The 72089-nt window shown below is 37.5% G+C and overlaps 1 protein-coding gene across 4 annotated transcripts; it reads right to left on the reverse strand.

The window, feature by feature from the left end:
* Positions 1 to 6498: 6498 nt before the first annotated feature.
* Positions 6499 to 59295, reverse strand: TRAPPC8 (trafficking protein particle complex subunit 8). 4 transcript variants are annotated; one of them, XM_059859841.1, is made up of 31 exons: positions 58944 to 59295; positions 53395 to 53589; positions 50747 to 50830; positions 47938 to 48027; positions 46415 to 46589; positions 45870 to 46023; positions 44651 to 44732; positions 42971 to 43218; positions 41304 to 41419; positions 39890 to 40040; positions 38468 to 38568; positions 36883 to 36988; positions 35224 to 35355; positions 32973 to 33197; positions 31862 to 31970; positions 30930 to 31124; positions 30611 to 30741; positions 29449 to 29523; positions 28627 to 28753; positions 27422 to 27579; positions 26175 to 26617; positions 23674 to 23821; positions 22344 to 22440; positions 21820 to 21888; positions 21663 to 21703; positions 19919 to 20104; positions 19333 to 19434; positions 12635 to 12682; positions 11152 to 11297; positions 9509 to 9598; positions 6499 to 7543 (listed from the first exon to the last, which is right to left on the reverse strand). In XM_059859841.1, the coding sequence occupies exons 1-31, from the start codon at positions 59098 to 59100 to the stop codon at positions 7309 to 7311; spliced, it is 4416 nt and encodes a 1471-aa protein (XP_059715824.1). In that variant the 5' UTR covers positions 59101 to 59295; the 3' UTR covers positions 6499 to 7308. The 4 variants fall into 4 exon arrangements, with proteins under 4 accessions (XP_059715824.1, XP_059715840.1, XP_059715832.1 ...); XM_059859857.1 differs by lacking the exon at positions 50747 to 50830; XM_059859849.1 differs by lacking the exon at positions 12635 to 12682.
* Between the last annotated feature and the right edge of the window lie 12794 nt (positions 59296 to 72089).

Here is a 72089-nt window from a genome sequence, read left to right on the forward strand (position 1 = left end):
TCTGTTTGGGTCTGGGAAGCCACAAAGCTGTTCCTTCATACTGCTTCTCATTTCCACCAATACTTAATGAAGCCCAAGTGAGGAAGAGGATGGTAGCACAGTGAAGAAGGTTTTCCACTACATATCTGCCCTTCCAGTGTCATCCCAACACACATATTCCAGTTAGTCTTGTGTAACAGAGACATACCACTGTGCAAAGACCTCCACTGAAAGGGATTTAAACATCCTGGTTTTAATTGGCATTTCTCCATGCTAAGGAAATGAATGAGTTTTCATGGCAACCTTCATCAATGTCAAGTTTCACACCCTCAGAAATTTTATTGTAAAGTGCTGAAAACACCTACCAAGACTTCTAAGAAATTCTAGCCCATAGCCAGTTACATAAAAGACTAAACAAAAGTAAACTTTTCTCAGGAATATGTTCAACATCCACACATATTTGCTGAACTCTGGTTTTCAGAGTAAAAAAAAAAGTCTTATCTGGTAGGAAAAAATGTGGTGACAAGCAACAATAAATTATTCCCTATCTCCTTGCAATCTTTTACAGATCCATTATTGAAAAAATTATAGATATTACTCTAAAAATATATGTATTTTGAAGTGGCATTTCAGTAAGTTAACAAGATACTCTAATTTGAATTGATAACAGAACAAATAAATTTAATAGAGTTTTTAGTATCTGAGGATACAATTTGTCTAGAATGCTTAGCACCCATGTGACCTTCAGATGAAGAGAGTGGATTTGAAAAGCAGCCAGAAAGAGAACATGAACCTCTAAGGCAGTGACATCTCCCCTCTGTGATCTGAAAAATAAAAGCTGTGATCCTTGAGGACAGATGTTAAAATGAAAAACAGTATTACTGTGATTCCTGAGTCTTGTTCTCTTAACCTGACTGACACATTCAATCAGTTCTGTCAGAGCAGGAAAACTTTCTGGGATAGTCTTCTCTCACTGCTCCTCCCAAGCAGAGCCAGAAGTGCTTTGAACTGCCACTGCCCTTTCTTCTCTCTGGCAGCTCCCTCCAGCTGCCCATGGCATTACAATTGGGATAGATTTTTATAGAGGATTTTTGGTTGTTTTTTGGGGGGTTTGTTTGTTGGTCCATTTTTTAAACTTGTCTCAAGGCTGCAGAACAGCCATGCTTCTTGGTACAAGCAAATCATATTTTCAAGTATTTCCCCGACATTGTGAGATTACAAAAACCTGCTGTTTTCAAAGCATCTCCTGGGTTCAAGAGCTTCAGGTTAACTGCTACTAAAACTAAATGCACCTAATACAACCCTGGTGCCAGCAACTATAAGAAGTAGAGCTATGTCCTGAGTACACTTTTGTCCCTTCCTCTGGCATGCCCCAAACAGCAGCTACACTGACAAATGAGGAAAGCTGGGTCTATCACTGATGCTTTCATCATGAGGATAGCAAGAAATATGTTGCCTGTGAATTTCAGGAAGTATTTCTGGTTTTGGTCAGAAGGGGGTTCTTACTTCCTCTACAGACTCCTCAATATACAGAAATACCTCTCTCATCCTAGGGTTTCAAAGAACCTGGCCATCACGGGGCAGCTGTTTAATGATAATCACTAAGTTATTTCCCTCAGTAAGTAAAAATCTATAGGAACAGTCTTTATGGTTTTTGTTTTTTTTTTAAGCAGAATTTTCATCAGCCTGGAGGAAACAGGGTAAGGAACAATTCCACAATAATCAGGAGGAGAACAATTTATTCATTCTAACTTACAAAGAGGAAAACCCACAGGAACAACATTTGCAAGCATCAGCTGAATTGATTTATACACTGCTAGTCTATAAGCAACAATTTTTAAACTGTGTTCATTTTTCCACTTCTTCAGCTACCACTAAGCAATTAGCAAATCTCATTAACCAAGTGACATTTTACAAATTAATTATTTACTCCTGTAAACTAGAAATGTGTAGTAAATAAATCTTGAGTAAAATAGAATCAGGAAACACTCAGTGTTTAATCTGTATTCACGGTTTTAAAAACAGAAATGTTGAAAAAATAATCTCCTGTTCCAACCTAGCTTTTACTCTTTAAGAGTCATTTTTTTCCATGAAATTGTTTAAGGGATGGAAGAAAAGGCAATGTGCTTTTGAAGGAAGACTGAAGTTCCCTCAGTGGACTTGAATTACTGCAGACATTTTTATATTTAGTATACTCAGAAATAATCCCTCATGTCGCTGGAGCAAGAGTGTAATAAGTGAAAAACATCCAGGAGTCTCTACTGCATTCATTGCAATTCAGCAACCTGACTTCTGATACACCTGGGCTGGGTGACACCTTTGGTGTAGACAGCTCTGTGTCACAGTAGATTTTGAATTAAAGGCAATCTTTAATATTAAAAGTTCTGCCCCCATTAATGTGACTGCGGCTGTCATTGCACCACATGGCTGCATTCTCTAGGCAGTCTCACAGGCAAGGTGATGGCTTTTCAGTGAGGCAGCTTACTTACATTTACAGCTTAAGAATAACAAAAATGTTGATTCTGTAGTTTAGTCAGAGGAGGGAAATTTTAACTTTAGATCAGTAAGAAAGCTTTGGTATAGTACCCAGATTCTTTATATTGTGTGGTTACTGTGACCCTGGGTTTAAATAATGAAAACCAACTTTTTTTATTTTTCATTTTCATTATTCTAATTATAAACTATCCTCTTTCCCAGGCCATAGGCATGTTTCCAGTCAATCTAGTGCTTTGACAGAATTTTTCTCACAACTTAATTATATTATCTTTTTATTTTAACAAACATGCTATACAAGTAAGTCTCTGAGTTACACGGGGAAAGAAATTTGGTAACAGCTCAAAATACAGCCCATGTAGTGGGACCCACACCAGCCCTGAGTATCAAGTATTGTTTCTGCTGAACTTCACTATGTCAGTGAATCCAAACTTGAAATTCTTCTATTTTCATCTTGGAATCTTCTGGAGCAGCAGACAATTTGACTGTCAAAGAACAGTTACTTTGAACCTTTCTATTCTGCTACTGGACTTGGCAAAATCCTATCACAAAAATGAAATTAAAGTGCAGCTAAGTTTATGCTTCCAGAAAGAATAGAATTTCCTAATACTTAGAACTTTTTCAAAAACATCATGAAATTATTCAGTAAACAAAACTAACATTTTTTTGGGAGGAAAGGTGATGTTTCAAGGCACAGGTCACTAGAGCATTTGTACCTGAGCAAACACTAGTTACTATCAAAGCTGGAAATGAATTGGTGCTCATTTCCTTTGTTAGCTTCAAGTCTTGGATCCTGAGAGACAAAAGTAATTACCAATGACCTATGACAGGAGGGATAATAAGGAGTACTATTTGGTTTTCTGTGTGAGAGAGAAACAGATCTTCAAATCTTCTATTGAGAAGTTTCTAAACACAGAACTGAGCTCTCCTTACTTTTTTTTTCCCTCCTGCTATTTTTACCTGAATCTTTGAATGATACCAAAAGGTTGCTATGAGTTGCTGAATCTGTCCTCACTCAAGTATAAAGTTCTTGATAGAGAGAATAAGAAGTTTATTTTCCCTGCCTATAATGGTCATACCTTTAAAGCCATTGTAGTGGGTACATCTTAGTTATTGCAATTCATCCATAACCTTCCCAGTGCATGTCTATGGTGCTTTTCCCGAAAACTACCAACATTTTTGGGCATTACAGTCAGTGTTTCTGATTTTGCTTTTGATTTTTTACATACTCTCTATCTCATTTATTACTGTAAAAAACCAGGATGAAAAAGTTATTTTGAGTGGAATTTTTAGAAGTCTCTGGGAAATCTATTAAGAGAAATTTCCTTTTATTTAGGAAAAAGATGTTACAAAAATGTGATGGATAAACTGGTTCAGTGCCCTTTTTCTACTTAGAAAGTTAACGCTTTATTAGTTTGAAATAAAAAAAAAGATAATTGTACTTATTTTTTCCCTCTCATCATTCATCCTAAATTTTTCATTGACCCTATGTGTCTAGTCCTACTTGTTTCACTGTACAGACAGTCTTTCCAGGACAAGCGAAGGATTTCAGAAATCTGGCAGATTTTAAATTTCACAAAAATGTATTTAAATTAAGGGGACTTCAGTGGATTTTGTATTAATTGGTATCAAGTCAGGCTGTGTGGCAAAGACCCGTTATTTTCAAACATCCAGACCTGGAACTGTAACCAGCTCCTAGGGAGCATGGGTTTTCACACATGCTGAGTATCAAGAGAATATTACCTGTCTTAAACCATGGTACAAAGTGACTTATGTAATTTGCCAGACACTTTTCTAGTAACACAGCAATAAATTAAAACTACACCAACCACAAGAGTAAGTAAATGGCCATTTTGTTTACAAGGTAAGCCATCATTACTGCTTTTGCTCCAAACTTTTAGATATTTATTGCTAGTTAAGTAATTATTCCATTACTCAATATTTAGACAGGATTTTAAAAATGTCATTTCAGATAGAGATAAAGTGAGTTTCTGTCCAAAAGTAATTTAAGTATTAAAGTTATTATAGTTTTTCCTGTTTTGAAGTAGAGAAAAGTTTAGGTTACAGGACAAGGCAACAAATTCAGAAAACTCCACAGTTTTATCAGCATAACTATCCCTTAAAAATTTTTTTAGAATAGAATACTGTCCTAGTTTCAGCCAAGACAAGTACACAATATTAATAATATAAGAGGAATACTCCATTTAGAATGATTTCTACTATTTTTGAGGAAGCAGATGGGGACTGCTGTTTGAGACAAGTAAAAGCACAAGACCTTGCTATGTTATCATAGTCATCTCCTACAGGATTCACAGACTCTGACTGACTCTGTAAAACCCTGTCGCTCCAGATTTGCATTCCACAAAATAGTAACTTGTCAGTGCAGCATTTCAGCAATTTTTGGCAAAGCAGCTTACAACCACCTGAATTCCCCTAGCAAAGGATGGAGCAACACATTACATGAAGTATGGAAGGGATGGCAGAATTCACTTCATCTCAGGAACAGGTTTGTTGGTTACTCAGCTCAAAAGAAAAGCCTAATTTTATGTATATTAGTATATGGAATTATTTTTTGTATTTTAAGTAATACAAGATAGAATTGCTCCCATAGTCCCCAGATGGAAACAGGGCATTTTATTTTTCACCAAAACCTCCATCTTGGCAAGTTTCAGGGTTTTATGTTACAAAGGTAGCAAGAAAGAAAAATTCAGTAGATTCCTAGTACAAATAAGAACCCTTGGATCTCACAGTCTTTGAGAGCTTTTTCTAGCTATCTCAAAAGTAAGATGTGATATTATGATCTATTGTGAGCCACAACATTGCTGTGACAGAAGCACAAGCATGCCTTTGCAGATTACTTATTTACTCAATAGCAAGACAAGATTAATTTTCATTTCAATAGAAGTGTTTTGTATCATCACTGGGAGTCCACAATGTGGACAGTTTCCCATGTGAGAATCCACTAAGGAGGCATGCTTAGCTCTACTTCCATGCTGCTTCCTCTCCTAAGCAATCATACTGATTTTTACAGCTCCCAAAGACACACTTAGAATTTCTAATGACACACCAGGAGAGACAAAGACCATGTCTCCATCTAACCACTTCTACTGTAATTCCAAGAAAGGAAAAGCTCCACCGTTGTATTTGAAATCCAGAAAAGCAGGTTACCAAGGACCCTCCTCCCCCAGACACCCACAGCTCCTGCTGTCTCTCAGTCTGATGAATCACAGACAGCTCAGATATGCAGGTGAACGTCAGAGCTTACGCATTTGGGTCTGCAGTGCTGAGAAGCTCCACGAGCTGCTTTGCCCTGCATCATCTCATCTCACTGCTCTGTCATTCAGAGACTCTCAAATTCTCACCTGTTTACCTGCCAGCCAGTGCTCAATGGCTGGATCTCACTGTGAGTTGCCATTTGTACCATCTCCAGCCTCCATCAGAGAAGCCCAATTCCCTCTACAGGATCTCTCTTCATCCAGTTTCTAAACATGATGCTCTTGATAACCCACTTTGGACAGGCTGTCTTAAAATATACACCAACTGTGACTTAGAACACTGTGGCATACAGAGCACAACAATGTCATCAATAATGATTTTTCTTTCCCTAAATGGTGTAAGACAGAAAAAGCAATGATGACACAGCTTAAGGCTACAATGTTGAGAACCTTTCTGATTATTCTTTCAAGCTGAACATCAGCAGAAAAGGACCTGAGGCCTGAAGCAACAAATTCATTGACAGAGAATATTTCAGTATTCTATTGATTTAGCAACATGATCCACAGTCCTATTGACTTTGAAAGGTTATGTGCTGTGAATGGTTCCAAGACTTTCAGGAAGTCTAGAGCCCTGGAGACAGTCATGCAGTAGTACCAAACATGAGTAAAATTGGAAACCTTACCTAATAAGAATAAAATGCATCAGAAGGTCGATGCACTGTCTCGTACACCAGCACTGTCCTGTAATAGCAGCAGCACCTGTGGATTGCTACAACTGCATGCAAAGGGAAGCAAAAAGGCCACCAGTCCATACAGTGAATATGGTGTATGCTTTATTCTATTTACAGTACATTTGTTATAAATATAATACATTTCTTGAAAATCTTGAGTAGATTTTTTTTAAACAGATCAGTTGTTATAGTTACATAATAAAGTAAGTGACAATTTAAATGACAATCTCATGGTTGTGAAATAGTGCATTCTGTTTTGAGATGAATGAGAAAATACTCAAACTGGTTCAAATTTTTTTTTAAATACCCTAGGTGGACTTTTATGTAAACCTTGAGTAGTCACCAGTTTCCATAAATATGAAACCAAAATCTTAAACTAAAGAACCGAGAATCAGAAATGGATTTGAGAGATCTTATTGAACTTCACAGCAAAGTTGGGATTTATCATGACTAATGGCTTCAGACAGGAAAAAGCCAATGAGGTTTTCTTCCTGAATCATATCCTAATGCAGCCACAAATATTAAACACACCATGCTGGAAGTTGAACAGCAGTCAAGCTGCATTTTTGACAGGGCATCGGACATACAAGTATGTTCAGACCTGCAGTTAGAGTATTTTATGTTATGAGCATCTTAATTACCAGAGAAGAAATACATTATAAAAGGATAAATGTATGTTCAGTCCAACGTGCATTGCATCAAGAAACAAACTGACAAGTCATCTGAATATTTTGCTATTTTCTTTTCTACACGATCTTTAGTAACAAGTTAGATGTTTGAGGTGCTATTTCAAAAAAACTGCAGCAAAATGTCAACCAGCAATGTAAGAAAAGAATCCCATTTATTTTTTCTTTTAGTGCTTTTGTTGTTTTGTTTTTTTTAGGAAGTGGTCAGATATTATTGATAATAATCAGTGCAGGCATGGAGTTCTGCTGACTTGTTTCAAACAAAGTAACTTGGTCCACGAGCTTGGCAAATACTCTGGGGGTTCCAAGGTTATAGACACCTGTATGTACGAAGCAAGCTTTGAGCTGCAAGCTATAGACCTCCTGGCCTTTAAGTTGAAGCTTGTACTGTGTTTGCCCAAGCCATGTAAAAGATCCATGTATTTCTAGTGCTTCAGAGCTGAAAAAAAAAAAAGTATAAAAAATGTTAACTCTCTGCACTTGAAGCATGTATTACCAATTTACAGGACTCCCTCCAAATTTTCCCAAGATTTCAGAATGCACTGTGTCCTCCTCACCAGGCCCTTACAAAGACTGACACTTCCTAAAAACTTTTCAGAAGTCAGTAGGGAACTTATGTTACTACGCTGGCTCTCCTTGGATGAGGGCCAACTGCCATTTGTCTTTGATGCTGCTGAGTCTCTTTGACTGCTTGCCTATAATCACTACCCTTAAATCACTGCCTTCCCCGAATGCATACTGCTGTCTTTGTTCTGCAAACCCTCCTTATCTTTAAGAGTACGTTTTATAGTAAGACAAAGCTGGACTTTGCAAGGATTAACAGCTGCCATCATAGCTTCAGACAGAACTCCACTTAACATTTTATTGAGATACTGTAATACAACTTCAAAAAACAGATCACCTGTGTCTGTCTTCTTTCCTACTACATCCCTATCCACTCACACCCGTTCCCAAAAATACATAAATACACACACAGACTCAGAGTATCTAGGGTACCCTTGGGTAAATTTAGAGATGTTTATGTCCATCCATGAGCTCAATTTAACTCTGGGTCTTACCAAATATTTTTTAATGTTCTCTGTCTCATTTAAAAACCCTTATAGTGGCTCTCCCCTTAGCTCAGATGAATCATTACAAACCTTTAATGGGTTTTTTTTGGTTCCTAATGTACTGTATGCTATACACAGGACATTAATTCCACTAAATTGTAAAATGAAGAACTCAGTGTATTCTCAGCTCTCTACATAACTGGCACATAACACTAAATGTAGTAACAATTTTCAAATTGTCACAGTTTAAGGAATTCCTATTTCAGTCATTCTTAGGTCTGTCCCATGAGCTAGAGTTAAATCAGACTGCATGTCACACAAGAATAGTCAACATGGGCATACACGGCTTTAGAGACACTGCACTGATACATTAGGAGAGAGCGTGTGAGGGGCTTTTTTTTTAAGCAGTTCCAAGGTACATGAGGAGTACACTATCTTTCCAAAGACATGTCTTCCAATATAACACAACACGACCATCTTGTCAAAAAACAGATCAGTGAATGGCTCCCTAACTGTACCTGAAAAGTGATCCACACAAATTTTCTGTCTTCCATTTAATGAACCTGTGTATTGGGCTCCGGGCTATTAAAATCTTACTTGGCTCCATGGACTGTTGGCAAGAAGCCACTGTTCCCCCATAACTAAGCCCCTGCATGTCTTCACAATCTTTCTCCCTTCCCTGATGGCAAACAGACTAGGTAGTATTATATCTAAGAGGGCAGAAGGGGAGTTGTCACCTGCATTACTCATGAGTTGAAGTTGCCTTGTTTAAACAGAAGTGGCAGAATTACAGTGGTATAGATATCATGGTACTGAATTCTCTATCCCACAAAAAATCTTCAGTAAAACTTTTAGAAGCAGCTCATGAACATTTCCTCAATGATAATATTTTCCCACATACTACTACAGTACTATGCAAAAAGGCAGTCATAAGAATCAGCTGCTAAACCTAGAGGAAGTCTTAAAAATATCCACGGTTCTCCAAAATTTTACACGAAGCCAAATTGTGAGAGGAAGTTGCTGTCTACATATTACTCAGAATTTTAAAAACGAGAACCTAACAACTTACGTTTAATAAAGGCTGGTGAAGTCCCTATTTCACTAGTGGAAAAGCATTTCCCTTTCTCTAGGAAAGATCTGCCAAGTTTTAACTACTCAAGAAGTAGGCCCTGTATTAGCAGAGACTGAAGACTCACAGTTAATTGCATGAGCCCTTTATCAACTTCAATTCTTTCAAAGAAGCCACTGTAGAAAAAATCTATTCTAGATATTCAATATAGTTAAAATATCACAAGACTCCCCAAGCTAGGAAGGGTTCTTAAAAAAATATTGGTTTATTAACATCTGCACACTACCTTGTTGGTTTATGCCGCAAATCAATCATCACATCTACAACCGCCTGGGAACAATTGGAAAGTAGGAGAGTGACAGGTACCAGACAGAGGCTGCAAAGAGAAACAGTTCCACATTAAAGAAAAAAAAAATGCTATTTTGGATAATCTTAATTATACTCTGAAACAATTAAAATGAATTCCAGTAACAGGGAATTTATGTATAGTTGTTAATTATGCCAATGTAGGTAGAAATGTAATCACTTACACTGACTAGAGCTACTTATAATAAAAGTTGTCAATTAAGGCAAACTGCATTGGCTCATTTGGGCCAAATGAAGTTACCACCTCCCTTCATCCAGCTGAGAAAGGAGACAAAAAGCATAAATACCATCTCAGTTTACAGGAAATCTGCTTGTGTGACATGAGACAGTCCAGAATGGGATAACATGGTCCAGTACACTATTTTCTGCATTTCTGGTTGGCACACTTTGACTGGATACTTTTCTTCTGCACTGCCTCCCACAGATGAATTGCTTAGACACTAGGCCTTAAGTTAGAACCTAAACAGTGCCCAACCAGAACAGATAGCATATGTATACCTGGATTTAATGCAGGCCTTTATACTAAATAAAATTAATACAGTTAATTGATATTCTGCTTGTTCAAAATTACTATTATCATTTCTATAAATAATGCTGCAGCAGGAAAGACCCCAAGATATCAACAGGCAGGAACACAAACTACTGCAGCTAAAACAGCTCTATGTATTCAGCAAGTGATTTGTGTCACTGGAATTCCTTGCCATTGCCTAAACAGTTTAAGTATCCTAAACCTGAATAGTAAGAAAAGAACAATTTGAGACTGTAACCAATAAGAGGCGAATGTCTTACAGGGCTAATGCATTCTTTATCACTGTCATTAAAATATAGCACCTTATAGAACATTTAAATGTTAGATTTTAGAAACAAATCCCTTTCTTTTGACAACTTACATTGTTATAAAAAACTGTAACACAGTAGGGTTTGCAGATAAACGACTCAAGCCTAAACAGGTACATGTTTCAAGTACAACCCATTTAATGTTCAGAACTTAAGCCAGGGGGTTTGTTCATATCATTGCAATTTTGAAAGACTCATGGATTTTACAGGCTCCAACCAATTCACTGTAGCAACAGGCTTTTTGACAAAGGTTAATACTGATATTCTTCCAGGAGACAAGCCCCAGTGATCTGAACTGTTAACACCTTTTCTTCTGACGTAAGTTAGAACCATGTGCAGCTAATCCTGGCAAGTGAGATGTTGCAGACATAACAGCTCCTCTGAGCTAAAAAGTACATCTTTCCTTCTGTCTGGCTTCTCAAAGAAATCACACTGTTTACTCTGACAACAAAAATAAACACAAAGGAGCAGACTATTTTTTTTCAGTACGTTTGATAACATTACTTGTTAACATTAAAACTGTGAGCTATGGTGTTACAGTCCATTCTTTTTTACCTCAAACTTTCATTTTACCTATAAACTTCTGAAGCAGTGAGTTTAAAAACTGAACAAGATTTCGCACTTGCATACCAGACTTTAATATCATAATGCACACAGCATCTCTCAAAAGGATTTATATCAAATTAACAATATTTTTTAAGTTTCTAAAGGTAATGCTTCACTAACCTTTTTTGATGAAAAGAATGATTAAAAGACTCTGGATAATGAAGACTTGTCTTAATAAGATTAGAAAGCTGCTCCGGTGTTGGTCTTGCAGGTACCGGTGTGTTTTCTGGCCGAAAAAACTTTAAGAGAACTGTTTCTGGAAGTTCCTGAAACAAATTTAGAGTAACATTGAAAATAGTAACATAAGTTACAATTTTCCATTGTGAACTATAACTCATAAGGGAAACAAATTTGCAGCATCATGAAGCTCACATTTTTTTTCCAAGGTGGTTTGTATTTAAGCATGCTGGATGAGGAACTGGTATGATTTATCTATTACCCTCTTTTGAGACAGATTTCACAGTTGTTTATGAAAACACTATCTGTGCAAGTTTTATAAAAGCATGGTATTGTTGCAGTGGTTTGCTAGTGCTCGGGTTTGGTTTCTAAGGAAAAGGGACAGCATTTACACTGTTCCCTGTTCAGCAGCTGTACCTAACAACAAAAAAAATCATCACCTGCCCTAGGAAGTTCAAAACAGGAAAGCCAATGCACAAGTTTCCCAGAACAGATCCAAAGTAAAGCAAACAAATTTACAGGAAAGTTTGAACACTGACAGAAGGATTGAATAACAGAGTTTCTTAGTTTCTTTGAAATTGCTTAACAAGCAGTGGCAGATATGAAAGTTACCTTTTGTCCCCAGCTAAAAGCCCAATACAAGCTCTAACACACTACTTGGGATTCCCCCTAATCCTTTGGATGGACTGAGTCTCTGAAGCAGAAGAAATTAAGTGATACAGAAAGCTGCAACCAGCCTGCATTTGGTGCAGCATTTCTGTCCAACATCATCTAATCTGGTTTGTGAGCAGGATTTATTTAGGAAGGGGTCTGCCCTTTAGTACTTCTTTATGAATCTATTCTGCAGAAAATCCAACTTGAAAGGAAAAAAAGAATTTGCAGCAGTAAATGTCGCTGCCTACTAAAAACACATGAAACAAGATTTTTAAAAAGCCACCAGTAAGCTGGTACAGTATAATAAAGTTAATACTTTTCATTAAAAGGTGATAGATTGTATCACCTTTTAAGTTGAAAAGAAACAGTACAGGCAATGAAACCTGATTTAAAAACCAAACACATTGGGCATTTGGAAATGTGTGTGAACACCTTAGTCACCATGATGACAATACCAGGAAGACACCAAATGTTTTCATAGGGTTGTAAGGCTTCCCTTTGAAAGGAAAAGGAGTTTTTTCAAATATAATTTGAGAAGAAAAAAAGATATTCCATAATAACAATACAATATATTTTAAGTGTTGAATGAATTGGGTGTTTCCATCCTACCCTATTCTAATAATACAAACTGACAGCAAGAAACACAGCAGAGATTATAGGTTCGCATTTAAATTATTCTCTCTCCTCAAATAATAGTCCAACCAATTTTCAAGGCTGTTTTCAACCACACAGCAATATCCTACACACTGTAGTTTGCCCTAGAGTCAATTACCTGTTCCAAGTCCTCCCAATCAGAATTCCCGAGTATTTTTTTAAAACCCTACAAAAGACAAATACGAATATTTACCTCTACAAGTAGACAAGAACATCATGAAATGCAGCAGAAACATTTACTGGTGAAAGTGCAGAGTGCTGTTTATACTTCAAACCTTTAGTTCTAATATTACACCTCTGTCAAAGGACTGGAAAGCAGCAAAATTAATCATTTTCCAGCAGAGCTAAACCTTAATTCCAGCCACCTTCTGGGTGTCAGAGACAGAAAAGATATCTGTCTCTCCAAGTTTAGCTGCTCAGACTCTAGGCTTTTTGTGATGGTGTACCTAGAACAAAGGCTAAGATATGACATTTAGCCCATTTTTCTCTTACCTAGTGAATGGTTCAGGAAAGAATTAAGGACTTACAAACAACAACCAAGAAGATGTGCATACAGATCAGAAAGCTACCTAGAGACTGCTAATAAATGCTAAGTTCAAGGATGCATTAAACTCCTGCCCTACTCTGGAGCTCGTGAAATTGGATCAAGGCTTAAAAAAACCAAACCAAAAGCCCACACCTACTTGGCACCCGTACCTTCCCTTCAAGAAGATACACCAAGCAGTAACAGTCTTATACTCACAAACAAAGCAAAAGAAAAATCAAGAATGGAACAGGTGATATTTTGTTGCTGAACTCCTTGATTATCAGCCCAAATGAAGTACTGCCTTTTAAAAGGGGGGAAAAAAAAAATCTGACCCCTAAAATCTGCTTGCTGACCCAGTGTGGTTCTTTGCAAAGCCTCCAGAAGTGTCACAAGCTCCAGTAACCAGCATAAGCTGTATACAAGAAAGCCACATCAACGGTTAGGATTGTCCCTTTCAAAAAACAGTTACAGTGTAATTTGAGTGTCTCATCTATACAAACTGGTAGGGGTAGAAAGGCTTGACAGGAAGAGGTTAGAGGAGGAGTGTGTGTTTTTGTTATTGTTTTACATTTTATAGCTGCATTTTAAAGCTTTTTCGGTTTTGCCTAAAAACATACAACAAGCATTATCACCAGAACAACAGTGCTCTCTCAGTTATGTCCCAAGAGCTACAAATTGCACAACTAGTGCTTGGAAAGTTGTTTTCTATTTTCAGAACGCTTCTTGTTGCTCAAAGCCATTTACAAAGGCCAGCTTCAAACAAATACACTCAAATCTAAACAGAAGATTTCTAATTCAAGTAGAATAATCTCAACATCTTCACTTATTTGTGTTACAAGAAAGTCCCAACCATTAGAGTCTGGTATTTTGCTAGTTTGAAATAGCTATAAATCATCTCTATATACACTTCTGAAATGGTGCTTTAGTCATTCACACCAGTTTCAGATCTCTCCTGCAATTATGCTTAGCTAAAAGTTGAAAAAACAACATTTTAACAATTCAAAGCATCTCTTAAAAGATGTAACAGACAGATCTACCCATAATAAATTCCTTAACGTCTTAGAATGCATTTCCAAATTGAGAAGTTCCTCCTTTCCATCAGAGAGACAGAAGTGATGGTATCTTCACATACAGTCACTTTAAAATATTTTTATACCCAATATTACACAAATTAAAGTTTTCAGTTTCATAAACAGTATTCTTAGAGTCTGGGTCAATGTGCCCTTAAGCACACCAGAAAAAGGTAAGCACTGTAATTTGATTTCCAAGTTGTACAGAAAATCAGCATATTTGGCCCATAAACCACAAGTCACACATGGCCAAAAGGACTGACATGCTCTGTTAAAGGGCACGTCAATTATGGGGGACCAGTATGCACAGAAGAAAACCCTAACAGGAAAATCTTGAATGGAGATAAGCCTAAGTAAAAGCAGAATATATGAAAGCAGTAGAATAAGAGTGAGACTAAATGATGTGCTTTTTTCCCTTTCCCATTTTAGATCTGAGAATTTCCATTTTAAAACCTCAGTTTTAAGTTGCTTTTTTCAACATGTGACTCATCTATATTCACTCTAGCTCTCAACTTACAGAAATGACAACTCCAGGAACAGTATTTTACTGGTATCAAGAATAATGCATTTGAAAACAGATACCTTCAGCTCTGCAGTCCAAAATGGGTAAAACAGCAGATCAAATGCTGCAACTATTTATAATATTTCATTCATGACAATAATATAAGCCAGATCTCCCAAACTGGTACTGTATCTGCTCCATTAATTGATAAAACAGAGTGAAAAATGTGTATTTCAGCTCTTGACGTTGATTTACCCTTAAGAACTTTGCTTTCCCTCTATTGAGGTGGTTTAAGGAAAATCTTAAATCCTTCCAACAATCTTGTTTTATTCAAGCATATCCTCCCACATATTCTGTAAAAAAAGTCCTGAACTAGCAAAAGATGTCACTTCCAGTAATAGGAAAAATAGTTACTTAAACCCTACCCTCTCCTGCATTTCAAGAATTCCTGCTTCCAACCAAACTGTTGCTGACTCACTAAGCTGCATACATTTTAAGAAAGCTGTCTTGCCTAAAATTATCCTCTCTGCCTGCATCCATTCTATACACATTTTATGGATTTTACTTTGGGCTAGCACTGGTCAAATTCACAGGACTAAATGTGCAGCCCAGAAGAACATCATGTGCAATCCTGAAGCACACCTGGAAAGGACGGATGCTATTCCCAACATGCCAACGTTCGAATGACAAATCTCTAGGCTGCTTCTCACCTTCCATTGGTGTGAAGTCTTTGCAAACCAGAAGTGTGTCAAATGTCCTATTACTTCCACTATTACTTCTATCCCACCATATTACACTGCACTTTTCTTTCAGAATCTATTGGATTGAATTCACCAGATTAGAAAAACACGGAAGAGAGCAGTAAGTAATAATATTAATTAACAGCCCTAACTGTGATTGGATGTTTAATGCATTTGAAGTCTTTGTGCTTTCACTAATTTAAGGCAGAGAGGTCAAGAAGAAGAGACAGAGTAGCTGTGTTTCAGGTGTAATCTTAAGTTGACCTTCAGTTAAAACTACTTGATTCCAAAAAGCATGTTTCAGAAGATAAATAGAACCTACAGCATTACCATAGTCAAAAAAACCAGCCATGATTTACAAATACTCATCTGAATTTGTAAGTGAGGCTTTTATTTCTTGGCCTGAAATGAATCTATTCAAAGCAATTCACTTTACCTTACGTGATTTTTTTCTTCATATAAACTATTAACATATATCACTTTGTGGCACCTTCTGAATCAAGGTAACAAACTATATTTAGCATTTTTTCCCCTACCTTTAGCCAAAGGACATGCTTTCAAAAATACAAATGACAGGAAGGGTAAGAAGATAAATGTTTTCCATATAATCCAGAGAGATTTCTATATGAAACACATGAACGCTTTAACAAAGTCACTATTCTCTAAGTGTTCCTTCAGCACACTACATGTTATGGTTCCAAACTTCTAGAACATAAAAGTGAAAGTAGCTCATCACATCTCCAGGTAGGCCTACTGTGTCCAGTAGCCCATGCTCAAAAGTAGTGCTATTTCATTATATTAAAAAATCTCTAGTGTAAACAGCAACAAAAACCATCTGTATTCAGTGACAGAAAACCAGCTTTAAAGTCATAGTTATTGTAGTGGTTGGAATGAAAAAGGATTAGTATCTGTAATTCTATTCTGAATAAACATGGGAAGAAAAGAGAGCGCATGAATTTGAGCATCAAAAAACTTGTATAGAATTTTACTGCTGCTTACCTTTTTTATATGTTTATAAATTTCTACATATAGAAATTTTACCCAGAAAAACATTTTAGCCTTTCCCCCAAGTCCCACTGTAACCAGAAGTTCTATCTTGATTTTATCAAATCCTATCACAAGTTGTGCTACTACGGTACAGGAATAATTGCACCCTGCTGTCTGTTACACATCCCTGTTGTGCATTAAACGTCCCACAAAGAACCAAGCAGAAGTAACCACCCATCACATGGCTCCGTCAGCAGTCTAATATCTTACAGACACAGGAGGATGAATTTATGCCAGTTCACCCTACCACCAATCTACCAGCAACTGCTGGAACAACTTAAACACAACTGTGCTGAAAAATATCAATCTCCTGTTGTTCACTACAGTGCCTTACTGAAGCTTTGTTTCCCTGAACAGTAGTAGAAGCTTCTGTGAATCCAAACTATATATTTTGAAGCTGGCAAAGAGTTAATCTGAGATACAGCACAATTGACAAATTGACAATGTAGCATAAGCCAACCAGTACAGAGAATTTGACCAAAATATAAAGGAAGTGATCTCATTTTGTTCAACAAAGTTGTTTGATTAATTCGGCTAAGATCTGAGCCATTTCTCAGAGGACTAAAAGAAATAAAGGGGGGGGGCAGAGAGGAATTTTGTTTCATGTTTCCTCTATGTCCATTGTAAGACTCTTCTTGGGCTGAGGATAATTGTCTATTTCTGCCAGACAGACAACAATTCCTTTGCTGGATACAACAGCATGAAGCTAAAGAAGTCAAGAACAAAGTCACTGTAGAGAAGCAACAAACAAAACTCAGCAATAAATGCAGACAGTGGACTCCTGCATCCTAGGTGACACCCTGTTCAGAGTCTGGAATTATTTTTTTTTTTTTCCCCCAGATCAGAGCAGTCCTCTATCATTTATGAACCAGTAACCCATGTGTGTTGGTAAAAAGCATGCACCTCCATCTCCCTCTGCTGACCAGTCCTCAGAAAACAACCAACTTCAATACTGTCAGCACAAGGCAAATCAGAAACAGTGTAGAGTAGTTTCCAACCCTGTTCATGACTTAAGAGAATAAATACAGACTTATAAGACAAAATTTACACTGAAAATACTAAATTAGAGGTAAAGTTTTCTACCACTTAGAGGTAAATTTTCTACCACTGCTCCCCCCAGCTTTTCAATGCTTGTGTTACTTTAAAAGAGCAAAATAATCCAAAGACAATATACAACTCTTAAGAGATTAAGTACATTATTTTCTATATCTAGCCTAATTGAATTCTATTTTGGGGAGTCTTTTAATTCTGAAATGTGGACTGAATGAAGTAAACTGCTGCAAAGTCTCAAATCAATTAATTAGTTACACCTCAGCTCCTACCTCAGAGCAGTCTATCTGCTCTCCCCACACTATTATGAGCCAATTAAAAAAAGTAGTATGTAAGGATATGCAATTTCTCAATTCTTAGCAGTCCCGAGATCACAGGTTCTTGAAATTTATGCTAACTGTGGGCTTTGGTTATCATGAGGACACAGAATTTACATGTTTATTAAAAAAACCTCAACAACCAAATTACTCTTATAGCAGATTTCAACTGCATCACAATGCAGATACTTTCTTGCTCCCAACCAAATTACAGAATGCTTCAAAGGAAGTGTGCTCTTCATGCTCAAGGAAGTGAATACAATAATCAATGTACAATCTATATGAAGATAGTTGCAATAAAACCTGATGAGAAATAGATTTTAGACAGAGAATGCTAATATAGTAGCATATAGTCCTCAAAAAATATTGAGAGTACATACAGATCCTCCTTGTTGCTAGTGGCAGGATCAATTTCTTTAATTTGATATTGATTGTGATACAGAGGTCCAGTCAACAAGAAATGTGAATTTCTACCCATGCCCTATTCAGTCACTTGTTTATTTTAGGATGCAGATGTGATTAATTTCTATTTTCTCTTCCTATTCATTTGAGAATCAGAACTTGATGAGATCAGAAGCTCACAGTATAGTGTCTCCTAAACTTAGATGTCTACAGTGTGATCTAATGTTCTACATATACATTAAGACAGGGAAAGTAATACCTGAGGGGGCAGCTGTCATTAGATTAATACAGCCTCTTGTTCTCCTCAGCATAGCTAGAGCACATGTGTGCCAATTCCCATTTATTTCATTGCACAAATAACTAAGTGGAAAAAATTATCTTAGCCATGTACAAATACTTAAAGGCTGATGAACCAAAGCCAAATGCACAGCTTCAGAGTAATTCACTACTTGCATTATAGCACGGTATTTATGGAAGACATTTGTCCTGTATTGTTTTCTTGACAAAATTAGTTGATAGTACTCTTTGCTGCAACTTTAAGAGCTCACTAAAAACTATATATTACGTTTGCAATATTGATAAAAACATTAAGCATGGCACCAAAACAAGAGGGAACAGCAATACGCTGCTCAGGAGAAGTCTAAACAAGCACAAGATTTATTTCCTCTTATTCTAAACGTTAGTCTTCTTCATCCACAAACTGAATTTAGTACAGACATTTTTACAGAACCTTATCTGTAACTTCCATAGTTGTTATCCATTCATGTACCAGAAGACAGCCACCAGTTTCTTAGAGATGCTGTTTTCTTTCAACAAGGAAAATAACTATAAACTTTACCATTTTACTATTAACTTTGTTATGAAATAATCACCACCTTTCATGCCATTAACAAGTTTCCAGTTCTACCTGAAACACCAAAGAAGAGTTTACCTCAACAAGAACTCATCAACATGCTTACCTGCATATTGCTTTTCTCATGTTTCAACTGGGCCTGGCTAGTTCAATACAGAAGACTAAGCAAACCTGGAGTCAGCCTGAATTATTTAGTAATAACACATATCTGATGTTAATATTCTACAAAAGCTTCCACTTACATACTGGGGAATCATTAAGTCTTTACAGAAAGAAGCAATTGTAAAGGAAAACTTCACAGTAGATTACCTGCTTCTGAGGAAATGAAAAGGCCTCCTTCCCAACTGTGTTAAGGGCAACATGATGCTGGCCCTCCAAAATAAGCTGCTTGCTGTCTTCCACAACATATGCCTACAGAACATAATACAAAGACATCTGCAGACCAGAAACCATAAGATTCATAACAGAGAATTACTGACTGCTCCCTAACTTAGGTGGAAAATGCTGTACTGATCAAAACTTAGAGACTAGCATGACATATTTCTGCCAATTTCCACTGCTCCAAATCTTCAAAACAGACTGGGTCACTCTTACAGTTCTGTAAGATCAAGCATTAACAAGTCTCTTAGTTTAAGATGTCATAATTTTCTCTTTTAAAAGAGAGATTAGAAGAACTGGGTGCATCCAGAGTAATACAGGGACACTTATTACAGTAATAGATACTAAGACTGTCTTTGCTGCTGGCATCATTATAGTTTGACTGTTTTCAGGAAAAAAAAAATTCACCCATAAATTCCATATGTATATGCCTGAAAGTTCAGGATACCACATAAAATTATTTTCTAGCTATAATGTTTCATGTCCAAATTACCACAAAGGCCACAACCATACATACCTTCCACAGTACCACAATGTTCAAGTCAACTTCACTGCATCTTTGTATCAATCTGACCGTTTCATCAAATGATTGTTTCACTGCCCTTTGAGATGCATGAGTATGAGATTGCACATGTGTTCTTTTAAATTCAGAGGATAAGCTTTGGAAAAAAAAGTCTGCACAAGGACTGGCTGAACTTATTATCTACAAGAGAAAAAAAGGAAGAAAGTGTTCAGAACATGATGTGAGCTGACTCAAGTGACTCTAACAGAGCTAGCTCATCATTATAGCATTTCAGTTCCATTATCCCAGTGGGCTTCCCTCTGCAAAGCTACAGGATGCCAGACAGCTTGGTTTCTGTGTCTGACCTGTTAGAGATCAGAATAGCTAAAGGGCTGCTAAATGTAATATAGGGTACACAGCGCTATAACTTGCTAGTTTAGAACAACTGCCAAACTTGGAAATAGGAGCTTTGATTATTATCACAAAACAGCCTATGTGATATATCAAATCTATTAAAGAGAGCTGAAACATCCAACTAAGTCACACAAAAGTCATTTTTGCTTACTAATATTTTCCTCAGCTTAGCTAGAATTATTTACCTAAGTTAGAAACATACACTTTGCTAGCAATATCAGAGATAACAGATGTGCACAGCACATCCCCACAGATACATGGCACAAACAGAAATACTGTGCTGTCATGTGTACCAAGCTCTTCCAACACCAAAAGCCTGGCAAAGAAACTGGTTTCTAAGAGCAATGATACTGTGTCCTGTTGGAGGCAACAACATAAGCAAGGAACTTAAGCTTTGCAACCCCTCCCTTTCAAACATGCTAGCTTTTCCAGAATATGCTGTTGCAAAACTGCTAATTATTGCACTAGCAGAATGCTGATACCCAGGGAGAAAATCCACCTTTGGAGCCACTGCTCAGAGAGGAGGACTCCCTCACCGTCTTTCCGCTGTACTAAAATGTTCTCAAGGAAAGCTAAAGTTCCTGTAGCTCAGATTCCAACTCTAAAAATGCACAGAGGTATCATCTACCTCAGATTTTTAGTCCTGATTTCAATTTATATGCCTATGGAATGAAATGGCAGTGAATAGGTTTTCTTTGGCTTTAAAAGCTGAATAAATACAGGAAAAATGTATGCTCAGCATAAAATAAGCAATCTGTCATTCAACTGACTAAATCCACTATGCGGATTTCTGACCTAATGAAGGAGGCCTACCTTCCTCTGGTTTTGGGAAAGCGTTTGTAGTACCAAGATAATTTACTGAGAGGATTACTCAGTATCTGTGTGTTTAAAAAAGATTAGAAGAACATGCTAATCTAGAATCCTAAACTTCTAAAAAAATCAGACTCCTTGAATTCACTGCAACCTCCTGTAGTAGTTTTGAAATTCAGGCACCAACATCCATTAATTTTCCAGTTTTTCAAATAAGCTGTAATTAGAATTTTTAGCCTGTGTTAGTAAAAGGATAATTAAGAACAAGAATCTAATATCTGCAGGCCTCTACTAGAAAACGAGAGGTCTGGGACATACTTAAAATAACTACTCTGAAGAGCTGAAAAGGAAGGAAAAGCATTAACAAAAAAGCCAGCATTGTAATGTGATTCCAAAGTAGCTCAGCTGTGGAGCTGGGATCCTAATATTCCTGACTACAAGCTAGCCTAAGTTACCTTACCACCTCTCTTTGTCCTTGCACATGACAGGGACACGTTACTCAAGACAAAATATGCAGTTGTACCCATCCACTTACCTGTTCATTTCCAAAGACAATATCTGCAAATGTGTAATTTTCTAAGGGATAAAAAGAGAAAGCACTGTTTTAGCATCATGAGAAGTCACAACTTCAGCATACAGTATGCAAAAGAGTATTTTTTTTAAAAAGTTACCACATTCAAGAAAAAACCTACCTTCTGAGTTTTTGCATCTCACTGCTTTAAAACACAACTTTGCTCGCTCTCTGCTAGCCAGTTTAGTATCTGAAAGAAAAAGGTGGCAAGATTTTTTTATTCGCTCTCAGCATAATCAGAGTCCATTAGACAAAAGTCAGAAGTCTTGAACATTCACAACCAGGAAACACACCAATGACACCCAACAAGCACAGCTAATCAGGCACAGCAATGCCACACAACACAACCATATTTCTTGTGAGGAAAGTTATCAGCTACCCCACACATGGATTTCTCTACATCACAGAAATAATTTACCTGTAAATTAAGCTTGTTTTTAAAATTCATTAAGTCTGAATAAGTTATCTGTAAATACATATTTCATGAAATATAACAAAAGAGGGGCTTTAGTACTTTTTGAATGGACAAAGTTATTAGAAACTAATTATTCTAAAAGCCAAATTCAGTTCCTTGTAAAATTCTTTTAACTGTTTTTATCAGCCAGAAGCTAGACTTGCCATCATTTTGGTGATAAAGATACACACCTTTGTCTCCAGAGATGTTAACAGATTTTTGAAGCTTCCAGTGCTTGCTATTGCTTGAAACTTGCACTATATGAAATTCCTTAACACCCGTCTCACTCTATGGAACAGACAAAAGTTATGTCAAAGAAAACCAATCACAACTGTGATGTGCTGCATTGCACAGTAAGTGTTCACTGCAAAGTGGCACTGTCAGAATCTTAATTTAACTCATTATTCACACCACTCATAACACACAGTACTTAGAGACAAGGAGAGATTAAAGACCCGCTGTAAAGTAAACAACAGTCCCAGATCACAGCAACTTCCAATTCCAGTAAGCAAAGCCACACAAAGAGAAATAAGGATCCTCCAGAAAAAGACCCACAAACTAGTATTTTAGATTAAGAACAACTTTAACAAAAACTAGGCTTTTTGACTCCAATGCAGAACACTGTCCACAAGGCTGCTTAGTTTCTAGGATTACTTTAGGAGCATTGCTATATCATAAATCCTAGAAACTCAAGATCTATTTTGGTCTATTTTGAGTTTAGCCAACTCTATTTAGGAGTTAGCTTCCTATCTTGTAAAGAGTGAGGTGGTAGTAGAAAAATAAGCCTCACATTGTTAACTTGGTAAGTCCGTTATAAAAACATTCCGCCCTCCTTAAAGGAGTGGACAATATTCAGTAAATGAAGAAAAAACCAGAGTGTACACACCTTTAAAAGAAAACGACAAATCAGCTCAGTGGTTCCATTACCAACTAAGTGTCTATGAATTCTATGAACAAATAATTCAGTTACCTTGCTTTGTGATTGAAAAAATGGGAGCAGCTTTGCCAAAAAAATGAGTAAATTTAAATTAGCATGGTTTCAAAAACTGAGTATTTTCATCTGCTTTAGTAAGTCAACAGACATATCTGTATTTGGATTATAATAGTAAAAATGTCTTTATAGTTTGGTGATAAATGTAAACAGAAAAACTTCCTTCAAATTGGAGCTTAAATTCTGACTTCAACATTACCACTAATTCTACCAGTGTTTCCACTGAAAGGAGAAAAAGTTCTGAATAAGACAACCTTGGAAGCTGAGATCAAGAACATTCATCAATTTGGAATAAAACTTCCTAAAAACACTATGAACTTTAGTCTTGCAATATGATTAGTATAGGAGACTTCCAGAGAGTTAGGATATAACTTCACATTAATACTCTTTCCAGCAGTAACTGAATGATCAAATATGCAAGGGTTTTTTTGTTGTTGTTTGCAAAGTTACTGTAGAAAAACTTGAGTCTTGGTTCATATCTGCTGAGCTTCAGGACAGTACTATTATTATTAATACAAATAAGAACTTACAGTATTGATATTTTCTACATCCACAAAGAGCAACATGTTGTCCCCTCTGCCTTCTTCATCCCCAAGTGCATTACTTCTGCAGACAGTAGCCCGAATGTGCAGAGACCGACTGGTACAAATAACTGCAGTGTGCCTTAACACTCTATGACTAGGAAAGGGAGGAGAGAAAAGAAAAAAAAAATGACAACATTTTGAACAACCAGGACTTCCCAGAACACGACATCAAGAAATTTAGCTTTTATGTTTGTCAATATTAAGGCCATTAGACAATCTGTTCATTCCAACCACCAAAGATACTTCTTTTCACTGAAGATATCCTATCAAACCTACTTTTTTTTTAACCATCTTGCTGCATGGATAGGTGCTCTTTAAACACGGTCTAAACCAGTGTGAAACATTGGAGAAAAAGGTTCAGGTGTTACCATGAAGAAAAACACTTCAGAAATGTTTCAGATGTTAAGACAACTGGCAGAGTGAAAGCAAACAGACATGTACTGGCACACAGATATCATTAAGCTATTTAATGCCACCAAATGCTCTGGAAAACAGTTTCTGAGTAAATAAGTGAGAGAAAGACCACTACTTAGTCACATCTCTTGCCATGAATATTTACTAAAAAGCACTTAGAATACCATTGCATTCAATAAATTCTCCTGAAAAGAGGATTTAAAAAAAAGAGAATCAAACCACAGCTACCCTGCTATTTCGAGGAATGCTCAACCTCCAGGACAGCAGTCCCTTTGTGAAAATTATCTTCCTGCTTTTCTAAGGAAGAAATAATCTTTACAATTCCATTCATAGACACCATCAAAACACTTGAGCTTTTCCAATGTAGAAGCTTTTAGTTACCATAACTTCCACTTGGAAATATTTTAGAGGCATGTAAAAGTTTGATATGCATTACCTACTGAATATGTTGAAACAGTGTGACACTTGGTTTTGGGAGGGAAAAATCAGTGGCTTCCTAAACTCTACCACACAATGTCACAATTACAGAAGAAACTTTTAAGCTTTGCAGTTAAGGTTCAGATATACAGATACCTGTATAGCTTTCAAGTGGTACAAATTACATAATTTTTTCAACACTTAAAAGCTTTGCTCCATCTACAAGGAGCACTCTTAAACCTGAGCAGTTGCCTTAAGTTCCCCTCAAAACTTCAGTAAGTAAGGAACAAGTACATTACTCAAACAACCCTCTTCCATCTCTCAAGCACCTCTGTTTCTGAATACTATGAGTTGTAAGGGGACAAATTCCCTATTCCTACAGACTAGCTTAGAGCCAAATGAAATACTAACTATGATATTTCAGAAGCTACAGAAGAGTCAAAACCAAGGGTGCATTTGCACAACTTCAGTTTTGAGAATATGCTACTGATCCACTCTCTCAACCATCTTCAACTTACTCTGCTTTGGTTTACACCCCAAACCAGCCACAGAGTACACGAACTTTGTTTCTCTCTCAGAACTAGCCTAGAAAACAAGCTTCAGCCACAAGAAGACATTAACTAGAGTTTATCTGAAGTAACCCTGGTACAGACACCAAGTGCGCAGGTTTAGGCTGGGATAGTTAATTTTCTTCATAGTAGTTAGTAAGTGGCCATGTTCTGGATTTGTGCTAGAAAATGTTGACACAGGAATGTTTTTGTTATTGCTGAGAAGGGCTTACACAGGATCAAGGCCTTTTCTGCTCGTCACCCCACACCACCAGCAAGCAGGCTGGGGCTGCACAACAGGGTGGGAGGGGACACACTGGGATGGGTGACCCCCAACTGACCAACAGGATATTCCATACCATATGGTGTTATGCTCAGCAACAAAAACAGGGAAAAGGAGAAAGCAGGGCCTGGATGACATGTCTTCTCAAGTAATCGTTAAACATGATGGAACACCCTTTTCTGAAAACCTGTCTGCCCACAGGAAGTGGTGAATTAATTTCTTGGGGCTGTTTTAGCTTGTTGTGTCAAACTTGACTGTGGACTCTCTCAAAATGGTCCAAGAAGAAACTATACAACAGTGTGCAAGTCAAACTTGGTATTTAACCCCTGGAAAGAGAATATCCTTCATCACAATACAATTACAAACCAAATTTTAACTAACAATAAAATCTTTCCTTCAAGGCAAACAAGATTTTGTTTTATAAAATGTAGAAACAAATTAGGTTATGATTTTTAACCCTACACCTCAGAACAATGTGGTTCCAGAGGAACTAAATATAAACAAAGGTTGTTTTAACAGAATTCCATTAACCCTCCTTCTATTAATTTAATAATTTAGTATTTACTACTGGAATAAAAGCAGTGTAGGCTACACAATTTCCTATGGAAATTAGACCATATAGTAGAAAAAATATTGCTTTAATAGCAGATAACAGGCCATTTTCACATCATCACAGCAACTGAGAGAAATTCTGTAATATTTACTTTAAACCATTACAATCACAGAATCACAGAATCTAATGTGGCTAATAACTATGACAGAGAAGGTAGATTAGAAGAACTTACCACATTTTTGAGTGCTTTTTAATACTTTCATAGTAAAACAAGAAGTTAATTTCATGAACACCTTCTTCATCTGGTCCCCGTAACCACATTGGCAGCTGCACTGAAGCCCCAGGAAGAAGAACAGCATCAGGAAGTGGAACCTGTATTACTTCAGGTGAACCTCCCGTGCCAACCCCAAAGTCTGCAGAAGAAGCTGAAGAGAGCAGTGCTGTTCGCACAGAGGTAGGATCTGTCACAACAGTCTTGTAAGCACTACAGTTCTCAGAGGCTGAAGGACTTAGTGGTGTTAAAACAGCAGTATTTCCACCAAAAGTGAAAAATTCTGGATGCTTGGACACAACCTTCAGTGCAGTAAGAGGACACTTGCTTACATTTACAAATTCTACATATGCTTTTCTGATTTCTCCACAGAGAAGCCCTGTAGGAAAATTTATAAAGAACACCTGTATGGGAAGAAAAGGAAAAAATAAAAACCTGAAACTGAGCCAAGTTAAGAATGCCCCAGCTGAAAACAACCATTAACACAAACTCTACTGCTGTCTAGAGCTTCCTGAGGGGAAGTGAAGAGGGAGGTACAGACCTCTTCATCCTAAAATCCAGTGATCAGACATGTGGGAATGGCTCAAAGCTGCACCAGGGGATGGATGTTTAGACTGCACATTAAGATGCATTTCCGTATGGAGAAGGCAGTCAAACAGTGGAATAGCTTTCCGGGGGGTGGTCGATGACCCAAGCAGAGACCACACTGTTCAAGAGGCATTTAGACAAAGCCATTAACATACTGTAACTTGGTCAGGCAGCTGGACTGGATGATCACTGTAGTCCCTTCTAGCTGATCCATCCTACTCTATAAGCCCCTGCCATTAACCAGTTACCCAGACCATTTAAATAACCCTAGAAAGGAAAAGCACTGTATTTTAATTAAGCAGCTGAAATAACTTTTCTAGACGAATGGCAAGCAAACAGAAAAAAACTTCTTTGCCTGTTCCTCATTTATCTTAAAATCTGGGTACCAAAGCTGTTGAAAACTAAAATTCTAAAGGGAATACAGCAATTTCAGAAGGATACTAATTTTGAGGCTTCAAGTTTCAATTAAAAAAAACCCACACAAGTTTGTCACTAACAGATCAGAAATTACCTGGGAAGATTTAGGCATTAACAAAAGCCAAGCTGGCATTGTTAGAATTGTATTTATAAATTGCATTTAGCTATTTTCTCAAAACTGCCAAAAGGAAGTAGCTACATACCTCTAACAAAGGCATTTCTTCTGTAATAATGGGATCTAAACGTCGATCAGGTCCATATTTAATTGATGTTTTTTCCTCTTTTGTGTTATTAAGTCGAGGTCCTTGGATTTCTAAATCTTGTCTTCCTCGTACAGACAACCCATTGGAAACAAACTTTCCTGAAAAAAAGTTTTTTAAACTTTTGTTTAGTTGGGTTTTTTTAAGTAATTCCTGACTTTGTCTGTAAGAAATGATCCAAAGCTCCCAATCCAATTTCAAAAGTTAATTTTTGTTATTGGGCCCGTGAGGTGTTTATTGATTAAGCAGTATCACCAACAAAGAACTATTCAGAGCTTACAGTCACGTAATACATGGCTGGCTTAAGTTCCAAGAGCCAGTTATCCATTACTGTGGACTTTCTCTGCCCTTCAGTAGTTTGACTACAACTGGAAGGGAAGCAGCTGACATAATGCATGAAAAGCTGATGGCACTTATTTCCTTTCCCAATTTCTGCCAGGCTGGAAAAGTCACTTAGAGGATTATTTCCTTTAAAGACAGCTACCACTCTCCAAATGGAATTTATTCAAAAGGTTTCCAGCCTCTAAACAAGCTTCTATTTCTTTCAGACACTTGCACATGTTTTAACCTCCATTTCATCTAACAACTAAATTCACCACGTGAGAGACAATTTCAAATGCATGATTCAACAAAACAGATCAGGTAGCATGCAATTAATTGTCAATTTATACAGCAATGTAAAGGAAAGAGAATTCAAGACGCTAAAAAAAAAAAAGCTGTCAGCCAAATTTAAATTTAGGAATCTATAAAAAGGACTTCAGTGAAATATTTAGACAAAAAGTTGAAAGTTAACAATGCAAAAAGATGCAGAAGAAAAATTAACAGCAAGAGAGTCAATGGAAGCTGCTATAGATTCAACACGGCTTAGATGGAATATTTACATTTTGATTTTTTTACTGTTTCAAAAATTCAGCAGATTTAAAAGAAGCAATGAAGTACGGATCTGGCACCCTTCCTTGTGGGATTCCTACAAGAGCCAATTTGTTCTTTTCCCACTTCAGTTGTTTCTCTTATTTCTACATCCCTACCTGATGAAAGGCCTTGTATCACGGTACTCAAACACTAGACACTAGAATTTAGTTCTACTCTGCAGAAGCCAAGTCTCCTCCTTCCAGAAAACACACAATTTAAGGTAATAATACACTCACCTGTCTGTAATCCAACAGAAGGATCTATCCCATCCAATGACACAGCACCTTGAACACTGCCAAGATTATAAACGACTCCCAGAATATGTAGCTCCCCTGTTTGATGGGGAAAGAGCTTTAGTCTTGCCTGTGGAGATACGTTAAATTTTTGTTGTTGTTGCTACTAGAAAGAAGTATTATTACAGTTAAATGTCCAATTGCTAAACACACTCATGGCTACATTTACTTTATAGCTGTGTCAGCTATAACTGCAACAGCAAATATAGATCCATTACTAGATTGTAAATTTCATACATACAGAATTAACCAAACCAGTTCACAGCTGAGAAACGCTCACTACATTAGAAAAAATTCCTAAAAGTTAACCTTCACTGTGATTAACAGGGGCAGAATCACAGAATGGCTGAAGCTGGAATGGACTTCTGGAGGTCATGGTGCCCAACTTCCCTGCTCAAGCAGGGCCATCTAGAGCCAGCTGCCAAAGACCACATCCAATGGGCCCTGAACATCTCCAAAGATGGATACTCCATAATCTCTCTGGGCTGCCTGGGCCAAGTGCTCAAGCACCATCACATTTACAAAATAAGTAAGTGTTATAAATGAAGTTATAAACATTTCCTGATGATCAGGAGGAGCCTCTTGTGCCCACTGTCTCTGATCCTGTCACCTTTATACAAGGTGATAAGATACATGAGGTACTGGAATTTCTGATTCAGTCATGTGTTCTGTCAGTTTAATGTTAAGTTCAGATCATAACAAGTCTGAAATGCACACTAAAGTTCAATGCTGAAAAGACTTTTTAAAACAAAGTACAGTACTTACCACTTTTGTCTCCTCACTATTAATTAAAAATTCTGCTATTGCTTCAGTTCCAACCATATCTTCATCACACGTACCCTGAAAAGAAGAAACAGTTCTTTAGATACTATTACTCCTAGGCAGAAAAAGTGCCATAAATAATATTTCCAACACCCTTCCTAAAGTGCTCAAGGGAAAAAAAAAAAAATCACACAAATTTCCAAACACTTTGGAAAAGCAAGTGCTGCATGCTCAGCTTCTCAGCCTTTACAAATTAAAAAAGCGGCTTGAGAGCTCAGTAAACATTTATTTAGGAGAAATTTAAGATTTAGCACTATGAATTGGAACCATTCCCAGTCTGTTTCACAGATATTCACAGAAGTATTTATCACACCATTAAAGTAGCAGTTCAGATCAGAACAGAAGGGAAAGTGTATGGTAAGCCTTGAGACTTAAACTGTGTAGAACCATGTTTATAACTCCGGTAAATACTTACAGAACCTTTAGAGAACACTGTGCTCCCAAAGTTTCGGCCAGGAAAACAAATTATTTAGGAATTTACTGTACTATTCAGTATTAGAATATATCAAAACCTTTAAAACCTGGATATGACAACAGTCCATCAGAGCTTTTTGGCAGCATTAGCTGAAGTATTAAGTCAATCAGTAGCACAACAGCTCACCTGAAGTATTCAAAATATTAATTTTTAATACAATAAGTTTTCATTTCTCCTCTAATAAAGATACTAAGATGTTTCTATGTTATATGAGCACAGTTTTTCAGAACACACATTTCACTGTGTACAGTAGCTCAAATAGAAAAAAGGTATTTGAAAATCTACCGACACTCATATTTGCAAGTCAAGGCTAGTGTGACTCAAAATAGATGTGGTACATATATAGTGAAATCTTGGAAGTATTTTGTTTTGCATTCAGCTTTACAATACACATTAGAATTTTTTGCTAACTTGGCTGCTTTGTGCCCTACAGATCTAGGAAAATCTTGATAATATAAAAATTATTTCAGTTGCTACTATTCTTCTTGCCTTTTTTTTTTTTAGTTTACACTTAAACCTTTATGTTTAATGTTTATGCTTTAACATTTTCATATTACAGAATTCTGAATACTCAATATATACTCCATACCTGCAGCTGTTTGGGTTGGAAAAGGATGAAGCTTTCTTTACCTGCTCTTTTGTTTCTCCATCCTGCTTCGCACTGAAGTCTTTAGGTTGAAACTTCCACAGCAATGAAAGGTCAGTCAAAAGAAGCGGAACTTTCAGAGGGTTTCGGAAGGACACTTCTACAGTTATTGGTTCTATCAAAAAAGTGCAAGAAAATAATGACAACGGGCTTTCCCCATAACAATATGAAGGCTATCTCAGAGTATTCACATACAAACAACTTGCACAAGAACGTTGGCTCAAATCTCTAATACGACAGGAAATAGCAATACAAATTTATCTAACCCAGTTTATTTCTGAAGTACAATAATCTTAACTTTACCTTCTATCACAGCAAGAGGAAATTTGGAGTTATCTGAGTAGCGATTTAAACAGAACTGCGTTGGTTGAAAGTTTGATGGTATTGTTCCTTTATTTATCACAGACACAACCTGCTCCTCGAGCTCCTTCCACTGTTGGGATGATTCTGAGTCATATTCCTGATCCAGGCTTACGTGCGTAGCTGCCTGCTTCTCGCCTGCAGAGAGAAAGGCAGTCTTAAAGGTGAGAACAGCGATGTGCAACAGCTGCATCAGAGGGCAGCACTGGCAGTTTGGTAACTATTCTTAAAATATTTAAGTTCTAGGTCACTATAATTCTTATACTACAATTGATTTTTAAAAGTGAGTTGCAGGGCATTTTGAAATGCAGACATGGAAGACAACGCTGAGATTAATTTGCATATAGTTCAATTTGGATACCACAACATTCCAAGATTTTTAGCATGCTACGGAGTATACCCAGGCTACAGATCATTTTTACTTTATAACTGACTACAACGCCACAGTACAGCCTTGGATTATATAAGAATTTCCACTCAGCTTTCTTTACACTCAGGAATCAGAGTGTTTCAAATATTTCATCCTAGAGGAAGTTAACTGTAAAGCTAATTTGTACCATCGCCACTAGAGTCCAGTATTTGCTACAGTCATAATAATCCCTTTCATGAAGTTCATTACAGATTTGCATTGAAGCTTCCCAGGTGTGAAAAACAGTGACAACCTGCACAACCACAAACACAGACTTCATAACTACAAAGAAACTCTGAAAACATCCAGCCAGTAGATATTAAGCTTTTCTTTCAAAATATTTTTAAGTTACCCAGTTACTTTAGTTTTACATAATGACAGACTTCTTTTAAATGGCACCAACTCCTGCACGTATTTTGGTTCCTTAAAAAAGGGACTTGAAACTGTTTACTTAATATTTTCTAACCTTCTGCTGGTCGTCGATCGTGGCCAAAGAAAACACGAGTTGCTGAGCTGTTAATATACGGTAAAGGAAGCTGTGGTAAGGGACCATCAGGTGACAGCTGGGTTGCATTCTGGAGCAAAGGAACAAGAAAAGAGTGTCATGTACATTACCAATGGTTGAATGAAAAGGAAGCCAAGTTAAAAACACTCAGTGTTTGAACAGCGAGTACTTTTAAGATGGAATAAATAATTTCAATTAACTGTTTGACATAGCTTTTTTTTTTTCTATAATAGGTATTTCAAGTTTGTGAAATCCTTATGGGAAAAGGACAATAACTATTTTAACCCTGAAATCTAATCACTACCGTGGTTGCATTGCTGTTATGAGCTTTATTTGATGCAAAGCTTGACTCTCTAACTCAGATTTTGATAACCTATATTCACTATCCCACCACCATTAAACAAGACTCTCACCAAGCTGAGCTGTGGATTCAACTACCAGCCCTTGAGTAAGGTCTGCCATAACTTAAACACCACAGAAATTCTGTTCATAACCTTTAAAAGACAGTAGCTACATGGCTGCATAGTGTGTGGCAATTATCAGCACTAAACACCCCATGATGTATAATGGTATACTGCAATCCAGAATCACCATGAACTTAAACACAACTCAATGAGTCACTTGACCCATCAAATTCTATCCTTATTAAAGAATGAAACTCACTATATGGATGATGACAGAGCCACCTTGTCTTTATTAAACATGTATTATCAAAAGCCCTCAAAATCATTATAAATTGATCAAAACAGAACAGATCCATTTCCTCTAAAAAACTATGAAAGTTATCACAACTACAATACAGCTATGACTCTCAAAAAGAAGACTTTATTGTAATAAAAACACATACATTACTGTGATAATAACCCATACTTATACCCATCTGTGAAAGTACTAGACACATGAAATGCGGCATGTGCGCATTTTAAGTCTGAAGTAAAAAATGGACCACAAAAGAAAAAATTAACAACTCTGGAACAAAGATAAAACAGAAAATAATTTAATGATTTAATAGCAAATTGCTGGCAATAAAATTACTTATTATTCAAGAAACAGAGACAAGGAAATCATTTACCTTATAGACATAAAGATATTCTCTTAAAAAAGCTCCTTGCTGAGCTGGAGGTTGTTTACTGTCATTGATCAAAATATGCCTGAAGGCAGACACAGCATTGTCCAGCTGACGAAGTGTAAAGGACTGACGACCAATGGTGAAGTTAATGTGGTCTTCTGCAAGAGACCAGCCCTTCCCTTTGTAAACCTGCATGGCTTGACAGTAGCAACGTAAGGCATGTTTCTTCTGCAAGAAAAAAGGTAATTTGTCAAATTATCCTGTTATCCACTGACTGCAATTATAACATTATGAAGACTGAACAGTAAATCAGCAAAGTATTTTTTACCACATCCCTGCCACTAAGCGAAGTTTAATGTTTCAGAACTGTGCCTCACAGAATCTGGTCAATACTAATCTAAGCACAGAAGAGCTTGTTCCTACAGTACAGAGCCTGGCCTCCAGATTAAGTTCACATTTTCAAAGACCATAGTAACAGGCAGTAAGTTAGAAAAGCAAATAAGAAAAGATTACTTTTAAGAGAGTGTTCAAAGTTCCTTTAGGACTGACCGCTAAAGTCTGCAGAACTCTACTGCCAAGCCTCAGGACATAAGCTACATTTAATACATTTCATTCCACCCAGACTGAACTTTCAGTGTGATAGTTTCAGCCAACTGTTGTTTAGTATACGTATCTGGGACAAAAATCCATGCCAAGAAAACCAACAAAACACAGCACTACGTACAAGAAAAATAACCAATCATCATATCAGCCACTGGGAGATAGATGGCCTGACCCCAGTCAGCTACATAGTTCCTTTCCTGCACCTACCTCAGGACCCAGACACTCAATCCCAAGTCTAGGTATTGAACAGCTGTATAGACATTCACTGTACAGCTCAGTCTCAGCTTCTAAAAAATGGCAACAGGATTCCCTTACTTACAGCACTAATGGGGAAAACATCTAATATACATTCACAGTGGTATGGTGATGACAGCAGAGTACAAGCAGTAAATCCTTAACATCAGCACGTACTAGTGACACTTTAAAATATGGTATTATGGTCTGCAGCTAAACAGCCTGGCTGATTTCTCTTGAGTACCATTTCATATTTTCGTACCTCTAAGAAAAAAAAATAAAATGGAACAAAACAAAATGAAACAAAACAAAATGAAACAAAACAAAATGAAACAAAACAAAACAGCACAGCTAGATTTCCTGTAACACTGAAAAAGTACTTCTTGGAAACCAGAAGCCCTACAAGTATTAGATACAAACAATAAAGAGCCATTACACAAAGACAAAATTTACAAAATGCATTCACTTTTCCAGACAAAGGAACAGGACATAAAAGAATGAAAATATGAAAAACTGATCAATAGCTTCCTGTCATTACTGTTCTGTCATAACAACAGACAGGATAACTATTGCATGAAGAAAACCAAGGAGGAGGTGAAGTACTCCTACTATTCTTCACATCACAGAAGCCAACAATGGAAAAATACTTTTTCTAGTCCTTACCAGGACACTGAGACTGAGATTGGGTAGGGTGGAAGAAAAACCCCAGCCAAGACCACAGGGCTTTGTTCAAAACAGAATTTTGACATCTTGGTTCTCCTGTATTGTCTTGCAATAACAACCCCAAGCAGGAAATAAGCACAAGCTATCTTTACAGAATGTATCCCACAACTAATGCAGAAACTAAGCACAAAAGTTTCATCCAAAAAAGTTTATCTACCACTGTTAGAGCTGCAAAGGAATGTGAATGGGAGTAAAAGCAATCTTATCTCTATTGCTTTAACTGCCACTTAAGTCTAACAGCCACAGAGATGCTTTGGTTTGTTGTACAGTAACTGTTCAGGCACCTGCACCTTGAATAAAGAACATGTATTCAAGTCACCAGGAAAAAGAAATAACTATATTTTGCTATTATTCTAATAAGCTGAGTTTAACAAATAATCATCTCTCGCAATTCTATCTTATCTCAAGACTAAAAATATTCCTTTGCCCAAAAAAGCAAATTACTGTGTGTAAAATGAGACTCAGAAATGAAAACACACATCACTTAAGTTTCAAGTCAGTGATCTTCAACATTCCTTCAAAATCAGATGTAAAATGCTAGGGTGATCAATCCAGAAATCATTTTCAAAAGATTACAGAATACTGCAGACTAACAGAGAAGTATCAGAAGCCAAGCATCTTTTTCCAGACTAATGACAAACTTACGAAGTATCCAATACCAGGCATATTTTCCATGTGGAAATATAATACTTACCTGGCCTGCTTTACTAAATCTGTGGCCAGCCAATATCATATGAAATGCAAACTTTCTAACCATGGGACTTTTCATGTTTATAAAACAATGGGCTGCCTGCTCCAACAGGAGTGCACTGCGAAGATCTGAATCCTGTTTAAAAGGAAAAAAGAATTAGGCTGAGTTGAATAAAACCATGAAGGTAACAGTGGCCTTGTTTTAATGCTAAGAGGGATACTAAGTTGTAAGAGTTCTGTGAAGCTGAAGATTCTTTTATATGCAAACATTCTATACCTATGCAAGCACATAAAATAAGACTAAAAGAATTTTTCAATAGTCTTCAATACCATCATGTTCTTATTTGTTCTAGTGAAGCATATATGAACCTGTTTCAGTATGAGTAACAAAATAAGTATTTTCTGCTTTTTCAGTTACTCAGGCTACAGTTTCAAACATTTACCATTATCTCTGAAACACTTTCCCATCTTTTCCCCTCCCCCTGTAGATATTAAGACTAGAACCAAAAAACAAGACTTCTACCAGGATGACTGAACAATACAGGGAGCGATGAAACTCGGTGAATTTTTGTCACATGAACCTTTCAAACCTATTGCTTTCTTAATGTACAATTTCTTACTATTATATCCTTCTCTTCTGCCAAGACACAGCTATATTACGTTAACCAACTGGAGCAGAATCTACTTGATTTTACCACAGCTGAACTCCAAGCTATCAGTGATGCTCACGTATCTTGACTACAAATATACTCTGGGACACCAATATAGTATCCTGTGAAGATTTTCCCTGCAACTACCAAAATGCTCCACAGGCATACTATGTGCAATTTTAAGCTGCAAAAGGACCGTGCAGAGCTAATAGGATTTAAATTCCTTGCTTAAATATCTTAGTCTGTTCTTGTAAACACTGGTAGCAAGCTTAAGTTGAAATAAAAAATGAAGCTGTGGAGACACTTGAGAAAGAAAATTACAGAACTAAACAGATTTATTCAGTGCTTAAGCAGTCCAAGGAAGGTCTCAGAAGCATCACATTTGGTGCAGCTGGCCATGAAATCTGAACTACCAGTTAAACCTCCCTCCAAGCTTTAAAGGAGATGCTACACTATTACTGGAATTACATTTTTCTTCACTCCTTTTAAAGCAATACAATTCCTGGGTTAGAAGCTAATCCATGCTTAATTTCCACCAATTAATATCACAGAAGTGTAGGGTTTCACTTACACAGCAAGGTTCTAATGATTCATACCAGCGGAGCTACAGTAATCTCTTAGTTGCTTAAACTATAGAGAACTTCTGATTATATATGGGATAGCGTCCATTATGGCTCTAGCAAGCCATGCTAATACTTTTAACACATGAGTTGGTAAGCTACAACATCCAAGAGCTAAGCAGATGTCAAAGAAAATTAGTTACAAAGCCAAAGATAACATATTTAGCATAGTTAAGGAAGTCAAGCAAGTCATTTGACTAGAAAAAAAGTAACTGTACTAGTTCCTTCACTTACAGTGTACACAGTTTTCTTCACTTCATGCTCTATACCTGTTCATTTGCTACCTTTGGCTAGAAAATATTGTAGCACAAGAATCAGAAGGTAACCTAGAAGTGTTTGGGTAAGAAAACAAATAGTGAGAGGGCAGAAACAGAAAAAGCTACTAAGTTTTACCTCACTGGTCAAACGAATCAGAAGAGCAGCTGCCTCTGAATATTTGCTTTGACTTTTTAAGATTTCAGCACTAAGCAGTACACAGCGTTCAGCCAGAACCATGTTCCTAAAGTAAAAACATGCATGTATTAATATTTATCAAAATAAACCTCAGAGAACTTTTTCTCTCAAATCTTACTAATTTTCTACAGATGGCATCAGACTGAGGTTCTGTTGCTTATTCTTCTTAAAGCAAAATATATGAAAGTTCACTCCCCACAAATCAACCACATACAGATTGACACGTTAAGTGTCCAATCCTACTATAACAGGAGCTTTATGAAAGTCAAAGCTGGAGAGCATTTTTTAGAATGGTATTGTATTTGTAAGAGTACCAAATAAAATGATCTGATAAACAAAAAGTCCAACAGCTAGAAGCAGGTTGTACTGGCAAGTTCTACTCATGTACCAGGTGCCCACCAAGCTGCTCTGTCACACTCCCTGCTCAGCAACATAGGGGAAGAAGATCAAAAGACTAAAAACCTCATGTGCTGAGAAAGGGACAATGAGACTCACTCAATGACAATGACACCATTTAGTCATGGGCAAAACAGACTTGTTTTGAGGAAGATTAAATTAATTTATTGGCAATTAATACCTGAATAGCACAGTGATAAATAAAAACAGAAATAAAACACGTTCTCCTGACAAATCCTCCTTCCCAGGCTCAAGTTCACTCCACATTCTTCCACCTCCTCCTCCCCACAAACAAGGCAGGGGAACAGGGAAAAGGAGCTGTGGTCTCTTAATATTAACTTATAGCATTTCTCCTCTGCTGTTTCTTCCTCCAAATCCTCCTCCCTGTTTCAGGGTGGGGTCCCTCCCACAGATGCAGTTCTTCAAAAACTGCTCTAGCGGTCCTTCAGGAACTGTTTCAGTGTGGTTTTCCCCACTGGTCACAGCTCCTGACACCACCTGCTGTGGCACAGGCCCTGTACAGACTACAGCCACCTTCAAGGTACATCCACCTGCTATGGCATTGGGACAGGCCACAGGGTAGATCCCTCCTTGTCCATGCACCTCCATGGGCTGCAATGGAAAATCTGTTTCAGCATGGTCTTCACGACAGGCTGCAGGGAAGTCCCGCCTTCTCCTGACCTTGGTATCAGCAGGGCTGTTTCTCTCATTTTCTCACTCCTTTCTAACAGCTGCTGTACAGCTATTTTTACCCTTTCTTAAATGTTATCACAGAGGTAACAGCAGCACTGCCAGCTTGGGCAGCAGCAGGTTCATTTTGGAGATGAGTGAAAACTGATTCTACCACAGGGAGCTCCTGCTGTCTTCACACAGAAACCTTGCTTGCAGCCACCCCACTACCTAAAAATCTACCATGTGAATTCAATACACAAGTTCAATAAGCACTGTGTTAAGAAGAGCCCAGATCTCCTTTCATGCTATACTAGATATGTTTGTTTATCTTACTCCTTTAAATGTTACTATCATTCTGTGATCATCTAGCACTATTACTGTGCAGGGCAAGAAAGTTAAGCCACCAGCTCTTTCAACTTTCACCATACAAAGATCATTACAAAAGTAAACAACATACTTGCAGATATCTCGATAGGTCTGAATTGCTGTCTCCATGTAATGAGCAGGATATGGCCTAGGAGCTCCAGGCTGAAGAAAAGCTGATACCGCTGCCATTTCCTACAAGAGAAATTCAGTAGAGTCAATGTAGGTTTTTCAACAAATCATAAACCTCAAAATACTGAGGAACATGCTTCAATAGCTGTTGCATTCAAGATATTCATCTAATCAGTTACTGGCATATAAAAGTATCCAATACACTGTAACTGTAATACAACAGCCTATTTATGGCTCTGCTTATAATTAGCCAGAGAGTTACCCAGAGAAGTGTTTGTAGTTGACAGTACCCCCATCATTGTGCAGAAGCACTGATTCAGTGCAGTTTTACAAATCCAAAAGAACTTCCTATTATCAGGATGATTATTCCTGCAAAGTAGCACTACCATGTATTTTAAGATGAGGTCTGTCTTTTGAGTTTTGCTTAAATGAAATTACATTATCAGCTTCCAAGGAAACTCTAGTAAACGTGCAGTCTGAAATTTTACTTATTTTCTCATGTATTGAAAATATTATAACAAAGATTTTCTGCACAAAGTAAACATTAAGACTAGTAAATTGCAACAAATTTGTCATTAAGACTTCTTCCACCCATTTGGAAATTAAGATTTCCTAATATTATTCTGCTTATTCAGATTATCTAAATGCAGAGCAACTTTCTGAACTGTAAAAACTGTTGAAGGAAAAGTTTTAATCAAGATGCAAAGGTGTACAACAAGGCTTCCATACCTCCATGAAGCAGAGTTTCGAATCTTAGCAAGTTAATCAGACTAAAGTTTACAATATGTATCTTCTAAAAATTGATAAAATTACTCATTTTCCCCCAGTACTCTCATTTATCTTGTGGAAAATTACTTTCATCATAAGCACCTTCATTCTTAGGAGGAAATTATGAATGAGTATGTGTTTAGAGTGAAATTCAGTAGTGACATATTCAAAGTATAGCCTTCAAGTTTTAAGCCACCAGAAAATACGTACAATACCATATTTATAGTGACAGAGACTTGAATTTCTGGCAAATAACTATTTTGCCTAAGTCTAAAAGAGATACTATAAAGCTATTGTACATCTGGCTTTGAGTTATCAGTTTAAGGATCAATTTTTCTGGAGGTTGCATTCTAGGTTTTCTCCTTTCCACATTTTAAGAATTAACTCTCCAGTTTTGATTCATATAAAAACTGGAGAGTTAATTTATTCCCTTCATATAACAGCAGAAAACAGATTTTACAACACCTTCGAGCTTCCTAAAGATAGGCAGTAGATTTGGGGAGACCCTTACAAATCTGGAGGTGGAAGAGAGAGACTGCATTTTGTTACCTTCAGACAAATATTAGAGATTATTAGAAAAAGTTCACAGAATGTTCATGTTATGTGAAGTACCAACCAGTGCTCCAGCTGCGTAAAGCATTGCCTGATCATTTAAGAAGTCCTTCTTTGCTGTATGGTAACAGCTATATGCAAGTTCATAGTGTTGCACCAAAAAGCACAAGTCTGCCATCTTCCGGATTTGAAGCTCTGGCGCTTCTGGTGGATACCTATAAACACAAATATTTAAATTCAAAGTCATCCTCTCTCAGCCTTGCCCCAAAACAGCCAAGAAAAGTGAATCTGCTTCCTTGATGCCACACATAAGTTGGTTTCACATCCTACTTTCTGACTAGCAAGATTGATTGTTCCAGTAACATTGAAAGCACACACTCCTCTTAGCCAAGAAATATTGAATGGAGTTCATAAATACCACTGAAACTGCTCAGTCAGATTAACTATTTGAGCTAATAAGAACTGTATGAGAAGGGGAAAAAATAAGACTTTGACTGTTCACTTGGCTTCAAGTTGTTATTTCTCCACATTCCTCTTGAAGTAAGTCCACTAAAAACTATGCTTTATGCCAAAATACTGCAAGTTCCTGTCCTCTGCAAGCATCAATCTAATTTTTGGTTAATCCAATATATATGATTCACTTCAGTGATAATCAAATACATTTTCACAAACATTTGCATGTCAAATGCTGTAGAAGTGAACTACGCTTACAAGTTCAAAACAGAAGGCTGGAATTAGCAACATTTTGATTACTAATCCAAACACATGCAACACAGACATTTGAAGCCGTATGCGCATGTCAAGGACATTAACCTTGACTAGACAATGACAAAAATTATTTAGATTTCTGTGGTAAAGACAGTTGGAGAGTGTTTTTCAAGATTATACATCCTAATTCACAGAGGGATTTACAAAATAATACAGAATTAGTATCTTGGTAACACTTATAACCGGGTTTTAGTGTATACTAAGACAAAGGTGAACTAAGAAGGAAATTCCCTTTAGTTTAGCTCTTGAACACATTGTAAAAGCAATATATTCAATACTCTGCTGGAACAAACTGCATCATTTTGCAAAAGCAAAAACACCTATACATGGGGTTTGGCTGTAATGACAGGTGGAAAAGCTTGTACAAATGCTTAAAAAAATCCCTCATGACAAACCACAGCTTCTTTTTATGACTATTACTCTTAAAATCATGTGTTCATATTAACTTAGAAAGCTTCCTTGTAAATAGAGCAGGCAGATGACTCTGCAAACAGTCTATTTTATCCCCTTCTTCTTTAAGTTCTGCTACTCCTTTATTGTACATATTTAGGCACAGTACTTTTCATGGTTTTCTAACTGAATTCATTCACAGCATTGCTGGTTTAGTTCACTTTGCAGAGCACCATCAAACAAACACATGCTTTCCCTCCCGCCCCTAAAAAGGCTACATTTGCACTTTAGAACTACAAATAAGGACTGAGATTACTTACAGCAAACCAGAAGTATTCTTGAGCTCATTTATACTTTTCTCTGGAACCTTGCTGCCACTAAACCATTTTTTAGTAGCAGAGAACAGTGATCGGCTCAAGCCTTTCCTGGATATTAACTGGAGGAAGACATTGAATTAGAGCATTATATTGCAAGAGAGGTAAGTTAAACTAATATAAAAAGCCAAGCTTCATTATGGCTTTGTAAATTGATTTTTCTTCCATTAAACAGAAATAAATAAAAGAAGTAAAATGACTAAGAACACTCTTTCTTAGAATTAATCTGACACTGAGACAGAAGTCCTTATATTTATTTTTATATATTCATAGTTCATATGTTTATTTTATCTCAGTTGAGGTTTTTTCATTCTTTCTGTAAAACTGACATCTTAAGAACTTGAACATTTGCTACATCTGTTTGAAAACTAAATTCTAAATAATTAGAATATCTAATTTTGGGTAGTACTCCAACCTAAAATCTAGACTAAGTGCATACTACAAGAAAGAACCTTCTCTCTCATCCACGTAAAGCATTATCACACCACAAACGTCAATCTCAAACGTCAAAGGTATGAGGCAAGCAACATTACACAACTTCATTCTTTTAGATAATTTCCACTCAGAAGGAAACTTCTGCAGGGAATTACCACTCCTGTCCTGTAAGGCAATCTATAATCACTCTATAAATTTTAAAAAGCAGAACATCTCTCTTCTCTTACAAGGACTAGGAATATATCACTGCATTCCTGTTTGCTATGCATTATGTAACCACTTCTTTTTAATGCTTCTCCATAAAACTTACTAAATGTAAACATGGTCAGCATGTACCAACTCCCAAAAGTCAATTCAGGGAGTGAGCATTCCTAACAGGACATGACCCTTCATATGAAAAGCCCTCATAATTAAAACTAGACAATCCAATCAAAATAAAATCAGAGCTCAGACAACAGAGTGATATTTGGGTCCAAAACTTAATGTAAATACAGTAATTTGATTGTACTAATGTAAGTCAATCCATCTCTTCAGCTGCTTAAGCCCATGTAAGAGTGAAACACTTGTAAAATAAAGGACTTCACCGTCATGGAAATAACTTTAATGCATGACCTTGACTGAACATGGACATGATATTAATCCCACTTCCAAAATTGCTAGTTTGAGAGAAGCACATTCAGCTGCAAAAAATGCTGAAATCAACAGAATTACACAATTCAGGGTGTCCCTGCATTTCTTCCGTGTCAAGTAGCAACTGAGGGGGACAGCTTTTTTTGCAGATGACTATTGATTAAATAAATTTCTTAAATTTAGTTGTGTATTCTGATGTTGAAACACAAAGTCTACTTTGTTCCCCATGCCAGATTCATCCAAAAGCACAGAATATCAAGATACAACAGATTTCCCTGGAAACAAGTCACACAGGTTTTCACCAAGAAGTCACCTTGCACTGGAGCTGTTGATACAAATTAGTTCTTGTTTTTTTAAAAGACAAATTGAGTAATAATGAGAAAACTTCAGTTATTTCTCTTAAATCTACTAACAGGTTTCAAGAAGACTGTTGAATCCTTAGATGAAGAAGGAAGTAATACTGTCAAAACAGATTTCTGGGTAACTGGATTTATACCCTAAGCATTTCTCCTTATAATAGCACAAAGTGGTTTTAAGGGTAGACTGACCTGATCATTGAGCTGTCGAATTGTTTTCTCTATGTGTGGCAGAAGTCCCCGAAATGTGAATTCCTGTATGAACTGCCTAATTCGATCGTGATCTGTGAGAGCTAAACAAGCACCATGAGGTGTCCCAGAATTTGACTTCTTTGAGTCTTGAAGTGATGTTGAAGCCTTCATGTAATCAGTGCTATCCAAACTGCCACTGGGATGATCGAGTTGAAGGGGGTGAGTCTTAAAGTTATTTGACAAGCTGTCTGTTGAAAAATTGAAATAAAAGCTCCAGTAAGTATAAAGCTACTTAAATATTTTGGGTTTTAAAGGTCATTTTTACTAATCTACTTCCAAGCTTCCCTTACTCAGAACTCTGTAAAGCAAAGCAATTCACCAACTGTTCTGCACTACAGATCAATGTTGAGCAGGCAGCAGCTGAGTATTGCATCATTCCTGCAATTCTCATCAAGTTCAGGCAATCTCAAGAATTTCAACTATGACTAAATATGTATGGTTTTGGTTCTCAACTACAGTGCAAAAAAATCTTCCCATATGCTGAGTAATATTAACAACTTTGAAGGAAAACTATGGAAACATTAAAATCAAAATAAAGCATTCATCAAAGTTGGGATTGCAGCAATTACTACAATGGCTTCACTGGGTTTGTTCTCTTTTTTTCTGCTTATGTTTTAAGGTTTAAAAAAAAAAAAAAAACAAAACCAACAAAACCAACAAAACAAACCTAATTTTCCATGTTGTTCCAAGCAATCATGATCTAAAACAATTTCCTCCAAAGTCCTCTTTGTTCAATGAGAAGGGCTGCTGACCACTATTGCATTTAGCTCTTTGAAATAGACTGAGATGCTGCTTCGCTCTAAGACTTAAGCAGTTCTCTTATTTATAAGAAAATCAGCTTGCTCTATCTGGCACCAAGAAAAGCTGAGCTGTGAAAGCAAATCCTCAATGGATATTACTCATGAAATCTAATCCTGAGTTTGTAAAGTTCAGTTGGTAGCTCCCAGACTACACCTGGGGTGCAAGGCCTTCAAAGATGGCAAATGTAGGGTCTCCTACAAGCCTTTCAGGTGAGATATGAAGGATCTAGGCCGAGGCAGGCCAGGCAATGAAGGGTACCTCACTTTTTCCCTATTTGGTGATGCCTCTCATCTGAATCCTACACAGCTATCTTAATTGTTTTTAAGGGTGCAGTAATTTGCACTCAATTTCATTTATTATCCTCTCCCATCCACAAACTGACTTCCAAAGCAAGTGCTTCCAAACAACTTACAAACTAAGCACTTCCCTAACATTTACAGATTTAATATCAAAACCAAGGACAAAAAAACCTCCAAATCCTCAGCTTCCAAGTTAGAGCAAAGCACACAATCCAAAACTTTCATTATTATGAAAATTGACCATTTAATCCTATGCTATTTTCACTAATTACCAGAGTTTGCAAACAATATGCTTAGACTTACAAAATATGAGCCCAATATATCATTAACCACCTCATTAAGGAGATGTTACCAATCCAGTAGGTCAGTACCACAGCATTTTTCTTTGAGGACACTTAGAGCATTTAAAAAAACATTACTCTGAGCTGCCTAACAGACCATCTAATTAAATACTGTCCAAGACAAAAGACAGTTGTGTAAATGCTATAAGATCAAGGTTTTCATAAAGTTACAAAAATACCTTTAATTTCGCTGTCTATGCCATCCGATATCAAGTGATCAGTATTCTTGTTTGAAACAACAGTATAATCTTCATAGGAATCCTGCCAGAAAAGAGGGGGGGAAATGTCAGAACTTTAAGACTACTCAACCACATACAGAAGTCATTAAACAGTAGTTGTCAACGTCAATAAGTTAACTGAATTACTACAGCAGCATATTTGCTTATATGTATTAACTTCTCTAAGTAGTATCTGAAGCTTTAAGAAACTGTCTTATTTTAAAGATGAAAGTTATATTCACCAAATGAAGCAAATACCCTCTAACTTGCTTAACTGGCTTCCCTGTCAACCAAACTAACTCCGACACTTGCACAGCAATGCCTACAGCAGCAAAAATATATTCCCTAAAGCAGTTCCTGAATAAGCTCACACACACAAAGATCTATATTGCACAGTTGACATGGGACAGAAAAAAAGAAAAATATCTGATTAGTTTATGGTGGACTCACTGGTCCTCTTAGCTTATAGAATATAGAATGCTTTGACTTTTCAGTAGCAGCTGATGCCGAGAACGGCTACCTATAACAGACAGCTACATTTGGTAAAGAAATATGATTCCAGAAACCTTTTAATCATAAGACTTATAACTGCAAGTCAGTCAAAAGCAAACTCAAAAAAGAGTATTTTTGGTTCTAAAGCCAAAAATACAGATATTTCTGGCAAACTCAAAACACACTATCCCTTGCAATCTTAGCAGATGACAGACCAGACTAGACCCACAAGAAGTTATCACAAAAACCACACATACTCCCATGTAACAACACACCCAGACTATTTAGTGAAGCACAGAAAACCCAGCAAAAAAAAAAAAAAAAAAGACTAAGGAAGACAAATAAAAATGAAGGTAGAAAGTTACTATGAACAGGACACTTCTGAGATTACTTCTTCTTAGAGCTCTTATTATTTCTTATTTATTGTCCACTATTTCTGTGCTCCTGTCATTTTATCTCAGACAGTCCAGAATTTCAGTGCTCCTTACTGTCAACTTAAGTAGCATAGAGGACTGCTCCTACTGAGGACTCATCTTATGCCCTCACAAAAAGCCACAGCTGTGTCAGAAGTGTCTGGACTGCCTACTCATTCTGTAGAAACACATACATAACACTAAGGTGAAACTTGATGCAACTAAAATGGACTTTCATAAGCACAGTAAAATCTGTTTTAAGAATACTGTAATACCTGGTTCTGGATAGTGTTTTTCTGAAGGTACTGACTCCAAGGATCTGGTATCTGTTCGTCTGCTCCTCTGTTAGACACCCGAGAATTTATTTTCAGCAAATAACAACCCTGAGTTCCATATCTCTGTTTCATCTCTTCATAAATGGAGTCAGCTCTGAAACAGCAAAACAACATTTATCCTGTCTTGATATCAAACTAGAGCATGTACAACCACAAACTATTTTAGACAATTATCCATAACGCTTAAAAGGAACACTCTCCTATTTTTAAAACAATTTTAAAGTTATGCTACAGTAAAACTGAAAATCTTTGAGTATTAGTACAGAAAGCTACCAAAGAAAGCACCTACCCCAAAAGCTGGGACTGATTAATTTCATTTTACATGAACACAAGAAGATCTAAAAGTAATAACTTTCAAATATCATCTTGATAATAGCATACTGACTAATGGATCCTGTTGCCTGTCTAGTCTCAACAGAATTTATCAACACAAACATTTTGGTCAAAGAGCTCATCTGTAAGCTCAATGAAGGCAGATGACCCACCTTTGTTCTTCTCCTGTGCTTACATCATGCAGTAGCACATAATATTTGAGCGTGTTTGGTATAAACCACTTGGGATATGAGTATTCACTACTGTGCTGAATCCGATGTTGTTCTTGGGACAGCTTCAGGAACTGCTCCACAGGGTCAGGTTCACTAGAAGAAACTACCAGCATACCTGAATTCATTAAGGACATATACCCAAAGAACAGAGGGACACCACTGATCATAGAATAAAACAGGAAGTATATAAAATAGAACAGATGAGTACAATACTTAGGCATGTAAAACATGCTGCCACAAAAGTATGTGCAATCAAAATTTGACCTTACTCTCAATAAAAAACAATCAGTTAAGTAATATCTGTAAAATGAGATGCAACAGGAGTTTTGCTCCAATTCTGACAGTGAATCTAAGTTTAAGTTGCTACACGATAGCCAATTTAAGATTTTAGATAGAGACCAGACGTTCACACAGCAGACATGTAGCTGAAATTCATCCCCACTGTATTTTAGCTTTCAACTTCCAAGGAGAGTTGGGCCTTTAAGTTATGACCTGAACAACAGTGACGACCGGCATTTATAAACACAGCAACACCACCTGGGTAAAATGCAGAAGTGTTCAGATTTTTACCTCAATGCAATTACACAATCATTAATAAGGAATATCCCACTCTGCTATATCTACTCACCAAATCCAAAGACATTACTTCATAGAAGCCAGAAAGCAAAGTTATAATTTAAATGTTATTGAAATTCAGAAGCCAGAATCAGTATTTTGCAAAGTTAATTCTGCACCGGTGTGGCCATTATAATACCTTTCCACTATACTGAAATTATAATGTTCAGTATAGAATTAGGAACAGTGTGCAATAAAACCTGCAGTATCATAATTACTGTAAAGCTTAACACCAGCTACATCATGAAACAGTGATTATTCTCAATTTCCCTGTAGACAAGCAAAGTGGGCCCAAGCTTTGGTTTAAAAAAAAAAAAAAATTAAAAAAAAAAAGTGAAAGCATTCGGGCATCATTCCAGTCTTTCCAACCTTATTTTTATGCAGTATAGCACAAAGTTCACCAAATTTCCAAAACACCATCTCCCCAACCTCCACCACTCCATCTGCTTACAAAAAGCTATTAAAAAACAGCAGATGCATCCCAAACACATTCCTCTGTTGTAGATAAGGGACATCCAAGAGATACTTAAAGAGCTACAGCAGAAAGTGTCTGAGGATGATGGAGTTTCATTTACAGGTGTTGTCTTTGAGCTCACTTTGGCACAAAAAGAGTGTGTGGAGAAGGGGGAAAAAACCCAATAGGAACACTACAAAAAAACTCAGGCCAAACAGTCACAAAGAAAACCTTGACACCTTTATGAAATCAGTCTGTGTAGTCAGACATAGTGGAAAAAATATATAGGCTTCAAATCATAATTGTGAAAGAGTTACTGCAAAATGTTCAGTGTCCCCTACATTACATTTTGTAACAATCTTCCCTGCAGCAGTCTGTAATATTCAAAGGATACATGCAACATAGTGGTTTAAGAATTCATGATCAGATGCAGGCATTGACTGAAGAAAGCATTCTCTGTAAGACTCAAACCAAGGAGTAGTAGCTGAAATACACAATAAAACAGGACTAATTAGACTATTCAGTGAAATTTGTTTACCCATTAATAAAAAGGAAGTATGAAAGACTACACCTGAAAGTGAAGCCTGCAAACTCTGACAAGGTTTGCATGGCAGGGGAAAGAAGGGGGAACAGTCCAAGGAGAAAGTATTTTAGATGCAACACAAGTAGGAGAAACAGTAACACTTGAATCAAATCCTGTGAAACTGAATAGCACCTTAAGCACCACATTCCTCACCACTGCAGGCTCACATGTACTGAGTCCTTGTTAAAACGACTGCTCTTTGCCATCCCTTTAAATACCCAAACACTTGGCAAAGAAAGAAATAAATTCTTCTAACAGTCACTGAATTTCTGGGTTAGGGATGTAAGAATTGACCAAGAAACAGAATTCATTTTTGAGTATGTAGAGGAGCTAAGGATTACCAAAACCCTATGCTGTCTGTTTTCTACAAATGTTGACTTGGATTGACAGCAGTCCCCTTCCCATGCCTTGCTAAAACAAACAGTTCAGCTGGCAAAGATCCAAGAAGATAAAACCTCAGATCCAAGTTGTGCCATTAATGCCTAATAATTTTAACCTGCCATTTTCAATGCCCTTCTACAATAGGAATTTCATTTTCCTAAGAGTAACAAATCAAAGGAAACCAAGGATGTCTGGAACATCAAAAAAATGTGAACCTAATGTTGTCTATTTCTTTCCACTCCAGCTATAGATCAAACAATGAACTATTATTTCTTCTTTTAAGCCTGTTCTATTATATCTTTATTCTCCAACTCCTTTCCTTTGAGTGGGAAACAGACTCCAGAGCAAAATCAATCCACTTTCAATAACCTGATTTCACACTGAAGTAACTGGAATCCAGTGTCATCTCACCTGCAAACTAGAAAACAGTAACTAGTAGAGAAAAACTTGTTAAGAAAATCTGATGGTATTTTCTTTATGTGACCCTTAAAAACCCACATTGCTAGACTTTAGTAAATAAAAATAAAATAAAGGTAAATAAAAATTTCTAATGCTTTGTAAAGCTCTCATGCACCCCCTCATAAAAACCAAGCCAAACGACAGCTTTCTTAAGCTAATTTTGGAAACAGGTTCACTTTTATGTTGGAATTATCTTGTATGGCACTCATTTAATGCATTTTGTTTAATCCTACATTGTCAAGCCATCTTAGATTGGCTTCAGACTCACAGAAGTCAGATACAGCCACACTTGAATTCAGTCTAGCAGTCAGCACATGTCAAAAAAAAAAAGCCTAATAGGAGACAAACATCCAGCTTTCGGTTACAGCCTTTTCAGAAACTGCTCTCTGAGCACTCATCTAGGATATAAAAAGCTCTTGGCTTTACTGAGTCCTACATGCAAACATGCCAACTATTTAAATTAAGGAAAACACAGCTTGTTATTATTAAAAGTAAGCCCTAAGAAAGTGACTCATACGCATTTTTCACAAGCCGTGCAGTAACTCTGATTCAAAGTAAACACTGTCAAACAACCTAAGGCAAAAAATTTTCACTTCTGTTTTACAGCTGAATCACATCAAAATAAAAAAAATCACGTGTTTTTTTAAATCTGACTGTTACAAACAGGGAAGTACTACATTGTTTTGTGGATTGCTTCCCCTGCCCTCTTTTTCCATTAGGCCTATTTAAAAAGCTTGGAAGCAGCCTCAAAGGAACTGGATTCCCTCTACACAGCAACACCAACCAGATTCACTTGAGCATTTCACAGGGCTGTAATCACTTATCATAGATACTTGATAAACACACACCATACTCAAAACAAAAGCTGTATTTGAAAAAAATTTCCCAACTCTAACACCTCATAACATGTTACAGCAGTGTAGACCAGCACTGTCATTCAGGTACCCAGATCTATACACCCTGCATTTTTCCAGTATGCTGGAACAGAACTGAAGTTTTGGCAAACTTGTTAACACGTTCAGAACTTATAAAGAAAAAAAAAAATATTGCTACATAACAGCTTAAGAATGGAAAGTCTACTTTGTGAAGTTTTGTACACTTTAGGCATTTAGCAGGATCTGAACAGATACTACTGAAAGGATAGCTATTATTAACCAAACGCATAAATTATATTAAGATATAAAAATGAAAAACAGCAAAACCTGGCTCTTACAGATCACAATGCAGAGCCTTGAGAGGTCAATAACCAATGTGGTTTGGTAGCAATAAGTCTCATAAACTACATAAAAATGTATTACAAAGCTTTTTCTTTTTTTAAGGATCATATTCCAGAAAGAATGTCAATATAACAGAGACATATGTGCTCTAATACAGTCAGCAGTTGAGCTTCAACTTAAAAAGTGTTACTACCCCTGAGAAAGACATTCCCCAGAGAAGCAGAAAGTACATTTGAAATACACCACAGTGACAGTTTACAGTTCCATAGGATCCAACAATCCAGTGTTTTTAACAGCATCAGGTAATTTACCACCGCCACCCTTATTGATTGTATGGAAAGACCAAATGATTTTGATTAACAAGAGTAGAAATGTGATTAAAGGAAAAATTAAAACAACCACCACCAACGATTTTTCAGTTAGGGGGAAAAAATGGAGGAACACACATCTACGTCTGGAAAAGTGCTGAACAGTTGTAGCAGATGGTAAGGAAAGGTGGATGGGGCACATGGAAAAGGAGTAAAGGGCAATTTGGCAAATCAGCACCAACCACAAAAAAATACCTGAATAAAACGTGGAATTGTTCAGTTCCATCAGTGTCTCTTTCCAATTACTGTACCAAGGAACACTAGCTTTAACTGAGCGATCTGATAGAAAAAACATGATATTATTATACTAAAAAGGGTCAGATGCAAACACACTCTCGGCTTTTACACTCTGGTAGCGTGAAGTAGAAAAAATCTACACCATGCAGGCCCATGAGGGGCATTGAGAATATTTGACTCCAGCTAACCCTAATCACGAATATTTCAAGCTTCTCAACATTTGACAGTGTACTTTAATGGAAATCAATATTAATTTCTAGTTCAGCCCCATTTTTGGCTCGAACAAAAATGGAAATTCTATCAAGTAGCAAAGATTTAAGTTGTATCTACTTTATTTCTATTTTATTAGATGGAAGATACTCTAAGGCACTAACTTGTGAGATTTCCAAGCCTATAGTACTAGTTAAACGTATCTGAATACATTAGCTGCTGAAAGTGGTGGACCCAAAATTCTCTTTCATGTCAAACATATTCCTCCAATGCCTCATTGCAGCTTTTATATCATGCAGCCCTGAACAAACACAGCCAGGGAACTGATCTAGTAGAAAAAAAGTCTAGCCTTCTCTCAAATAATTTAGTTCTTTAATGGGATCATTTTTCTTCACTTCCTACATGCACCAGTACATGGGAGAAGCAGGCATGGCTGAACATGAGCAACTTTTCAGCAACCAAATGAGTCTCCCAGAACTAGCTTATGGAACTGCAAGAATATTAAACAAAACTGTAACAAAGAAGGATTACAAATAATTAAATCAATACAACACAGCATTTCCAAAACTTTTATCAGAAAAAGAGCAGGATTATGACCCCAGTGCCAGAAACATCATAACTCAGCTTCTTAAACAGTGTTCATCTTTCTTCAAAACAGACTGCATTTGATCACCATTAAAATTAAGGAAGTATCTTTTAATATCGTTATCCTAGAAAACTAATTCACTCCCAAAAAAGAACAAATTAAGAACTGATGAGAGTGTTTCCCATTTGCAATGCCAAATGATTATGTTCTGCTATCAGGAATGAATGCATCCCTTGGTTTGAATGAAATGCTCTAAGAAAGTTGAAAAAAATACCCTAAATGTCTTAGTAAATACTAATATTAATCTAAGCATAAAGAAACCCAACTTGGTACTTCTTCATATTCTCTTACACTGTAATGGGATACAAACTCCTCTATCAACAGCACTCTCAGTGTTTTGTGAAACAGGGTTCCACTGAATGACAAAACTACTACATGAATTTGTCCTTCTTTATGATCTTAAACAGCTTATACACATCTCCTCCTGTCAAATTAGCATACAGCCAGTGTGAATGGAAATAAGAACCTAATCAATAAGAGATAAAAGACAGTCAAACATGGTAATTTGTACATCTGAAGCTCCAGCAGCAAATATGGAAAACAAAAGGAGAGATATTTGCTTCTGTAACTACAAAGCATTGCTTAATATAGCCACTATTTTTCTTCCCTCCTTTCAACACCTCACTTCTAAACTAAGGTCATTAAAAACCTCACAGAAAAGTCTCCTCACTGAAATCATTCTGCTTTCTTAGGGTCTTTCCATCTCTAAAATTGAAGTAAACTTTCCATTAAAAAAAAAAATTCATAGCAAAATGGCAATTCACCAATGTGATCCATAAACAAGGGCACAGAAATTTAAAAACATGGGATTTTAAACAAATCTCAAAATCAAGAGGTTTCCAGGCTCAGGTCTTTTGCTTTATAACCAACATGGGACATCAAACTGAAGATGTACCTTGCAAATTAGGTAGCCAAGACTTAAGAATTATGCCATTTTTCCATTATCAGCATTTAAAAAAAATTACTACAGCAGCATCAGTCACTAATCCTCATGAAGTTTTATCAGTCTATTGCTATAGCAGAGCCAAACTCTTCACTGCAGGCTGAACTTTAAATACAATCAATTACGCATGTAATCAATTAGGGCAGTGCATACATGCTTTGAACTAAGTACATGCTCAGAGGCTTTAATGGATTAGGGTCTTAATTGGGAGGAGTTCTTCTCAGCTCCTAAGATCAGGTCTCATTTAGCATTATTCACAACACCTCATCCCTTGGAGATCTGAGAAAAAACATTTTTAGAATACTCTAGTCATTTTGACAGTGAAATATGAAGCACAAGTTCCAGAGAAGAAAAAAAAAATTAATCAAAGGAGACACAGTACACACCTTTCCTCACAGCCATTTTTCTTTAAACTTTTTATGACTTTATCATAAAAAATAAAAGAAGCTAGGATAACTAACTTCAAGATAAAGCCGTACATTACTACCAACACTATAAGTCCTGACATTTATTCAGCCAAGTGCAACAAGTCACTGTATCAGTTTTGTAACAAGAAAACTACACAACCAACAGAAGTTGAGAAGAACTATAACACCAGGAAAATTAAAATTATTAATTCAGTTCAACCACTCTTTCAGCATTATATAAAGCCAAAACTATTCGATAAATCCAGGCCTTCAGTAAAAGCAACGTCTCAAAACTGAAATTCTGAACAATTTTAGTACATGCCATGAAGCTGAAATGAAGGCTGGAAACCTCTCAGCCAATTCCAGTTTACATTATGAAAAATACAATACCATTACATACCACTGATGTTGAGATCATAATCTCCAGCTGTGATCACATTAGCTACCAGTCCTTCCGCAGGCTGACTGACAGACACAACATCATGCAAAAGTTTCCGGATAGCACCGGGCTGAGGTGGGTGAGTAATGATGTTGTTGACAGCGATCTTCAAGTTTTTAATGATGTGAAGCTGATTATTAGGATCTCTCATGTGAACTAAAAAGGAAAAAGAAGAGGATTTGTTGAGAAGCATAACAGACAGTTAAAAGAGTTATCACAAATTAGTCTTTTCCAACACATTTTCTCTTTAAAGATTGCTCCACTAAACTTCTCCATCATCAATTTTAGATCACAGTCCATAATTCTTGACTACCAAAAATGGAGGGGGGGAAGGTGGTAACAGAAAATTAACTCATGTTCAACATTAGGCTCATCTAGGCAGACTGATTAAAGAACAACATAGGATCTTAGCCGGTAAGAATATCCACTCCCTCTAACATAGCACATGCACTTCCTAGACTGATACATTCCCTTCCTTGTAGAACATATCAACTTTCATGGAAAAGCCACCGGAACCATGTATGGATTTCACACAACACATCATGTTTCAATCATCAGTTTTCAAGAAATCCCTCACACACAAATAAATAGCATTTAAGAAACTTGACAGGGATAACATAGTATTCATTCAAACAAAATTAACATATCCTAAAGGACAAGCTGAGAGAGTTGGGGTTGCTCATCCTGAAGAAGGGGGGAGACCTTAGAGCAACCTTCCAGTACCTACAGGGGGCTTTCAAGAGAGCTGGAGAGGTACAAGGGCATGTAGTGACAAGACAAGAGGGAATGGTTAAAAACTGAAAGAAGGCAGATTTAGATCAGATATTGGGAAGAAATTCTTTACCGTGAGGATGGTGAGACATTGGAACAGGTTGCCCAAAAAAGCTGTGATGCTGTAACACTCAAACAGTTCAAGGCCTGGCTGGACAGGGACGTGAGCAACCTGGTCTAATGAAAAGTAACTCTAACCACAGGAGGGTAAACTTAGAACTAGATATTCTTGATAGTCCCTTTAAACCTAAACCATTCTACGATTTTTAACACTATAGCTTCCTTTGTAGAATCTTGGTGAAAATGGCTCCCTAAAGCCATCTGTTTTTAAAAAACTGTTCACAACATTTTCAACACTCCTTACAATTCTGGGCCTGCTGTGATTTTTCATGTAATTTCACCCTATTTCAAACTACAACCACCACCAAGCAAGCCAGACTGTGAGTGCAGGCAGGACACACTGACTACAGCTGCCTAAGCCACCTGGTGCTACCATGTGCCACACAGCACAGCCTGACTCCTCTGCATGTTATTTTCACAAATTCCTGTATAGCATGTAAAAGGTAGCACAAAGAAAAATTCTTAGCGTTTTCTTCATCTTTCAACTAACTAAAGGATTCACATCATAAAGGTCTGAAACTGAGTATTCAATCTGCTCCAAGCTGGAAAGCACTCCACACCTTCTCCACAAGCCTCTTCAGAAGTAACAAGTACATAGCTAAAGTAAGATCACACCAGATGTGTTCACAATCCATCCTAAATGTTAAAACAGATTTCTAATGTTGTTCAAATCTTGACTGGTGTAGTTCTACCTCCCTCAATCACATATTCACTCCCAAGATATACCAGCACTCAAGTTCATGGGAAAACACAGTAAAGCAGGTTAGAAAACTCGTCCTACCAAACACAACCTAAAATTGTGTGGGTTTTTTTAGCTATAAGTTTCAGATTGAACATGTAAATCATAAGGCTTGACCAACACCAGCAAAGGCAGTTGTGCTGGCTAAACTTTACTTATTTCAGTTCAGCATTTCTATCAGAAAGCTGAAGCAGTTGTTTTGGATGGGGCTTTCTTCATCTTATCGCAATGGTCAATTATTAACCCTATTTTGAAATTATCAAATGTAAAGGAAGTGGCAGGAACAACCAGGAAACCAGTTTGCCTTCACCATCATAGCCGTAACACTACAACTCATCCTTGCTGTATGTCCTAAACATCAACAGCCATAATAATGAAGAGCAACCACATTTCTATACAGAACACAGACGACATCTCTGGCATATGTTTAATGATAAGGACTGAAATCACAGACATACTTGGAACCCCAAAAAGTTTTAATTAAAAAAAAAAAAAAGACATGTCTAGTGTTATACATTTTCTTCAAATGTCTATAAGATAATTTCAAAAAGCACTTTGCCAAAACTGGCAGCAGTATAACGTATTAGAACAGTATCTTTCTAATTAAAAGTTGAAGATGCTAAGATACACATGAACAAGGAATTCCTAACATCACATTAAGCTCGAATAAGCATAGTGTTCCCATTATACTTCCTTACATCTTGCACATATTTAAGGCTTAGAATCAGATAAAGTTATCAGAAGCTTTTTTTTTTTTTTTTGCTAAGGTCAAACACTTTGATTTAAGAGTAAACAATACTATCTTAAAGTGACACTTGCTAACTGACATATGTACTGTAATCCTCCCTCCCACAAAGACAGTATGAGTTCATAGAGTATTTTTAAAGAGTCTTAAAAACAGGATCCTATTTTAAAGAAAACCTACCTATATACACAATATATGCCTACCAATCTATTCAATGCATACACTTGTTAAATCAGGCATCAGCTGTTACTATCAAACAAAACAGTTAAGACAGACAGCCACTTTGAGAATAAATATGAAGGTATAAAACCCTCAGTATACTTTTGGTTTCCTTTATTAAAGGAACTTGAAAATTTGGGGAAGCTGTCCTTTCACTTTTTTAAACATTTCTCCTTCACTAACAGGAGGTGACTGACTTACAGAAGTCAAGAGGCTAAAAGTTACAGGACAGAGTACCATGAATTTGTGCTCGGGACACTCTACCATCACAGTCTGCTGAGTACTGCAAGGGTATTTTTGACTACACCAATATTAGCAAGTCACTGATAGGCCAAAGTTGATGAGTGGATTAAATACTGATTTGTGCAAAGGGTGCTCCCACTGCATCTACATTACATATCTTTCTGGGGTTCTACTTGAAATTAGATAGAATCTGGCCTCCTTAAATTGAGCAACCTGCAACCTCAACAGTGTGTGGTTTTACACTACCTGAAGGATTATGCTGGTCCTTCACATCTCTGTTAGCACATGAAGGATGATTAATACATGCACAGTAGAGAGCTCAGCTTAGTTCCTGTTTATCAAAATTGTTTTGCATATATATCAGTAGATTAATTTCCTACCTGTACTGCTTCTCTAAGCAAGAAGGCTGACGAACACATAGCCTCCAGCTGGTTCATAAACTACATAACTCCTCATTTCAGACAAAAATATGTATTGTAACAGGACTCTAAAACTGCAGTAGCAAATCCATGACTGAGCTTTTCAAGTTATAGAAGAATTCAAGAAGCTACTCATGTACTTAAAACTTCTGCATAAGCAAGGGACAGCTTATTTCTAAAGGGATGAAATACTAATCAATCCAATTTTCTGTTACAAACTCAATGGAATAGCCACTAAGTAAAGAGAGACAGATTGATTTAAAATGGACAGCATTTCACACCCCCTAAGAAAAATTGTGCTTAGAAAGGAAGACATCAAAACAGAATTAAAGAATCACAGAATCACTGTTATAGTTGGAAAGGATCACTGGAGATCATCTAATCCAACCTCCCTGCCAAGCCAGGATCACCTCGAGCAGGTAACAGGAACTGCCTGGGTGTGTTTGGAATGTCTCCAGAGAGGGAAACTACACAACCTCCCTAGACATCCTATTCCAGTGCTCTGCCACCCACAATGGAAAGAACTTTTGCCTCATGTTGAAGCAGAACTTTCTGTACTTTAGCTTATGGCCACTGTTCCTCACAGAATCCCATATCACAACCAGACATAATATGAGAATAATAATATTACAACCAGAAGCAGTAAAACAGAGAGTATGTCATGTACATACATTCTGCTGTACCACAATCAGATCATTTAATCATGCTTTTCTCCCTCTCTGTCCTTACCCTCACACATGCTGCTTCTAACACAAGAACTTACAGTCAGCATGCAATTAACATTTTTTCCAGGCAGTAGGAAGAGGACGTCACTCCTAGAGTGAGGAACTGGAGTCAAGCTTGTGGCCTGCTGGATCAGAATACACAAAGTAGTGCAGCAACAAAACCCACTGTGCCAACTTTCACCCAGGGAACACTGAGGATAATTCAGGTTTGCAAGTTCCTTAACTGTCACAATAACTAGACCAAAATAGATGCAACTAAGTGAATTAATTAACCTTCCAAGTGAATGCTTCATTTCCAGTAGTCTGCCTGGTTTTGTTTACTAGATGCATTTTGAGAGCCTTTCACTAAAAGAAAGAGATAATTCACTTCAGAACTCTAAAGATGTGAGCATCTGCATTTATTATTTTCATCTCTGCTGTATTCTCACATAGTTCATAAGCATTGTTAAACAAAATTAAAAACATTTATGAACAAGTTACAATTGATAAGTTACTAAGACTCACCTGAAAATTAAGGCAATTTTTAACACTAAGTAGCTTTTAAGCTGCTGCCATTTTTAAGAGAGAAATGCAAAAATCTAACAAGAATGACAGTACAAGCTTCATTTTCTTGCACTCCTTCCTCAGCACATGACATGCAGAGGCTGCAGCCGGAGCTACATGTCTGTCAGAAACCAAATCTGACAAATGTCATTGCATCACTATTCTGACAAGCAGTTCTCTGCAAACTATTGTCCTGCACACTACTGTAATGAGCAGCAGCTTGAAATGCATAGTTTACCTAAATTAAAAACAAACAGACTCCAGATAGTAGGTTAAAGCATCAGAGCTAAAAAACTCTGTTGTTTCTCTTAAGTGGTCAATCCCCAGTTTTCCTGCTGCTTCACGTGGTCATTTTGCCACATAAGCAGCTCGATTCCCATTCCTTCTTTGCACAGGTCTTACTCACAGAAACGTCGACAAAAAGAAAAAAAAAAAGCATACAGAATAAAGCTATAGGCAAGAGAAAGGAAAGCCCTGCAACTCTGCAACTGAAATCACGATTAATGTTTCTGAAAGACTGGCCGTACTTTCAACGCCTGGCTACAGCAAGTCTCAAATCCAGCAGAGTCAACAGCAAGAGTCAGGTACGAGTACTAGGGAGGTAACAGCAAAGTGGTTTTAATGGAAGACGAAAGTCCGTCTGCAAGAGCTAAATTTACAGACACCATCCTCTTCAGCCGTGGGATGTCTCCAGGAGAACCCAAACTCCCCCGGTTCCGCAGACCGAATGAAACTAAGCTGACTTAACAGCTGTCACCTGCGACAACCCCGGCAAACGCGTGTCTCCGCCAAGCCTGTCACGGCTCCCAGAGACACCCACCCGGGCGGCCGCCGCCACGGCGCCGGGAAGGGGCGTCGGGCCCGTCCCGCGGGCGCAGCCCCGGCAGGCACAGCCGTACGGGACCCCCGGAGGCCGCGGGCGGAAGGGAGCGGCGGCGCCGCCTCCCCCGCCCCGTGTAAACAACGCGCTCCCTCCCGGCACCGACCTTCCGAGGTGAGGCGGCAGAAGGGCCTGACGAGCTCGGCGAAGCTGAGGTTGTTCCTGCGGGTGAGCCGCTCCGCCTCCTCGCTGCACAGCGCGGCCACCAAGGGCACAAACGAGTCCTGGATGAACTCCTGCACCGACTGTACGCACTGGGCCATGGCCGCCGTTCGGGGCCGCTCGAGACGGCCCCGCCACCTTCCTCCGCAATTCCCTGGATTATTCCCTCCCTCCTTCCTTCCCTAGCCGCTGCCTGTCCACGGTTCCCACCCGGGCCCCGCTCAGCGCCCGCCGAGGGCCGCCATGTTGCGCCTCAGCCGAGCCCCTCGGGGAGCGCCCGCTCCCGGCGGTCCCCGCGCCCGCTCATGTGATTGGCCAAAGGGGCGGCGCCGGGCCGGGAGGGGGAGGCGACGGTGGCCGGCCGGAGGGGGGAGAGGGAGCACAGCCCTCCCCCCCCGGAGCGGGCAGTTGGTGCGGTCCGGGCGGGTGGCCCCAAAAACCTCCCCCAAAGGAAAGCAGTTCTGTCAGTTTATTAAAAAAAAAAATTAAAAAAGGAAAAGGAAAGAAACAAAACCCTCACAACAACAACAACCACGCCAACAAAGCAACAATAATAAAAGCAGAAAAAATATCCCAAATAAAACCACCCAAAACGCCCCAGAACAGTTAACTCATGCACAGGAAGCTCCACTTGAACGTGAGGAAGAACTTCTTTACAGTGTGGGTGAATCTGGTGTGATTTTCTAGAGAGGTTGGCAGTCTCCTTCACTGGAGATACTGAAGAACAGCGTGCATGCAATCCCATGCCATTTGCTCCGGGTTGACCCTGCTTGATAGGGGTGTTGGACCAGATGGCCACTGTGGTCCCTTCCAACCTGAGCTACTCTGTGACCCTGTTAAACATTAAGGAGTTTTTGGGTGTTCTCTGGCAGACCTGTCACTGCTCAGTTGTTTGCATGAAATTCAAACGGGATGAAATAGCTCCTTTTTTTTTTTTTTTTTTGAGATTTGCATGTTAAAGCAGGATTATCACCCAAAGTCCTTTTGCATTTGTCACCTCGGTAAGGAAGTCTTTCGGAAGACAACAGTGATTATCCATGGTGAAATAAGTGATTTGGACATGTTATTTACAAAAGAGTACTGTAGTAGGGCTGATTTTTAACAACCTGCCAGGGACAGTCCTTGGGACAGAGCTTGTAAACGCCACAGAAAAGCCCCCCCTCTTTGAATGAAAAAATAGCTTTTAATGTAGACAGTAAGAAAAAAAAATTAATAGGCCATACAAGTTGCTGATGTTCAGGACTGGTTCCTGGGAATGTTATCTAAAAGCTACTAGTTATTGCAGAAAAAAAGGGGGTTTTGCTTTGATAGATTATTAGAACAAGAGGAAAGCCTACTTCCACAATATTTATGGCTTATCCACATTTGGAAATTCCCAAGAGCTATTACAAAATCATGTTTTCACAGATACATTAAACTAGGACCTCCACACAGACAATTTGGAAAATGGTGCTTGTTTCCCATCCTTCTTGATCCATTACTTCTGAACACTACATGAGTTATATCCAGTAGAGTGAAGTGGATCAGAACTCCCAATCCTGTGCACACATGACTTGAGGTTAAAAATTGTTTTAAAATTCTGACCATCATCACGTCCTTCTGGCAGAAATTCAATTTTTTTATTTAAATTTCTGGCAGAGATTCAAATTTCATGTGGCTATTATCAATCTTCAGTAGCCACTACAGAATGACAAATCATTCATTTTAATTGTAATTGTGTTGGAGGAGTTCTTTTATTATAGCAGCTCTAAACTTATGTTTGTGCACTCAGAATTTATTCTCTGTGATTGCAAACATGTTGTACAAATTTTCTTTTTACCCACAATTAAAAATTTTGTGCTTAGAATGTCTCTGTCTTTGGATGATCTCTCCCAGCAGGACACTGTCTACAGGACCAGTTTTGTCACACTAGTTTAATGCTGTTCTGCCATCTCATGGACTGCTCTCCTAAGACAAGGTAACAGAATCACAGAATCAATTAGGTTGGAAAAGACCTCTGAAATCATTGAGCCCAGTCTTTGACAGAACACCACCTTGTCAACTAAACCACAGCACCAAGTGCCATGTCCAGTCATTTTTTGAACACCTCCAGGGGAGGTGACTGAGAACCTTTTGATGCAGCCTTGGACTTGCCTGGAGCACTGAGAAGGGATGAACAACCCCATCTTCAATGAACACAGCAGCTCAGGGTGTTGTATCCCAGATCTGTTACTAAAAAATGGGGCAATTAGGATTCAAATACCTAATTTACAAGGCAGAAGATTCATTAGAAGGAACATGATAAATGACTTGTAGCACCCCAAGTCTGGCAATGTGTGCACAACATTTTGCTTTCAGATTCTGACAATCTACAAATACATAGGACAAACAGTGGACAGAAATACAAAGGGATAATACAATGTCACAAATCCATGTTTTAACCATCTGAATTATTCAACTGAAAATACTGGTTATTACAGAGAAAGCAGTGGATCAAAGGAAATGATATCTGAACAGAAGTCAGAGAGCATAGGATGGAAAGTGACGGGGGAGGCCTAATCAGGGAATAGAAAAAGAGAACAAATAGTAAGAAAGTGTCATGAATAGATCAGAGCATAAACATCACGGTGACACAAAAATACATCCACTGCTTCAATTGTAAGAATAACCAGAACATGACTGCAAAATTTGGAGCTGAAACTGCTTAGCCTCTACTCTTTGCTGTTTCTTTCCTGCTGCCAGTTGTGCTTTTGTACTCCTTTGGGCTGGAAGCTTACTGAACTTGTAAGTTTTGCAATTCTTATATGCAGATAACCAAGTTGGATCTTTCTGCTGAACTCAGCTACTGCTGAGGAAGTTCATTTGAAAGGGGTTTTGCATCTGTTAATAAAATATTTGTATTACCGTGTAGGTTTAAAACAGAGGAAAAACAATATAGAATTGCAAGAGCTGCAGTCTTAGGTTGAATCCAATACTTTCATTTGTAGTCATTTAAATATGGGATGTAGCTGTTTCCCTGTGGTAGTTACAGGTTAAACTATGTCGTTGAAAGTTTACAACACAGATTCCCAGCTCCTTGCAAACTTCAACTGCACATTTGAGTTTATGCTCAGTTCAAATTTCTGAGTTACAGAATTAATGTTTTTCACAGCAATCCTCTGCAACATAACTTGAAATGAAAATTTTAAGATTTAGCTAAAATCACACAAGAAGCTATCTATTGGAAGGGTGGAGTTGGTTGGTTGAGGGTTTTTTTAATAAACTACAGCAATACAAATAATTTCAGATTCAGTACCAATGTAGATTTACAACCAGTTAGCTGTTGTGTGGTAACTCCTTAAGGTTAATCTGGGACCCTGATTTTTCAGCTTTTGGATTTGGTTACGATCTTCACAAACCTGAACAATGTGGTCATCTGTGTCAGCAGACACTGGTATGGAAGACAAATTGCTGCCAGAGCAAAGCTGTGATTCCTGCAGTCTGCCATGCATCAGCAGCCCTCTGAGTTTCACTGCCTTCCACAAATCAGGAAAAGCTCATGAAATGCCCTTCTGCAGCTTGCAAGACAAAGGATAAACAACACATGCACAGAAGAAAGAGGAGCTCCTCCTCAGCTGAATCAACACAGCTTGTCCTTTCCCAAAAGACACGGAAAAAACCCAGTTCTGAAGGAAGATTTTAGACAGCAAGGCAGTAAGATCTGCTCCAGGGGCCTCAAGTGTGTATCAAGGGCAGGGTGCCTGGGACATGGTCCAGGTGATCCTCTGGACAGGGTCTGCTGGCTGAAGCAGAAGGTCAGATCTGAAGGCACAAGGATTAATGGGAAAGGTTTGCCCAGACATGCTTCAAGGTGGTAGCAGGGATCAATCCCCTGCTCTCCTAAATCAATGGTACACTCACCCTGACTGCTTGGGATCCCAGTGCCCTTGATGGGCACAGGATGGGAATGGGTGATCATGCAGTTCTCCTTCCAAGCATGATAATACAGCTCTTGGTAATACAGTGAACAGCTCCGGGTATTCAGAGAGAGATAGGAGTAGCTCCTGGTGATCCTGCTCTGGCTGGGAATTCCGAAGTAATGTTCTCTATAACCTCTCTTTTGTTCCCCAGAGCCAGCCATGTACCACCCCCCTGAATCAGCCCAGGATTAGCAGTAATCTTCTAGTCTTTGCTGGTAACAAAAGAGAGAGACAAGTAGAAAAGAAGAAGAAATTAAGTAAAACAAGTGTATCAAAACTCAGCAACACAGTCTTTGGATCCATTCACCACAAAACTTTGGACATTTATAAATATTACCGCTCTACTTGTAAGAAAAAGTGAAGTTCTCACGCGCACTCTCTCACACACTCTCATACTTCCTTTTTCCTAATTATCTCAGATATTTCTACCTAAAGTCTGTCATCCTTGCTGCTCATTTCTTTTATACTGTAGTCAGATGCTCTTCTGGGGGTCCCTTTGTCAGGGAAATTCCTGGGGTTGTTGCCACTTCCTGAAACTGAGTCGCTAAACTAACAAAGGATTAACAAACTGGTTCTTCTTTGTAGACAACATTTGTACTAATTTCTCCAAAGCTGCTCCATCTTTGCAGTCCTAGTCACATGCAAAAGCCCTACATGTAATGTGTCCCTATAACAAGGTGTCTACTGCAGTATTTATGACTTAGTGTGTGTGTATAGTGTGCAGCTTTGATTTTAGGTGATCCAAAGCAAGCAGGTGTATTTTAGTGGATGGGAGGCAAGCACTGGTTACAGTGTGCATACACATAAAGTAAACAAATAACTGAAAGTATGAATTAAAACTGATTAATTAAATCTGGCTCCTCAGATTCCACTCTGCTTTCACTGAGCTTAGCTATCAGAGTGATGTTAAATTTAAGCAATATAAAGATAAGGACAAAAACCATCTCCGGAGCAATAATTAGAGAAATGACAGCTGGGAATGTGGAAATGCAAGTGGATATGTGATTTCATGAAGAAACTACATCTGTTCATCTGAGGTGAATCCTTTTTTTTTTTTTTTAAGTCAAATGGCAATGTGCTTTATGCAGAGGAATTTACAAAGGAATCTTAATACTATGTTTTTTTCTCATCTTTTTTTCCTTACAAGAGAGTCATGACACATTATTGTTGTATCCAACCAAATTTTCTCTTCAATGTTCAACATATTTAAGTAATTATTCTTGGAGACAGAAGATGAAAATGAACCAAATAATAGATTCTCACCTAGAAAACAGTATTTTCCTGGTTCACAAAGAGTATTTTTTCTGAGTTTTTTTGATACATAAATACAGTACTAAGTAGTGCAAAGTCATAAAATAATAATAAAATGCTGTGAGATGATAATATCAGTTTTCCATTGTTCACCAGATATTACTCCAGGGGATACAATCAATTTGAGATTTCCTGTCTTTCCTATTATTAGAATCACTTCTCTATCCTTACACAAACATACTTCTTTTACTGTGTTTAAGAGATCAACAAATTAAAAAGTCTAAACAAACTTTTCCTTGTCATTTAAAGAAATTTCATCTTTGAATCAGCAGTTCAGATTTTCACTGCAAAATGCATTTCAGTGCATTGGAAACAATAGGTAGGTCTAGAGCTTGACAGAGTTTACCATTTTGAGCTTGACAGAGTTTACCAGTTGCAGAAGTCAAGTAGATGCAATTAATCTATCCCATCACAGGGGGATCAAATAGACAGAATTTTTTAAAACTCTCTTTATTGTATGCTTAAAGGTGTGAGAAGTAGTGTTTCCAAACAAATTATTATTTGGGTTCTAGTTAATAGAATTCTCTGTATTCCTAGAAAGTGCCTTATTTAGACTCTCTGTCACTGTAAATTATTATTTTTGACCAAAAAAAAGTCATTGAAGAGGAAAAGAAAAGCAAATAAGAAATGCTACTCAAGAGATTTATTATTTTTTTACTAACAGCATTATCAAAAATGCTCTTGGGAAATATTAAAGTTACATATTCCTTTTATTCTCTGTGCCTGGAAAGCTTAGGAAAATATCAAACTGTCCAAATAGCCTCTAAAATCTATAAGGTTTTCTCTTTCTAATATATCTTTCAACCATAGTGCTTGTTGAATAAGATCAGCATTAAAAATAAATACTATTTATCTTAGGAGCCATCATGCATATTTTAGTCTATGATATTATTCAACATCTTAATTGCTGCATTATAATTTGAAGCACAAAGGAATGAATTCTGATCTGAATTATATCAGAAGCCACTGGATCTATTGTGCAAGACATGATTGCTCCTATATTTTTGTAAGGCTATAGGCCTCAGCTTGGGAAAAGATGGGGGTCAATTTGGATAAAAAAATCAGAGCAGTCCACTCCAGCAGCTTCCAGACAGCATAATGCAAACACATGAGAGAACCATCCTCCCTCCTGAGAACTAGAATTGAATGCTTAATTATTTTTTTGCTGTTTGGGAAGGAAGGGAAATAAAGGAAGGAAAGGAGTGAAATAGATTCAGCATGACAACACTGGTTCCCAAATTAGAAAGCCCTGACCAGAGGACATAATCACTTTTTCGTCCATGTCTTGTGTCCTGTACTAGACATTGCAAGATGAAATCCAAACTTTCCAACCACTTCTAAATAGCCTGCTTAAATTTTTGCATTTTCAATCAGAAAGGTATTTCACATTCCTGACTTTTTCTACCCCCAAAATGCCAGCTGGTAGGAGATTTCAAAATTTCAATTCTTGTTCTAGTTTAAGGGGAAAAAATTAATGAGGTCATTTCTTGAGGAATGGGAATTAACTGTTAGTTCTACACCTACTATACTTCATCAAAATCATCTTATGCTCCCGAGCTGAGCCTGGCAAAGAGGTGTAATGTCACTAATCTGAGTGTGGTCACTGTGGCTATGCCCTTCTAAGGCAATTTGAAGTTTTTATGATAGCTTGCTTCCCCTTTTCCTCCTATTCATGATTCCCCAAGGCCTCTTTCCACTCACAAAAGCCCAGCCTGGTGGATCAATCAAACTGTCTGGATTCCTCAGCTAGGCACCACCTCAGGTCTGCTGGTTCCTTCCCAGGAAAAGTTTCTTCAGAGGAAACTGCAGGGAAGATACACAGAAAAATTGAACATTCAGACAAGCATGCGTTCTCGCATGGAGGAAAATAATTTACTCATTGCAAATAAATTCTACTTCAAATTGATCAGGAAAGCAGTGAGTGCTTTCACTCACTGCTCAGGCAATAAATACTACATGGCGAAACAATAGACAAATCTAGAAAGGTAAGCCAGCAGACATGGGTTACTGACTTGTAAAGAAACACGGGTGGGAGAAAAAACCACACGGGTCAGGAAAGAAAGCTGGACTGGGAAGGACACTACTGCAAGGTAAAGGCATTGGACTCAAATCTCAGTTAGATGAGGATGACAGGGCAATACTCTGGGGGTAAGTGAAAGACAGGCAGGAGGGAAGGTCCTTCTGACTGAAGTGGGGTGGTCAATGAATCTGTGTGGAAGCCACAGCAACAGATAGAATCAGAGCTTGAGGCAAATATGAAGAATGGGGAAATCAAAATACCAAAGGAAGTTTCGAAAGTTTTCCTAAATGTTGATACCAAAAAGTAAATTTTAGACACTGTATTGCCACTTTGCCGTGAAAGAAGTGATTTTGTAAATTAACAAAAGGATTTAAAACCTTCTCTGAAAATCCCAGCCATTAAAGATATCAGTACTTACATGGCTTATCTTTTGAGCCATCTTTTCTTAATCACAAGGGTATTCCCTGGGGGAACTATAGTTTCTCAAGGTACAAGCAGAAGCTAGAAATTACACCATGATTTTATAAAACCAGCTTCATGTCAACACATGCTTTCACCAGGCACCATGTGTCAACTTCAGTTAACCTTACCCAATTACTTAATTGTATGACTCACTCTAACAAAAGTTAGGACATTAAGGTTTTAGAAAGTTACACCAAATAACTTAAACGTCACAGATTACTTTCTCATATAGTGCCATTAAAATCAGGTAAATAGATGAAGGGTTATGATGTAAATAAGCTCACTGAAATTAAAATTCACATTTCAAGCCAACAGTACTGCTGCCTGACTTACATGCATGGTGTAATGTCTCCTTTTTGGGAGTAGGAAATCCTTGCCTCTTTCTGACTTGCATAAATGACAGGAAACTCATATGAGGAAATCCTCTACAATCTTAGCATTTTCAACTAGGACAAGGGAACAAAGAGGAAAGGCAACTTGGTGTGCTCTTTTCAGGGTCAACATCCCTTGTTGTGCTTCAACATGTATCCTCAACTGTAAAACCACAGCTTCTGTGTGGGTGGGAAAATGCCCTGTGGTTTAACATTGTTCATTATATGCATGCTCAGGTTACACCAGAAGAATGTACCCCTGATCCTGTGCTTGGGAATCATTGCCCTGTTTCTCATTCCCTTCCATTATCCCCTTGTCATTGTGCAGGTTATTTGTGGGCACAGGTTATCTGATGTATGCTATGCCTCGAATAAGAAAAAAAAATAGTCAAGTTGACTAGCAGAGTTTCTTTCACTTGCTCTGCATTTAAGAACAGCGAATCCAATGCAATAAATATCCTGTTTTTCAGTTTATACTGTTGTTTTTCTCATCAAAAGTCATTTGGCTTCTTTGATAGCAGAGCTACCAGGGAAGTGCAAGCTGCTTCTCCAACCTGCTGCCAGATTGTGTTCAGCCACTAGTTAATCTTCCAGAAATATAGCACACTTTTTTTTTTTTTTCCCCTGGATATATGAGGTTGCACTTGACATTTTAGGATCTGCTTTCTCTGAATGGGTCCAATTTATCCTGGAATGCAGATTGTGCTGTGCAATCTACATTGCCATCATGATTTATCTCTTCATCTCTGCCTCCAGCATCTGCAAATACAGTCACGTGGTGATTGTGTATTTGTTTCCACAATGCCCATAAAAATATTACCTATGGTAAGGTCAAGTATGTGTGTTTCTGATGCTACTTTGTAAGATCTGCCATACAGCATTTATTGTTTCCCAAGTTTCTCACTTATATTATATAATGTTATTTTCTATTAGTTTGAAGGCCATGAAAGACTAAGTTAAATACCCTATAGAAGTGTATTACATCAGCACAGTTACAAAACCCAATTATAATTGAAGTTCATCAGAGTACAGTCTGAACTGAGGTTGCCAAGTCCTGTTTCTAAAACAAATTAGTAAGCATCAATATATTTCTATTGATGGTGCTTCATATTTTGCATTTTATAACTGATGGGGTCAAACATGTTGAGTCCAGCATTGGAGGACTTCCATTGCATGCTCAGAATTATTAAAAATTATTAACAGCAAGATAGAAAATTCTTCAGCCAGTTCATCTGGGGTTATTGTATGGAAGTTTTCTCTTCCTTCCTTTTAAAATATTTATTTTTTTAAAGCATTTTTATTAATGCAGTTTAAAACTTACATTTGCATTTTGGCCTAGCAAATTATCCACAATCCTGATCAGATGTAAATACATCCTTTTGCTCCTTACCAAATACTGTAGCTAACATGAGCACTCTCCTATTAATCTAGCACCAAATCTTACCTGCAGCATTACCTTCTCTTGTTTCTACTGTAGATTTCCTTCTGTTGTCCCTCATTTTACTAGGCTTGAATTTTCTTTGGGTTTTTGTGGTAATTTTTATTGACATATTTATGTTTGCTATCTACTTCTAACTATTGTCTTTCTTTCCTTTTCCAGAAAAGGTTTTAAATAAAATTGTTCATTTTAATATTTCAAATACTGCTTAACACCATATAATGAAGTCTTCTGATACACATCCTAATTTTCATTGATACTGTTAATTTTCTCATCTAATACATTCTCTGTTTTCCTTATTTCTAAACTAATTTTTTTCTAGGAAACATAAAACCAGGCATATGTAGAGTTTATTTGTATGTGTGTATCCACATTAAATGCAAACATTCTGTAAATGCCTACTCAGCCCTAAACACGTGCACATGTAACAGAGCTTGGCTGAGCCTGTTCTCCCTGTGACCTCACTTGATGTAACTGGTTGTGAGCATTGTGTCTGTCTTCAGGCCACCACAACCTTCCAGCCTGGTGCTTATTCCAGCCCTTCCCACCACAATCAGGTTTCCATGTGTGCCATATATTGAGTACTGGAAAAATATCATCAGCAATCCCTGAAATCTCTAATGCAGTTTTACCACTGTCTTCATGAGACTTCCATTTTTCACGTCAACAATGACAATGCCATTTCTTTTTTCACATATTTTTGACAGGCACTTAAGGGCTTATTTGCTGGGTATTTTAATGTTGGTTTGTTGGTCTCCTTTTTTTAAAAAAAAAAGCTCTTTACTTTTAACCTTCCTGATTTAATGCTTTCCATATATTATTCATTCTTACATTAAGTCAGATTTTAAATGCGTGTCTGATTTACCAGAAGAAAAACCCTACAGATTTAGCCTCTGATTGATTTTTTTAATAATCCTAGCACTTAATTATCTTAGAGTGGCTAATAACCTTTTATCACATTAGATTATTAATGCCGTCATATGCAAAGAAATTGAATTTGGGTCTAATTCAGATCTAAATCTTAACCAAGTGACACCAAATGTAATGCACTAATAGACAAAATTACAGTCCAGCCAGTGGCATGGTATTACTGTTTTCCTCCTGATTTATTGGATGCTAAAAGAAACCAGTAGCTGTCAGAGGAAATTCATTGACTTGATTCTGACAGACAAGATTGCACATGTTCTGGAACATACTTTGTTGCAGTTTCTATAACAATGAATGCTGCTATCCTGTTTTTTGTGGGTTTTACCTAAGATGACACACAATTCTTAGATCTGCTTTTATTATTCATCAGGGGATAGCATAGGAGTAAATAGCAAGGACAGGATTTCCTGTCCTTCTGCTGTCATTACATGTTTGATTTAGCAAGTTAATAACATGACGGTAAATGTTGTTTATATGAGATAATAATCACTGCAGAGTTTGGGCCCAGAAAATGCTGATAACTTCTCCAAAACAAAATCTGTGATGGAAATTTCCAAGAAAATCACTTTGACAGGAGATTACTAGCTTTAATGCAGGCCAGATGCAAACTGAAAGATAACTGAATGTGTTGATGCTTTCATCTTGGAGGTGCCAAGCCTACTGCATTTCCCATTTTATTTCTTACTCAAAAGTGGGTCATACTTGACTTTGCTTCTGTAAAAATATCAAGCTGTGGAAAATACATTGGATACTGGAAAATATATTCATAAATTGCCAGATATTAGTTTTTTATGATTCTATATTCAAATTTTCTCAATAATAAAGAAAAAAAAATATTCTGTCATGACAAAAAAGACACTGCCCAAAACATATTACAACCTTTTCCAATTGTATTTAATAGGGCAGATGCAACTTTTAGCCAAATGAGAAGAACCTAGACAGATCCCAAAACACTTATATGCATTACTGAATGTATCATATATTTCCCAGTACCTGCAGAAATAAGTAGAACACCACCTTGTTCTTTGAGTGTTCACATGCCTGAGGACACCTAGAAGGAATATGCCTTTTTTTTTTTTCTTTATTACAGGCAAGACCAACCCAACAGTTGCTTTGGTAGATTGGTTTGACAACTGCATTAAGGTCACTGTGTGATGTTTGGACATGTTCAACTCCTTCTATAATTTTCACTTGGCTTCAGCACTCATTTCCACTGTTGGCAGAGAAGCTTCGTGCACAGGAATGAATTATGTGAGAGAATATGACAAGAAAAATCACAGCTTTGTTTCCACAGCCCAGCACTCCTTGAGCACCTTAACTTCCTGCTAAAATTAACCTACATTTGTGTCTATTAGCCAACACAAGGACATGTCTCATGTCTTTTGTTGCCCTATCTTGTCATTTGCCACAGACATCCCCATCATAGCTATCATAACAGTATTGGGTAAAGAAATAACAGGCTGAAAAAAGATAAAAATTAGAATCCTTCATAACATTTTTAAATAGAGCAAAATAAATTTCTCTGAAATATCTGTGGCAATTGATTTTAACATTTAGCCATTAAGCTTTTCCCTATTTTCTTTGACAGAGGTAGTTGGTGGTCCATCACGCTGGCACAAGGAATGTGGGCCACAGCTGCCCACACTCCAGAAAACGCCTTCTCCAGTGCTAATGGAAATGTGTTTTTAAAAGTAATCGATGAATGAATCATCAGCTTTGAGATAACCTACCTCTGCCTACCACTATTTAAATGCCTTGTCAGTTACATCTGTGCTCAACAGTTGCTCCCTTTCCCAGCCTGGCACTTGGCACAGGCCTCCTTCTGCAGCTCATGGCAGGCAGAAGTGTCACTTAAGCGAGTGTTCAGGAGTTATTCCAGGGGGAGAAAAATGAGAAAAAAGGATGAAAGGTTTCCTTGCATGTTTCTGAGCTCCCTTGTTTCCAGGATCACTCGTTGGCCTCAGAAGCTAAGTCAGCTTTGCAGTGTTCTTTCCTAACAGTGATCCGGCTAAGCAGTTGAGCCTTTTCTGCTATTCATCCCGCAGGCCTTGTTTTCACTATTTATGCCAGGTCACAGATTATGGAAAATTAGGTGCTCCTGAGCTGAGACACACAAATATATGCATGCATGTCTAAAAGTGCAACTGTTTAGAGCAGCCTCAATATTTCCTAGATGAATTAATGTATGGGCTTTTGTGGGATTTGGAAGGCGTTAGGCAGCCTCTGGCAGGTGACTCAAGGCAATTGTTTGGAGGCTAGGCAGGAAGGGAAAATTTGTAGGGCTTTAGCAGTGTTCAGAGTCAATATCCTGAGATACCTAGGTGTTATTTAATCTATCTGCACTGTGTTAAGTTTTGTTTGCTTGTTTGTTTGTTTGTTTTATGTGTTTAGGTGCAGTCTGAGCAAACAAAGTGATAAATTGGGTTAAGAGTGGAGGTGTTTTTGTGGCTGAACCTGAATTTTTTTCAAATTGTTTTTATAGTCAAGTGAAGAAATCACCGGCTAACAGCATAAGACCATTTGCATATAATGCATGAGGGCAGTTGTTCTTTACCAATCCTTCTATCCTTTATATCAACTTTTTTTTTCTGCTACTGACAGTTTTAGAGGGAGGGTGAACAAA

This window comes from Haemorhous mexicanus, chromosome 1 (assembly GCF_027477595.1).
Source record: "Haemorhous mexicanus isolate bHaeMex1 chromosome 1, bHaeMex1.pri, whole genome shotgun sequence".
Taxonomy (NCBI): domain Eukaryota; kingdom Metazoa; phylum Chordata; class Aves; order Passeriformes; family Fringillidae; genus Haemorhous; species Haemorhous mexicanus.

Coding starts and splice junctions, on each gene's coding strand:
- TRAPPC8 (XM_059859841.1), bottom strand. CDS start 59,100: ATGGCCCAGTGCGTACAGTCGGTGCAGGAGTTCATCCAGGACTCGTTT. Junction 31,971..32,972: donor AATATCTTTATGTCTATAAG/GTAAATGATTTC, acceptor CCTTTGCTCCAG/AATGCAACCCAGCTGTCACC. Junction 30,742..30,929: donor TCCTCTTGCTGTGATAGAAG/GTAAAGTTAAGA, acceptor CTTTTTTGATAG/AACCAATAACTGTAGAAGTG.